This window comes from Ipomoea nil, unplaced genomic scaffold, assembly GCF_001879475.1.
Source record: "Ipomoea nil cultivar Tokyo-kokei standard unplaced genomic scaffold, Asagao_1.1 scaffold1509, whole genome shotgun sequence".
Classification (NCBI taxonomy): domain Eukaryota; kingdom Viridiplantae; phylum Streptophyta; class Magnoliopsida; order Solanales; family Convolvulaceae; genus Ipomoea; species Ipomoea nil.
This window is the reverse complement of record NW_017617937.1, coordinates 1,580,209-1,630,789: the sequence shown is the minus strand read 5'-3', so window position 1 is coordinate 1,630,789 and position 50,581 is coordinate 1,580,209. Positions and strand designations below refer to the sequence as shown.

The 50,581-nt window shown below is 37.0% G+C and overlaps 5 protein-coding genes across 13 annotated transcripts; 4 read left to right on the top strand and 1 right to left on the bottom strand.

The window, feature by feature from the left end:
• Positions 1–2,334: 2,334 nt before the first annotated feature.
• Positions 2,335–8,374, bottom strand: LOC109188791 (phosphatidylinositol 3,4,5-trisphosphate 3-phosphatase and protein-tyrosine-phosphatase PTEN2A-like). Of its 2 annotated transcripts, none has more exons than XM_019339417.1 (13): positions 8,099–8,374; positions 7,066–7,494; positions 6,482–6,583; positions 6,342–6,398; positions 5,713–5,778; positions 4,630–4,806; positions 4,441–4,527; positions 4,292–4,356; positions 4,137–4,213; positions 3,836–3,882; positions 3,547–3,677; positions 3,222–3,291; positions 2,335–3,077 (listed from the first exon to the last, which is right to left on the bottom strand). In XM_019339417.1, exons 2-13 carry the CDS (start codon positions 7,480–7,482, stop codon positions 2,565–2,567), a joined length of 1,809 nt encoding a protein of 602 aa, XP_019194962.1. In that variant the 5' UTR covers positions 7,483–7,494; positions 8,099–8,374; the 3' UTR covers positions 2,335–2,564. The 2 variants fall into 2 exon arrangements, with proteins under 2 accessions (XP_019194962.1, XP_019194961.1); XM_019339416.1 differs by having other exon boundaries at positions 8,084–8,366.
• Positions 8,375–27,512: 19,138 nt separating this feature from the next.
• On the top strand, positions 27,513–29,282 carry LOC109189150 (probable WRKY transcription factor 7). 2 transcript variants are annotated; one of them, XM_019339918.1, is made up of 4 exons: positions 27,513–28,012; positions 28,052–28,327; positions 28,430–28,555; positions 28,905–29,282. In XM_019339918.1, the coding sequence occupies exons 1-4, from the start codon at positions 27,618–27,620 to the stop codon at positions 29,062–29,064; spliced, it is 957 nt and encodes a 318-aa protein (XP_019195463.1). In that variant the 5' UTR covers positions 27,513–27,617; the 3' UTR covers positions 29,065–29,282. The 2 variants fall into 2 exon arrangements, with proteins under 2 accessions (XP_019195463.1, XP_019195462.1); XM_019339917.1 differs by having other exon boundaries at positions 27,513–28,327.
• A 5,902-nt stretch (positions 29,283–35,184) lies between these two features.
• Positions 35,185–38,743, top strand: LOC109189149 (tRNA-dihydrouridine(16/17) synthase [NAD(P)(+)]-like). Of its 4 annotated transcripts, none has more exons than XR_002055547.1 (4): positions 35,185–35,627; positions 36,463–36,569; positions 37,011–37,840; positions 38,128–38,743. XR_002055547.1 is itself a non-coding variant. In XM_019339915.1 (3 exons), exons 1-3 carry the CDS (start codon positions 35,214–35,216, stop codon positions 37,735–37,737), a joined length of 1,248 nt encoding a protein of 415 aa, XP_019195460.1. In that variant the 5' UTR covers positions 35,185–35,213; the 3' UTR covers positions 37,738–38,686. The 4 variants fall into 4 exon arrangements, 1 of the variants encoding a protein (XP_019195460.1); XR_002055546.1 differs by having other exon boundaries at positions 38,102–38,743; XR_002055545.1 differs by having other exon boundaries at positions 37,011–37,973.
• A 117-nt stretch (positions 38,744–38,860) lies between these two features.
• Positions 38,861–40,750, top strand: LOC109189148 (uncharacterized protein At4g06744-like). 4 transcript variants are annotated; one of them, XM_019339914.1, is made up of 2 exons: positions 38,861–39,307; positions 39,401–40,750. In XM_019339914.1, the coding sequence occupies exons 1-2, from the start codon at positions 39,089–39,091 to the stop codon at positions 40,616–40,618; spliced, it is 1,437 nt and encodes a 478-aa protein (XP_019195459.1). In that variant the 5' UTR covers positions 38,861–39,088; the 3' UTR covers positions 40,619–40,750. The 4 variants fall into 4 exon arrangements, with proteins under 4 accessions (XP_019195459.1, XP_019195458.1, XP_019195456.1 ...); XM_019339913.1 differs by having other exon boundaries at positions 38,861–39,312; positions 39,406–40,750; XM_019339911.1 differs by having other exon boundaries at positions 38,861–39,312; positions 39,373–40,750.
• Positions 40,751–43,371: 2,621 nt separating this feature from the next.
• LOC109189122 (SUMO-conjugating enzyme SCE1-like) lies at positions 43,372–46,251 on the top strand. The gene is made up of 5 exons (XM_019339869.1): positions 43,372–43,652; positions 43,815–43,898; positions 45,458–45,610; positions 45,698–45,811; positions 45,946–46,251. The coding sequence occupies exons 1-5, from the start codon at positions 43,584–43,586 to the stop codon at positions 46,006–46,008; spliced, it is 483 nt and encodes a 160-aa protein (XP_019195414.1). The 5' UTR covers positions 43,372–43,583; the 3' UTR covers positions 46,009–46,251.
• The last annotated feature ends 4,330 nt before the right edge of the window (positions 46,252–50,581 follow it).

Here is a 50,581-nt window from a genome sequence, read left to right as displayed (position 1 = left end):
TTGCACAACCGACTCGTCAGTTGGTTCAGTTGGAATATTTTTATTGATAAGATGAATAATCATCTATCTGTATAGTTGATATTAAAAGAACAAGTGTCAATTACTATATAGTTAATTGTTGGACACAATCTGTCATTGCTAGTGCACTTGAAATATATTCCAGTACTAGAAAATAATTATAGTGCACTGGAAATCAAAATTAGAAGGACTGTAAAACACATTAAATTTATAGAAAAACATGAAACTAAGGAAAATACTGAGTATTGTAAATATGACTCAAGTTAGATATAATTGTGAGGTAAAGAACAATTGCGACAAACAACAAAAGTGCAATGTAGAAAACAAGCTATAAAGAAATCAAATAAAAAATTTAAGGTTCGATACCAGTAAGAATGAGATCTGAACGGCGGAGCAGGCATCAAGAAATTTGGATTTACTTCTTTTATTATTATTATTATTATTATTATTATTATTATTATTATTAGGGAAAACGGCACTTCTTCCCCCTAAGTTATATACGTAATCATTTATTGTAAAGATATTTTGTAGTATATATTTTGTAAGTCGTTTCTTGATTATAATATGGTAATTATTTGTGGGACTTTTTTCCTCTTTGTAAATCATTCTTCAATTGTAATATGGTAAGTATTGCGGGACTTTTTTCTTTTTTAAGATGGGATAAGGATAATTGAAATCTATAAATAGTGTTCAGAACATTTTGTTGTACTCATTCTCTATTGCAACAATCATTAAATCTCTTATTCCTCTTAATACCCAACGTATAGTTTTTCAAACTGATTATGGAATCCGACAAAGAGAATTACTGCGACGCGATTCCCGACGAATGCTTAGCCGTAATTTTTCAATTCCTGGGATCCAACGACCGCAAAAACAGCTCCCTTGTCTGTCGGAGATGGTACGACGTGGAATTCCTCAGCCACCACAAGCTCACTGTCAACGTCAGCGTCGGAGTCGGAGCTGACGTCATCCCGCACATTCCCGCCATATTTAACCGCTACGCTTCCGTGACGGATCTCTACGTCCGTTCCAGAAGAGCATCGCTGTGGGTGAGCGACGATACTCTGCTCCGCTTAGCCCCTCACTGCCGCAACATCACCCGCCTGAAAGTCCGCCGCTGCCACGGCGTGACCGGAGTCGGGCTGGCGGCGCTGGCGCGCGGCTGAGGAAATTCTCGTGCGATATTGTCACGTTCGGGTCCAATTGCTTCTGGTTGTGTGAAACTGGAAAGATTGGTTCTTGCTCATAGTGAGAGAATTGGGGATTCTGAAGTTTGTTGCATCGCCAAGAAATGCGTGGTTTTGAAGAAGCTGCGGATCAATGGATGCTGCAGGGTGAGTGATGAGGGGATTGAAGAAGCGTTTGGTTCGGGGTGTCCGAATTTGGTGGAGCTTACTATCAAGAACTGCAGAGATGTGAGTGGGGAAGTTGCAGATTGGTTGAGGAAGAAGAGGCCTTCATTGGCAGTGAAGTTGGATATTGAACCAGATGAAATTGAGAATGAAGACGACTGGATTTTTAGTGATTGAGGGTGGTGGCAATGGAGGTGGGTATATCATATATGATCATTAATGGCGGCAGTGTTTTGCAGAATTGCAGGTAGAAATTCTTTCCAGAGGATCAAATGGTGATAGGCACATCAACAATACAATCTTTATTTACTGTTTTCAGTTATTTATATTGCATTGCTCTAGTTCAAAGCTCTTTCCTTTAAGTCTTGAGATGTTTTCGTTTAGTTTAATTTCCATAGGTTAAACACCATATCTTATACCCGGATTGCAGTTTGCCTTGTTGCATTACTATGAGAATTCTTTAGCATAAATGTCATAAATATATTCAATATCTTATTTGATTTTGGCTTTATATTGGGGTGCATCGTTTTGATAAATTATATTACGTTACTACTTTCATTGAGAGTTAAATTTAGAACTTTATAATTATTGAATCAATAATTTGATTAATTTGGTTGGGTTATCCTCAACTATTTTAGTACCAAAAAAAAAAAAAAAAAAAAAAAAAAAAAAAAAAAAAAAAAAAAACTAGCAAACCAACTAACCAACTACACAAATGAAAAGCTAGCAAACCAACTACACAAATAATAATCATGTTGCACGGGCAATATCAGCAAATTGTCAAATTATTCTATGGGCTCAAGGTGGACCCGAATCTAAAAATACACAATTTGTAATGACCCTCAATGCTTTGGGTGACTTGAAGTTGTAGGATAAACTTCAGCCTTGGCTCCATCTCAACTAAAAACTTAAGTTGATAGTTGGATTATACATTTATGTTTATATATTATATGCTTAATATGACTATCACAAAAATGTGGATGAAATGTTTAATGTATTGAGAAAAGTTCTAAGGTAAAGATGTCTATGAGTATAATATTGAGCTTCTTTACATCAGAGCTTTAGATAAATGAAAAAAATAAATAAATAAAATTGAAAAGTGAAAAACAGAAAGAAAATAAAAGAGATAAGGCAACAAAGACTGTATGATGAATAACCTATCTGAGTTTCATTCTTTCAAGGCAGTTAATTGCTTCATTCACTCTCATAATCTTCATCATCATCTCCGAAACTGAAGACAGAAGCATCTGCTGCTATAGCTTTAATATCAGTTGATCCCAGGTTGGGAATGCTGGCAGTCGTTTTGACAGCATCAATTTTTATTTCACTGGAGGTATCAGTCTTCAAGTCTGTGGGCTCCTGGCCTCCAATGGTGAGTTGCTCGGTTTGGCATGTGACTTGGGTTATTTGCTCCTCGCTAGTGCTGGATTCAATAACTCCACCAGATGGCGCTGCAGATGAGCTGCGAGCACTGGTTTTGGTCGATTCCTCTCCCTCGCTATCAGAAAACACATCATCATTATGATCTCGGCTTCCAGACCCCTTACTTTGGTCAGAATTAGCTTGGGTACCATCAGTTGAGGAATTGGTTCCTGACATCTCATCACTTTTCTTGCTTGCATCCTCGGACTTAAACTTTGCTGGGATGGTTCCATCATAATCTATCATAACGATCTCGACTTGAAATCCTGGAGAAGGAAATTTCCTCTGCAAATGTTTCATTCATAAGCTAGGATCATGATAACAGAGGTCAGATGCAAACTTATAAGGAAGAGCAGTTTACAGAAATAAATGATCTTCAAAATGACTAAGTCATGGCATAGATAATCTGGCAGAAAATAAATTGGTTACCTTATCAAATCCATCGAGTTGTGAACCATCTAAAATAATTCTATTTTCCATCACCGATGTGTTTAACCAACTGAAAAGGGGAAGAGCAGACAAGCTATGAACAAACTAACTTTTTACACTTCAAAAAAGGAAGAAACGGTCTTTTTGTTGGATTGATTTAATTTGGTAGGAAGGGATTGTTCTTGGGGCCATGCAGAGTGGAAATCCATGAAGATAATATCCTTTACTTGTTTACATGACATGGAATGATTCAATCTCATATATAAAGCAATGTTACTGGTGACGTGATGGGTGACAAACAGAATTAGGGATATCGTTCGCAGACCAGTAAAAATCTCCATGACGGTCATGAAAATATATTTTGAAGTCTCCCGCCAGCTCAGTTAGGCCAGGTTCCCCTGGCAGGGCAAAAACCACAATTCCTTTTCTTGGTGCACGAATCCAAAAATCTTCAGGCTGCATCAAATTATGCCAATGTAAGTTCGGTATACAACCAAAAACTATATGCATTTTTGTTTATACAAGCAACTAAAATAATCCATTTATGGGGCAGGCAGAGGAGAGAGGTGGGGATTGGACTTCAATACTGAAATCTACAGAGTATAGAAGATTACCATCAAATCCTTGGTTTTTGGGTGCTTTTTAGTTGTGAACAAGACTCCTGTGAGAATTTGAACATGAATAAGATGTGTTGAAAAGGCCAATTTGTCGAAATTGTATGTATAAATATACATGAGATTATCATGACCATCGACGAGCATATACGTAGCCTAGTTATTGGTACATTTGATGAGCATATATGTAGCCTGGTAGTGGGTCATAGTTTTCCACCTTCGTTCTTCAAAAAACAAGAAACCTTGTATTTCTAGTATAACACCAAATTAAGTAGTTAGCAAGTAAATCTAGATAGCATACCATTGTGATTAGATATGGTAATTGAAGGCCTAATCCAGTACGGACACTTGTGTAATCGAAATCCCCTTAGCATGCAACTGCAGCATGTAATGAATGAAATAAATACCCTACTGAGGCTTAAACAATGTTCTGACAATGCATTATTAAAAGTGTACCTACGTCCAGACGGCGTTTCACCATTGAAGTGTGTCAAGATGCGCTCAAAGTATTTCACATACCTCTAGAAAACACAAATAATTGTCAACCAGAAGCATAGTTGCACATAAACAGCATTATATCAATGTTTATCAAAGCATTGACTAACAATCTGGCTTGGAAGAATTAGACCCTTGCTATCTACACATCTTTTTTGATTATAGTAATCAATGCATTCCTCAGCTGTTGAGAAAAACTACAAAAAAAAAAAAAAAAAAAAAAAAAAAAAGTGAAACAGCTAAGCAACTAATTCAACCATAGCAATGAAAACAAGCATTTCATGGTATTAATCTGTTACCTTCAAGAAAAGAAGTAGGCTACAAATCATTAATCCTGTCCTTGCCTTACCAGCTTTACAGTGAACAACTACCACATTGACTATGTCCTCCTTCAGCCATGTGTAAGCACTTTGGCAGAACAGTTTAATAAGATGAATAGGGGGGCAGTTGTGGTCATCAAATGGGAAAGATGCAACCTGTTCATAATTAAAGTTAAATCAATCAAAACAGAAGCCAATATTAACTGCAGAAAATGCATTGTGAAGGTGATGTATCTCCTTCGATGCAAGCCCCTTTTTAAGAAAAGATGAAAGATGTCTTCAAAGAGAGGAAATATTCCTTTTTGAGCATATATTCAATAATGTGACTGCACCTACAATTTTTTAGCATACTTGTTGGAGTCAGATGTCCAGACTTATCTCCTAAAATTCAAATTTATATCTTTGCTGAGTCGGACAGACTCCTTTATCACGCATATTCGGGAGAAGAAAGATGCACATTACCTCAACTCTATCACAGAATCTAGGGCACAAGCCCATGAATTCTATTCAATGCATTCAACTTCATAAAAAGTAGTATAAATTTTCCTGTTAGAATTTATTAGACTCAAAAACAAACTCAAAATCTCTAATATCACTTTCAGCAACAACAAATTATTAGAGCATCTACATCAAAGGAGAATTTGGGGATCATGCACAACTTTTAAGAAATATAAAGCCTACATGGAGTCTCTCAAAAAAAAAATTAAAAAATAAAGCCTACATGGAGGAGAGATAAATAAGAAAGAGAAAGTTGGGAATCATCTGCAAGAGCCCGGTTCTTGGCAGAAATGTGGGACCCATATCAAAACAAACCAAACGTGACAGCCTTGTGTGGCTGTCACGAGTGCACCCAGCAGGCGCGTGTCATATTATTTTTTTTATTTTTAAATCAGTTTTTGCTTCTTTTTTTTTTTCTCATTTTTTCTCTCCCCTCCCATCTTCTCTTTCCTAATCACTCTTACAAAAACCGCACCGGAGTTAAACTACTATGGATGCTCTTAGACTGGAAGATTGCAAAGACAGTAAAATAACATAAATTCTGATGAAAGAAGTAACTTGCACCTTTCCCTCAAACAGTGAAGCGTTGTACAACCTCTCTGAACACAGATTATAAACTTTGTACTTTCCCTGCATTAATTAATAGATTTAACATTTAACAAGAAAAGCAGCAGACTGGCTGAAACCAGTAATTAATGCAACAAAGATTTGGAAGATAAATGATAAAAAATGATTGAACTCAAAAGGTAAAAGATTTTGATGTTTTCCATCACAAAGGCTATACTTCATGCAAATAAAATAACAATATTTGAATACTCTTCACTCAAATTTTCCCCATGAATTCTACTTTCCATAGTCACATTTCCATCAGGCAACAGTGGAATGCATCCTCCCCATAAATGGTGAGTACCACCTTTAAAAGAAGAGGTCAATTGTTTAGGTTGCAATTTGTGAATTCCTTGTTTAACAATGTTCTGCACTTTACCTGCCTTCCCTCTTGCCAAACATTGCCTATAACCATGCTGTAGATAAAACCAAATTTCTTCTGGATGTAGAGAAAAGAAAAAGAAGGGGGGAGGGCAGAGGGGAAGAAATCCTCAATTTTAAGTAGTTTTTTTTTTTTTTTTTTTTTTTTTTTGGGGGGGGGGGGGGGGGGGGGGGGTGGTAAATCTCAATTTTAAGTTTGAAAGTACCTTATGGTGCGTCTCAAAAAACTTGATCACTTCCTCCATGTGATTTCGATAGAACCCCTGCAGCATATTTCCAAGACCCAAAAGAAATTGACAATTTGGACCATGAGAAATGGCATTGAAATATAAGCTTAATGATTTACCTCAACATATCCGAAAAAGCCAGAGCTCATATCACCCGCGGGAAACCCCATAGCAATGATATTCTCAGTTATATAAGTCATATCCAAATCAAATCCACCCTCCTAAATTTATGTACAAGCACTCACATTAATTACCATCACACCCAATATATCAACAGTTTTTATCTCATGCAGTCACAATGAGCTCCATGTGGAAAAAAGAAAAAAATATCCAATTAATATAACTAGAAAGTAAATGGTTTAGGTAAATTAAACAAGCTCTTTTTTATATGGTCAGCATATATTAACCAGCATTATAGATTACACAACAATTTCTAGTTCATTTAAACCAATAATCAATAACTGTTGTGTAAATCCAAAGTCATTATCCATAACTTTGAGTTTTTACAAACACGCACAGTAGCACACGAGTAAGAGTTGCCAGTTAAATGTTAATGGCTTCCAGCAACTTCTTATCAGTAAAATGCTGGCTATGTGTCAGGGTATGCGTTTCTCCATGACTACTAGTGACTTAAGAAAATTATATCTACTAGTAATCTGACTAAACAAATTTTGCAGTAAACTAAAGTAGTATATTTGCAAACCTGGTATCTCCTCTTATTCTGGGAGACAATATGGCGTGCCTTAACCTGCAAAGCCTTCACTGCACTCATAGATGAGTCAGCCAGTCCTTTAGTAAGTGATTCAATAACACTTGATTGAGCATTAGCTGAGTTGTCTCCAGCGCTCTCATTCATTAAGGAGGGTTTAGATGTGAACTGCAATCCAAATCCACTCGCAAGGCGTGAAAGGGATGGCCAACTGACAGTCCCAGTCTCTGAATTCTGTTGTCCTTGTTGCACAGGTTGTGGAGCTCTTAGACTTATGGCCCAAGAAGCTAGGGGTGGTGTAGTTATGCTGTCTGAAGGGCTATCTTTCTCAGAGACAATGGATTCCGAAGGTTCGACTTCAGAAGCTGTATTAGAGGGTGGCGGAGATGGATTGGTGGTTCCAGAATCCATAATGGAAATAATCTACAATGTTCAAATGATAAGCCCACATAAATAAAGCAAATTAAAAATTTATGAAAAAAAAGAAGAAAAAGAATAACAGTTTGAACTCATGCCAATGTTGAAAGCACAATAGAAATTTTGAGTCCACCAACATTGAGTAAAACATCAAAGAATAAAAAATTATAGATGAATGCACATTATCCTAAATAAAAGTATCTAAATTCTGCTGCCAAAGTTATAAGCAACAAAAAGCAAAAGAAAACCGCATTACAACTTCATCATTTATGCTATTCCAGTCTTTATAAGCAAGAAAGCTCAAGTTTTAGTTTCTGATTCTTTACATTGCCAAAAGAGCACGCAGCAACATATCAGTTCCTACCATTCATCATTTCTACTAATTACAAAATTTTGGTCCACTTAACCTTCTCGGAAGCTTTGGCCTTGAGATTCTTAATTTCGTCCTGAACAATGTGATTATAGAACGGCAATAACAATTCATATGCGTGCAATGACAGTGTGATCCGAATTGAACGCAGAACGAATCCATAACAAATTTAGCAAACTAACGAAACGCAATGACAATGCAAGCTAATGTAGTTGAATCACTCACGGAAATCGTAGCAACCTCTGTGTAATCTCGGATTGGGAGCTTCCTCGGATCCTCGGAAGCTTTTCTATGGATCTAATTCGGAAATGGCAAATAAACAATGCCGGGAACGAAATGAGATTGAGTCCAGTTCGAAGTACAGGGGGCGCTAACGGCGGTGGCAGTGGCCGTGGTTTCTGAATCTACGACTAGGATCCACTTTTTGGTGGATCTATATTCTATGGTGATGTAACATTTTTCCAGATCAGGATCTTACCGGTCAACATCGGAATTTCATTTTCCAGAATTTCAGTGATCATTGCACCTAACCAGTTTATCTCGTTATATACTTCGTCTTACGGATTATTATTATCATTTTATTATTGGAAAAAATCCAAATTAGCTATCAAATTACTTGCAAATATGCAATTAGAGTATAATTTTTGAAAACGCAATTAGTATAACTATTTTCATAGTCTAAAATTATAAAATTCCATTAAATTTGGCATGTTCCTCCGGTTACCCTGACGTGACGGTCATCCTATTAAAAATTTATTATTTTAATTATTATTTTTTAATAGAAAAGTATTTTTTGGTCTCCCGCCAAAGATGAAGGCGGTCATCCATTTTATGTAAGCTGCTACTTTTTCTTCGCGTTCATGAGCTACGGCTAACAGTTGCCTCTGCTTCCAAGAAAGAACAGCTCCAAGAATCGAAGCCCCAAGTTTAGAAACAAGGTATGATTTTCATCCTCAGCTTTTTCTTCATGTCTACTGTGCATTTCTTGATTTATCTTCCCCATATCGCACGGTATAAAGCTCTATAAGAGATTCCCATAATCTTCTCCCTATTCTAGCCACAACAATCCTCCCAATTCCAACCACGACCAAAACATAATTGTAGTATTGGTTGTGGTCCTGTGGTTTCTTTATAGTGTTGAAGTATGTGTAGATGTTCATATAAATATTGATTATGAATTTTAAATTTATCTCCAATCAATTAATGTTAGAAACATAACATAATTATTGCATTGTTAATTCTCAATTATGGATTAACAATTATTACTCAAATTAATTTTGTGAATTACTCTCCTATCCATTAAAATCTTTTTGCTTATTATTCACTTTGATTTTCTTTTCATCTTTATTTAATTATTTATGATGATTATGACTGGGGAAATTTTTTCCCTAATTATTTTTGCTTTAATATATATAAAGATAGGATAGAGATAGAGATAGAGAAGAGGAGAGATAGAAATATAGTATATAATATATAATATATAATATATAATATATAATATATTTTATAAATTAATGATATAGACATGTTATGTTGACTAATTTAATAATTATGTGTGATAGTGTAAATACACGTGGACATATATATATATATATATATATATATATATATATATATATATATATATAGACTAAGTGACCTAACTCGAGTGCCGACTGGAGGCGATCGGCCAGCTCTGAATAAAGCCCCTATCTTTCCAAAAGTCCCCTCATCATTGCCATCACTGGTATTTATAGGCCCCGTGACGTAGTAATCCTCACCCGGATAACCGGCATGCTCCAAAGCTAAGGTTAACCTTCTGTCCACATTAGGAGCCGACACGTAGCACCTTCTTGATCTTGAAGCTATGTTAGAGCGGTCGGGAAATAGGGGCGGTCGGAAGCCGGTCGGGCAATAAAGATCGGTCGGCAAGAATTAACAGAGGAGCAAAGCAATGGGCAGGGTCGGTGGGCAGACAAAGCGCTTCCTAGTCGGTCGGGATTATATCTTACCAATGTGTAACACCCCGAGCATGCAGCTGATTCTCGTGACGTCACGCAGGGTAAGAAACGGTGTCGTTTTACTCCTTAGTTTGTTGCTAGGTTGACCCACCAACGTTTGTGCATTGGCAGTTTGAGATGAAGGAAGCCCATACCACTCATTAACCAGCCAAGCCGCTTCCATACGAATACGATCAACATGCCATGGCTTGTTATTTCAAACGGTCATTCCTCCCCCGCCAAATGCACCAACACGCAGCAATCAATCTCAAAACATCAAGTGCAAAAGAATGTATATTAAGTTCATTATAAAAGAATGTATGCAAAGACAAATCCTGAGAAGGGATATGGCCTAATGGCCCAATACATAAAGTACAAGGACTTGATTGTCATGGGCTATGCCTCAATATGTTCATTCACTTTAGCTAGCCCAAGGCTTGCACTATGCATTATAATTGATGTCATATTTAAACCAAATGAAACCAATCATTATGGTCCACACAAATTGTGTGGACCATATTTTGTATATTGTAAAATAATGTACATTCAGTACAAAAATAATGTACATTCAATACAAAAATAATGTACATTGTATTAAGGGAATGTACATTATTTTTATACTGAGTGTACATTATATTGTATAATGCACATTCAGTACAAAAATAATATACATTTAATATATTAAAAATGTACATTTTGTTATGGTCCACATAACAATGTGTGGACCGTGGTCCATACAATAATTTGCCAAATGCAACCCAAGAGCTTACATCCAAGTTTAAATACCCAACTAAACCTTGGGCCAATTTAAAATGGGAAATGTTCATTTCCACCACACCACATGTTGACTAATTATTATATATTTATATTCAGGACCCGACTCCACATTACAATATGAAGTTGAATATAAGTTTATTGTTTTTTTTTTTTATTTGAAAGCTACTGGCTCTATTACAATGTAGTTGATGGGGTGTGAACCCCGTGGGCTCGGGGCCCAAGAAGAAAAGAGATAAAGCCCAGACAAAGAAGGGAAGCCCAAGAAGAAAATGGAGCAAGCCCAAAAGAGATACGGGTCAAACCAAGGAGTCGGCTCGGTCCAGGAGTCGGCAGCGAGTGTGGAATCGGCACGGGTATAGGGTCGGCCTAAAACTAGCCGTTAGCCCATTTACTACCCTATTATTACCCCACTTATTACCACTAGTCAATTATATTATTATTATTATTATCCATAACCCCCAACATAAACACCTATTCACTACCCTCTTGAAACCACTCATAAATCCCCTACTAAATGGTCCAACGGACACTTTTTGGGAGGGATTAGCTATAAAAGGAGGAGAAGACAAGAAGAAAGGGAGGAGGGATCCATTCATTCACTCATACACACATGGGAGGACTCTCTCAAGCACTCTTGCTACACACTTGAAGACTATAAGCACTCTCCCACAACTATGCTACCAAGAAGGCCTCATTCCACAATATGCCAAGAAGGCTCCACCACTCATCCATACACATGGGAGGACTCTTCCACACCATTCCATCACTCTTCTTTATATTATTATTGCTATATTATTAGAAACACAACCCTTTGTGTAGAGAATAGCCCTACAAGTATGTACCAAGACACCTACAAAATAAAGAGTGGAGTTAGGCTTGGCACCGCCCAAAAAGGCCCGTGGTTTTCCTTTCGGTTTCCACGTCAAAATCCTCGAGCCCATATTATTTTAGCATATTTTATTGAAAGGTGTATCCTCCAGCTTAAGGTTGTGTTGGACCTCCTTGGGCCCGAAAACCCAAAAACCATCACTGGCGCCGTCCGTGGGGATCGTGACAAAAGGTCGCGTTACCTCTTTATCTGAGCAATTTCGGAGAGCGTCCGGGCACTACGGACGGAAGATTGAGAAGGTTCACGAAGAACCGTGGACCAAGAAGAGGACTAGAGGAGAATCAGGCAAATAAAACTGTGTGTTGAGGTCTACAAGAGGTAACCCTTATCATATAAATTATATGTAATATTTAAATTAAAGTAGTTGGCCAAAAAGTGGTTAGTCCCCCACACCGAGGGACTCGGCCAAGGAAGTTAAGAAGTCGGCCGTAGAAATATGGGCGACCAAAATTAAAGTAGGGAAAGGAAATTTTTATACAATTGTCATATTTCTTGGAAAAAAAAAAATGCCCACTGTGCGTGACAATTAAATATGTGAGAAGAGTGCATGTACCGTTTTGGGAGACCTAATTGGTAGTCCGACAGGCCCCACAGGCCAAGTACTAAGCACTAAGCAAACTATGATGTGTTAAAATTAGAGAAAAGAGATGCTGAGCAGTTTTTGTATCTAAGGTGATAGTATTAAAATACTATTCAAAGAGCACATCTTTATGAAAATTATCTTTGGTACGTACAAGAGATATAGGAGAATGTGGTCAGCTTTGAGGGAAAATTTGGAGAAATGCATGGGGATAGCCAGTGGGGCATATTTATTTCTAATATCAAAATTATGAGGGTATGAAATTACTCTCCTCATGTCTTGCACACAATTCCATACATGGCCGAATACACAGCTTTATTCATGAATAATTGCATCAGAATGCATGAAACTTTACACATGGCAAATTGCATAATTTTTTGCAAGCAAATACTCAACTATGGTTTGCAAGTTGCAATGTATTCGTGGCAGCACAGGAAATTTTGTTTTCCATTATTTGAGAAGTACGTAGACACATGCGGTGGAGTATGTGGCAGCGCTACACGGAGATGTCACCACCAAGCAAATGAAGGAGCTCAAGCCAGCATCTGTTAAATCAGGAGATGAAAATTCTACAAAGGCACGAGTCTGAAGAGGCTTTGAATGTTTCGAATGTTTTCACTGACTCTGTGCAGGTGCCGACCTTATACATATATCTTTAGCAAGCATAGAGTATAATGAATCCCGCCGACTCCCAGTCCGAGGCAACGAGGCTGACATTGGTAACGAAGGGATCGGGATGGAAGCACTCTATCTCTCACTCTGCAAAAATGGCGGTCAGTTATAATTCTGTTTCGCTCGAATTATGATCAACGGAGCAGAGCGCAAGTGGCATTATAGATGTGCCGACCCCAAAGCAAGAGGTTAAGAATTACGGTGATGCCATAGTCCGGAAGTTGAGAATCAGTGAAGCTATATCTATGGAACCCTGCGAGTCGGCGGGTGGCAAAGGAGAGAACACAGATGATCAGCCGACATCTGACTCTTGACTTGGAGTCGACGACCAAAGCCACCCATCCTATCACCAAGACCAAATCCACTTCCGGCATAGCAGAAGGGTGAAGGAGTCGGCCAGGCCGCTCCCCTCGCCGACTGCAAGACAATCGCTGTCTACCCCCCTTTTGCTGACCGCTTGCTTCTTAATTAGTCGGCCGAAGTCTCCACCAAATCGCAATTTAACCCCGAAAACAGCAAGCCTATCCAAGCACATTCTCTGAGAGGATTCTCCACGTAACTAGGCGAGTGAGATGGTCAAGCATGCAGGAGGTCAGAAGTAGACTAAAGGACTCAGCCGTCAAGGACTCGGCCATTATGCGGCTTGTCGCGGAGTCAGGGTCAATGGAGTCGAATGAGGGTAGAGTTCGAGTCGGAGTCGGCAGTTAAGGAGTCTGCCACTATCATCTTTCGCCGGAGTCGGCCACCAAGCTCTGCGTGTGCGATCGGCAAGATTTTATGGTGAAGGGGAGGCGACTGGTTCTCTTTGCCATGAACAGAAAATTGTTGTACAGAATTTGATTATCCAGATGCTTCGCTAGAGGAATTGGCATGAGGAGAATTACTAAAGTGAGAGGTGAGGGCGTCGAATCCTCTGATTCGCCAAGTCCGCTGAATCCGACTTTGTTTATAAAAGTTCATTGTTAATCTGCCGAGTCCGCTGAATCAGTGGCCAAGGTCTCCGGCGACCTCTATTTAATAAAGATGATACCCTGCTGCTCGACGTGTGAGTATCGGGAATTGCAACATGTGAAATCATGTTATCGCTTGATAGACTGCTGACCCCAGATGAAGCGAATTAGAGAAGAGTCGATGACGGAGGACCCAGTATGGAAGTCTGATGGAATCAATGCCGATTTATCATAAGCAAAGAGAATAGTTGGCCACGGTAAAAGAAGGAGTCGCGACAGATCAGTTATTCCCAGGTGCCTCTTCAAACACGCACGTCAGCGAGATGAGAATAAAGATGGAGTCACCCGCACGCTGCACTTCCGCCGCACACGACCGGATCGCGAATTAATGTCGCCACTAAGCGGCCATGAACAGCCCGTGGCTCTGAAAGTTATAACCCGCGAAAGATGAGACCCTGATTGCAAGGACTCGGACTCGGGCGATGCCAAGGAAGCAACTCCGACTCCAATAACTCGGACTCGGCGATAGGAATAAAAGGCGACCACCTTCCGTTATTTCTGGTGGGGATGGCAGAAAGCATTGTCGACTCAAATGAGAATATCAGACTCTAAAGATCGTTTTGAGCAGTATCATGTTAAGAATAGGAAGCTCCAATCCGCTTTTGATTTTCTGGGAGAAAGGAGTTATAACAGAGGCCGGCCAAGGGAATAAATGGAAAGCTGATTCAATTTTGGTGATGAGAAACATTAAAATGGCTAAGTAGGGGATGACCCACGCAGCTTAGTGGTCTTTGGTCTCGCAGCTTTGATTCTGAGCAGAATGGTTGCCGACCTCTGTATGGTCCGATTAGGAGTGTTGAAGCAGTCGGCGGTTCACAAGAAGTCGGCAGGTGGCGGAGTCGGGGCAGGCAGCCGGTGATAGGGGATTCGGCGCAACAACCTGACCAGCGATCCGGCGGAAAGCCACCGGCGGTATCACCACCAAGCAATGATGTATTCGAGATCCCATTGCCGAGCCCGTGTCGATCTGGCCTGGTGAGCCCGCCACCGACTACATCCCTATCGACGGTCATGTACACACACCGCAATAAAATAGAAGGAGTCGACGAGAGCGCATGCGGTCGGCCGTGGAATCGGAGTCGGTCACGATAGATGCCTGCGACGAAGTTTCCGTTGGTGTCTATGAAGTCGAACTCGAAATCAGATGTTATTCATAGGAAGGAGCTCAAGCCGGCATCTATTAATCATGGGATGAAGATTCTATAGAAAGTATATTGAGCCCCGCCAATTCCTAATCCCAGGCAACGGGGCTGACATCGGTAAAGAAGAAGTTGGGATGGAAGTACTCTATCTCTCACTCTGCGAGAAGGGCGGCGGATTGTGGCTTTGTTTCGCCCACATTGAGATATAAACGGGAATGCGAGACATGAAAGTATACATGGCGATGTATGGTGAGGGAAAACATGCTGATTTGTATCGTCGACTCCACGAGTCTGACCGAGTAGGTCCGCCCATTCGCGCTGGGCCGACCACTCCGTGTCGGGCGTTGGATTGTCCGCCCAATCAGCTTCAAGGCCGACTCCAAGAGTCTGACCGAGTAGGTCCGCCCATTCGCGCTGGGCCGACCACTCCGTGTCGGGCGTTGGATTGTCCGCCCAATCAGCTTCAAGGCCGACTCCAAGAGTCTGACCGAGTAGGTCCGCCCATTCGCGCTGGGCCGACCACTCCGTGTCGGGCATTGGATTGTCCGCCCAATCAGCTTCAAGGCCGACTCCAAGAGTCTGACCGAGTAGGTCCGCCCATTCGCGCTGGGCCGACCACTCCGTGTCGGGCATTGGATTGTCCGCCCAATCAGCTTCAAGGCCGACTCCAAGAGTCTGACCGAGTAGGTCCGCCCATTCGCGCTGGGCCGACCACTCCGTGTCGGGCGTTGGATTGTCCGCCCAATCAGCTTCAAGGCCGACTCCAAGAGTCTGACCGAGTAGGTCCGCTCATTCGCGCTGGGCCGATCACTCCGTGTCGGACATCAGGATTGTCCGCCCGCCTAGATTCAAGGACAACCGTCGAGCTCCTGGATCTCAGGTGATTGACCCATCCAGTTATACGGATAGAAGATGAAGAAGGGGGAAAATTACAAACACGCAAAAGTACCGATGATCTCTCCAAAGTCAGTGAAAATAATAAAAATAGAAGGGGTACGTATGTGGCATACAATATGGGAGCACGACTCAGCATGGAAATTTAGTGGCAGAAAATGAATATACATTCCAAGATACTGCTCATGAAATCGTCATCTACAAGGGGCTATACAAAGGAAGAAAAAGCAAAGCTACAACCGAGAATCACCCCGACTAAAAGACTCGAGCTGGCAAAGAAAGAACCAAGAGTCCAAGAAGTTTACTAAGAAGAATCATAGACAAGAGTCGCCTTGAGCAAGGACTCGGCGAGAGAAAAAGAAAGAGTTAGGAAACAAGGGCCCAGACCCTTAGACGTTTCCGTGAAAAAGCCAACAGGAGTCACCTTGAGCAGGGACTCGGCAAGTATATATAGAAGCGCCGGGGCACTGACCCTGAACCGTTTCTGAGAACAGAAAAAGCCTAAAGAGTCGCCTCGACTGAGGGACTCGGCGAGAGAAAGATAGGAAACAAGGGCCCAGACCCTTAGACGTTTCCGTGAAAAAGCCAAAAGGAGTCACCTCGAGCAGGGACTCGGCAAGTATATATAGAAGCGCCGGGGCACTGACCCTGAACCGTTTCTGAGAACAGAAAAAAGCCTAAAGAGTCGCCTCGACTGAGGGACTCGGCGAGAGAAAGATAGGAAACAAGGGCCCAGACCCTTAGACGTTTCCGTGAAAAATTCAAAGAGGAGTCGCCTCGAGTAAGCGACTCGGCAAGTATATATAGAAGCGCCGGGGCACTGACCCTGAACCGTTTCTGAGAAAAGGAAAAAGCCTAAGGAGTCGCCTCGACTGGGGGACTCGGCGAGAAGAGAAAAGAAACAAGGGTTCCGGCCCTTAGACGTTTCTAGAGAAAAGAGAAAAGAAACAAGGGTTCCGACCCTTAGACGTTTCTAGAGAAAAGAGAAAAGAAACAAGGGTTCCGACCCTTAGACGTTTCTAGAGAAAAGAGAAACAAGGGTTCCGACCCTTAGACGTTCCTAGAGAAAAGGGAAAAGAAGTCGGGGCACTGTCCCTTAGACATTTCTTAGAAGAAAAAGAAGCTACCACCGAAGAGTCGCCTCGACTGAGGGACTCGGCGAATAAAGAAGGAATCAGGAGTCCGAACCCTTAAAAGTTTATTAGAGAAAGAAAAGTTACAGTCGAGATTCACTTCGACGGCTAAAGAAAGAAGGGGCTCGAAGCCGGAGGGTCACATCCACTGAAGCAGTCGGTCATATGGCAAACGGAGAGAAGTCATGAGGATGGTGTGGATCTTGAATAAAGAGTCGGCAAAAATCGAGGGGGCTAATAAAGGAAATTTTGTGGCAAGACAATATACTTTTCCATGCCCTGCTAAGCGCGAGACATAGAAAAGTGAGGGACTAGTTGATGGGGTGTGAACCCCGTGGGCTCGGGGCCCAAGAAGAAAAGAGATAAAGCCCAGACAAAGAAGGGAAGCCCAAGAAGAAAATGGAGCAAGCCCAAAAGAGATACGGGTCAAACCAAGGAGTCGGCTCGGTCCAGGAGTCGGCAGCGAGTGTGGAATCGGCACGGGTATAGGGTCGGCCTAAAACTAGCCGTTAGCCCATTTACTACCCTATTATTACCCCACTTATTACCACTAGTCAATTATATTATTATTATTATTATCCATAACCCCCAACATAAACACCTATTCACTACCCTCTTGAAACCACTCATAAATCCCCTACTAAATGGTCCAACGGACACTTTTTGGGAGGGATTAGCTATAAAAGGAGGAGAAGACAAGAAGAAAGGGAGGAGGGATCCATTCATTCACTCATACACACATGGGAGGACTCTCTCAAGCACTCTTGCTACACACTTGAAGACTATAAGCACTCTCCCACAACTATGCTACCAAGAAGGCCTCATTCCACAATATGCCAAGAAGGCTCCACCACTCATCCATACACATGGGAGGACTCTTCCACACCATTCCATCACTCTTCTTTATATTATTATTGCTATATTATTAGAAACACAACCCTTTGTGTAGAGAATAGCCCTACAAGTATGTACCAAGACACCTACAAAATAAAGAGTGGAGTTAGGCTTGGCACCGCCCAAAAAGGCCCGTGGTTTTCCTTTCGGTTTCCACGTCAAAATCCTCGAGCCCATATTATTTTAGCATATTTTATTGAAAGGTGTATCCTCCAGCTTAAGGTTGTGTTGGACCTCCTTGGGCCCGAAAACCCAAAAACCATCAGTAGTATCTGTTCATATACTTTCTCAACCTATATAAGTTTATTGTTAATATATCACATATTTATTTTTAGTATATCATATGTTCATTTAACAATTTATAGATGATGGAGATATTTGAACCGACCCGAAAAGGATCAAAGCCTAATGGAATAAGTTCTTGATGAGTCCAAGACAAGCAAGAGACCCCGATGGTATCGCATGGGTGATTATGCCTGTCCGATGGGCAGATAGCCGGGTGGGCGCACTCGACAGCCTCCACCTAGATCCCATGACTCGGGCACTAGTGTCCATGATTCGGCCTCCGTGGCTAGTCGATGGCCGCCCTGGAGCCCGTCTTTTTTGGGGGGGCGGGGGGAGAAAGGGGCAAGGCAGCCGATTTTGCCCGTTTCAATAGCCTAAAAATGGGGATCTGGACTTAGTAATATAGTTACCACATTTTTAGTTAAACTTAGTTGAGTTTGCCTTGTATAAAAAGGCATTGTCTAATTAGTATAACATCATGTCTCATTCCTCCTACAAAGTTCTTGTAACATTCAAGCTTTTATCCATTCAATACTACAACTAACGTTTTTTCTTTATTATCCATTTTTATCTCATTATATTATTTTATACGAGTTTATAGATCCAAGTAAATACATACCCCGGATCATATAGTTCCATCAGTATATGTTCATGTATGTTGCAAGTGTTGGAAAAATAGCATTAAAATGGCATAAAATGACACATTAAGTGCTATTTTGTGGTACAATTATCAGTGGGGTCCACTTCCGATTTGGGTCGGGTCAAAGTGGATTCGGGTTCTTCGTAGTGAGACGAAGAGATTGATATATTGTACGCTCAAAACGGATAATGGGTGAATGAGATATTGATTCTCAAAGTAAACCCATTGAGTTGGAAAAAATGTATGGGAAAAGTGAGCTTTGTCCCACATTGATTTGGAAAGAGGATTTCACTCCCCTTTTATACAAGAGCTTTTTAGAGCTTGTAGAATTGTATAGCATAGACGCTCTCTCGCGCGGGGGGGGGTGGGGGTGCAAATCAAACGCCGGCACCTGGGGGCACGAATGTCGTCCGGAAATTGGCTGGCCTTGCGGGCTAAGTTATAAGTTATGCCAATTTCTATACAGTTTTCCAACACTATATGGCCACACCACGAGAGATCACCCGAGATCAAGACTTGATCTCTCGTGCGCTGTCATGAGGTTACACGAGAGTTCGAACTCTCGTGTGACTTACACGAGAGTTTGACTCTCGTGTTGTGAGCACACACGAGAGTTCAGTCTCGTGTGCAATGAAGCACGAACTTTTGTGCATCCCGAAAGTAACTGAGCTGAAACAGCGCGGACCATTTGTTGGTTCTGGACTGTTACAGGATTAATCTTGTATTAATTTCACCTTTGAATTTTTGAGTTAAATCTCAATAATGGTGGCTGTTTCAGGTGTTACAAATCGTGGATTAAATGCTAAACTAAATGCTATTGATTCCTCAACTCCTATATAAGAAGGGGTGTAGCAGCAGTGTTTCTACACAGACTGAAAACAACACACACAACACTGAAATTCTGTTTTCCCAGCTCCAAAATCTCTGCTCCTACTCCCTTCTTGTAGCTGTGTTCGTCCCATGCTCTAGTTCGCCGGGTTCGTTCGTTTGGGTGCTCAAACGTCGAACCGTTGTACGTTTTATCCTGGGAAGCCTAGGCCACAACGCTCCTAGCACTTTTGGGAGGTGGCAAATAAGGTTTTAAGGAAAGAATGGCACTCGCCTAACTCGTACATTTCTTTCTTCCTTCTCCTTCTTTCTCGTTTGGATTATGCTTTTTAAGCAAAAATCCGTTCTCTCTCTTTTGATATATTAGTTGGATTGGACTTATAATCCGAGGATTATTAGTTTCAATTTTGGTTAATATATATTGGTATATCTTTTTCGTAGATATACATGTATATATAACCTTCGGATCCGTATATATATATATATATATATATATATATATATATATATATATATATATATATATATATATATATATATATATATATATATATATATATATATATATATATATATATATATTTGTGTGTGTATATATATTTCGGGTAAATATCCAATAATATTTTATATACTTGTGTGTGTATATATATAAATATTATTTTTGAGATATTAAATCGATTGTGGTTCATTATCTCCAACAGCAAGTTCACTATATTTTGATACATATTCATTTTTTATGCTATGTATATTTATTTTTTGGATTAGGCTGATATAATTTGCCCATGTTAACATGATTGCGTACTAAATGATTTTTTCTCTATATATATTTTGAAAGCAATCACTTCGTTCATGTAATAATTTACAAAATATACATGAAAAATATAATAATCTGCACTAGAAATATTCTACGTGGTAAACTCAATTGAAATGATATTGATAAAAATTTCCTATGATTTTCTAGTATGAGACTCATGCTCCACTAACTTGTTTTCGGATTATACTGAAACGTGTAATTTGAGCAAGCTAAGTCGAAACAAGAGATGTGGCTAGCGTTAATTTGTGAAATAAATCATAAGCCGCGTGCAGTGTTGATCGACATTTTGGTATGATTAATTCAAGTCTTTGTCGTTGACGAGATTCGTAATCTGACTGCAGCGTAGCAACCGCGAAACAACGCAGTATTCATCCAACAAAAGACAAGAGACAAAGGACTAAGAATAGTACCAGAATTTACCGGTGGCTTGTGGTCCACTGGTATCGAATTGCTCCCCTATGTGGGAGGTCTAGGTTTCGAGCCTCAGTGTAGGCATAGATTGTATGGGTATCCCCCTTCCTTTGTAATAAAAAAAAAAATAGTACCAGAATTTTGACGGAGCGGAGAGGAAATTTCGCGCCCAACTTCTGTCGGGACTCTCAAGTCAAAGCAAAATTGGAAACTAACAGGAGACTAGGAGAGCCACGCTTGAATCTGCTAGGTGCATGTAATTGTCAGATAAAAAGTAATTATTAACTATTAATTATTTAAAAATAAAGTTCATTAAATATTAATGTATTTATTTTTGGTTAAATAACATGCATAATATTACGAATCTTGATTGGTGCATATGTGATTGCAAATTGTAGTCTTTGTTGTATTACAAACATCATAAATTTCACACTATTTATCTATCTTGTGTTATTTACGAATTATTATACATGTATAACAAAAACATAATTTGTCCAATAGTTGCAAGTTTCTATTATCATTTATAAAAAAAATAAAATTAAAAAACAGCAAATTTCGTATAGGAAGCCAATTTCGATTTAGTAAGCTTCGTCCTCAAACGGGTTTAAAGAATCAAGATGCTTGGTTTGATAGAAATAAACATATAAATGTGTTGCATAATCAAGTACACTCTCGGTATGTGCATAATCATATCTATGGTTTGTTCGTGTGGACAGCTCAATTAATCACAGAGATAAATATTTGTCACAAAAGATCAAGAATCAAGTTTTATAAGCGATACTGTAGGAGCAATCTAACCTCTCAAAATGAGGAGGCTTCTTGTGACAATGAGCAAAAGTCTAGTGCCTCTGTTGATAAATTGAGTCACCATGATTTACCCATTCACAAACTGTCGAGCTGGGTATAAGAGCGCCTGAAGTGGACAATTTTACATTTTTGTCACAAGTACACTCTCAATTATAACAGAATCTTAAACAACCATAAACCTAACTTATTGAACTACGGAAGATAAATTGTTTCTCACTCAATTGTAGGTAAGTGGTGTAGAAATAATGACTTATTTAACTTACATGTTACAACTATAACCACTATTGTAACGAAAACGGTTACTTTTGGTTACAAATCACAACATAATTTGCCTATTAAATTTGCTTCAACTAAGATATACTAAGAGCTTAGTGTGGGGATGAATAAGTCCATAAATCAAAATTTATTTATAAAAAAATAAATAAATAACGGGATTTAATTTTTATAAAGTAATCCCAATAGAAAAAAGAATGAAAACAAGGAGAATATAATTCAAATCGTGCATATCACGTATTTTTCTTAAAATTGATTCACTACCTCTTGATAGTGTTAGGAGCGTTGTAGCGTTAGTCTTCAAGGATAAAATGGATTACAGTAAAATAATTGAACATTCAAACTATATTACTCTCGGTGAACTAGAACAACAGTAGAGTACTTCGAAATTTTCAAAAGTGTTGGCAGAAATTCAATAAAATGAAATTGGGGAGAGAGAGAGAGAGGGAATCAAAAGTTTTGAGGTTGTAAATCAACCGCTAACAATTCTGCCCAACACCAAGGTATTTATAGGAGAAGAAAAAATAAATAGTATTAACAATGGCATTTGATAGTGTTTATACATCCGAATTGGGCTAACCGAGCTCATCTCAACCCAATCCAAACATCCCGGTCAGAACCAAACACCCCTGTTGTGATATTGTTCTTCTCGGGCACCCGATTAAGATGATCGGGAAGGCTGCTATAAGACCAGGGTGAGGACCATTTCAATTTACCGGTTGACTGTACATAAAACTCGCTTAATACATTGTCTAATCACGTCCCATCTATTTTTCATTTATATCAAAACACTTGGAATCACCTATTTGATTGACCGGCTAACCCGTGGCTTCTACGTGTAGCTCATGCCGGATTACTGGCATGTGTCTCAACCTCTGCCTATATAAGGTGCATTTATTACTGAAATATGGACTTTTTACTTGATATATACCTACCCGAGGCCTTCTCGATTCGGCCACCCTACTTCTCAGTCAAAGAAGATAATGCCACAACTCATACGTATGAGATTTAAACACATCAGCATTAACATTTGAAATAAATTCATATTTGTAACCTTCAAAATCAATAACTTAACCTGAGATTTAACACAACGGTTACAAACGTTAATTCTTTAAAATAAAAATTGAAATTAATTCATTAGGATTAGAATTAACACACCAGTTAAGAGAGAACATTTATGCTATCAAATTCGCTCTAAAAAGGAATTGTATATATACTAGTGCAAACGCACTTCCCATTCCAATATGAGACAAATGCTACTTCCAACCTTTCCATCTCCATTTTTAAACTCAAATTGGTATACTTCGAAAATCAATTTTTCATTTATCCATTATCCGTTTTGAGTGTACAATATATCAGATTAATTTCTTCATCTCACTTCGAATGACCCGAATTCACCTTAATCCGACCCAAATTAAAAGTATATATATTTATACCACAAAATATCCACTCAAATGTCATTTTTGCTAAAAATTTCTAACACTTAGGTCCGTTTACTAACAGAAAACTATTTTCTGTTTTTGTTTCCTAATTTTTCAGTTTTCATTCTCTGTTTTCCATTTTCTGTTTTCTGTTTAGAAAACTTATTTACTAACATAAAATTGTTCTCTATTTTCTGTTTTCTAATTTTTTTAGTTTTCACCTAAAATTTAGTTTAGATAATATTAATTTTTTTTAGCTAATATTTAAACTATATTTTTGGATATATTCATTTGAATGACGTGTATATGAATATATAACTTTTACTTTGAATTTTAATATATGTGAGATTTCAATATCCGATATCTGGACCGAACTTGTATTACGATGTAACATAATTACAAATATTCGAACTAATAATCTATTGAGTTCAATCAAAATCTAAAACATTATATAGTGTTTAATTCTTAATTTTGATAATGTAAATAATGTCTAACTTTAAAGTGTAAGCAAATAAATTATGTTTAAATAAGTAAAGTAAGTAGAAAAGATAGAAGATAGTGATAAGTAAAATAAGATGATAATGAATGTAATCATAGTGATGTGGTTATAGTGACATATAACTAAATAGATGATAGATGATTCTGTTTTCCATTTCCAAAACAGTTTTTAAGTGTGTTTCAGTTTTTCAGAAATTTTCAGTTTTCAAAATGGAAATTGTGTTAGTAAACATGTTTTCTGTTTTCTATTTTTCAGTTTCTGGAAATTTTCAGAAATTTCCAGTTAGTAAACGGCCCCTATTTTTTTTTTTTTTTTTTTTTTTTTTTTTGGTGAGGAGTAAACGGCCCCTATAGTTTGGTTATACACACTTTGAGAGCATGTGTCATTGACTCATTGTGTGGCGATATGATAGAGAATTGCAATACCGTGATTGCTTTTTGCTCGATATCAATTTTTTTTTTTAAAAAGAAAATATTACTTATACTCTCGAGAGTATATATTCTTATCACATAACATGTATTCTTATCTTGTGCTCGGATTGCATTTCTTTGGCTTCCTTGAGAGAATGTCACAGGATCGAATCCTGATGGTGGAGTCTTGACTCTTTAGGTTACATTAGATAGAGAAAGTATAGAACATATACTACTTTGTAATAGAGTCAATATATATATATATATATATATATATATATATATATATATATATATATAAAGAGTTAGAAAGGATTAAAAAAAAAAAAGTGAACTACTTAATATCATGAATTAATAATCAATAAACTGTATAAAGTAAAATGGAAATATGTATAGTAAAGTTAATTTGCATTGGTTTATTCAATAAAATTTAACTCTGAATTACTGCATAAGCTTTGAGAAAATTATTAGTGTGACTCTTAGAATCTATGCATAAATATGTCTGTCTTTTAAAAAAAAAACTTTGATCACATGTTTTTTTCTTCAATCAGTTAACTATGACCACATATTAAACGAATCTTGTTTATGTTGGTTACAACCTCAAAAATAATAAATTGGAATTTAAAAGATACTCACACTATCTCATTACACCATATTTATATGAATATGTTTGTGATTAAAGTTTGATGCATACATGTATAGCGCGCAAAATATGGATTATGATTTATGGACTGTATAATTGTTGACCTAAGGTTTGCCACAACTACGTATATATCTTGCGTGAAAAAAGGGCATTTTTAAAATATAATTTTCTCATTCACTATCTCTTAAATATGACTTTCTTTGTACTTCCAAAAAAAAAAAAAAAAAAAAAAAAAAAAAAAGAAAGAAGAAGAAGAAGAAGAAGAAGTCAAAATTGACATGATATCTAATTGGAATTAACAATGCATTTTGAATTGAAGAAGTAAAATTTTCTTTAAATTTGTCTAACTTGTACTACAACTTACTCCATACTTCAACCAAAGACCAATGAGGTAAGTATGATTCAAACTCAAAATTATTATTTTAAAAGTATAATTTAAGAATAATACGGAGTACTATTTTACTTTATGATTTTTTCTTCTAATATTCACATCTTGATGGGACAATAATTTTTAAATTTATTACTGTGAATTTAATCGACCCGAAGTTAAAAAAATTATTTAATAAACAAATATAAAAAGAACTCATCAAATACTACCACACAATGATATGAAAATTAAGATGTGAAATCAGGAGGAGATTATAATATTACTAATAATTTAGTATTAAATTATTACATATTAAACTCTAATTTACTTCAAAATGTTTTAAATAGGTACATTTATGGATAAGGTAAATGATGTTCAAATTCAAAATATTTGTTTAAACAAGTGCAATTTATCTAAGGATGACATGCATTTGTTCGTGAACTCAACGGGGAACCCAATTTCCTACCATGATGGGGTTAGTACAAAATTTGGTGAACGGGAATAGGGCTGCAAACACCCTACCAACCCCAATATATATACTTTTAACTCTTTAGTTGTTTTAAACTTATTATTAGTTTGAAAATAATATTTAAATTAGTTTTATTTTTTATTACAAAAGAAGGGGTATACCCATACAAACTACACCTATAACAAGGCTCAAAACTTAGATCTCCCACATAGGGGAGCAATCAGATACCCGTAGACCACAAGTCACTTGGTAATATTTAAATTAGTTAAAAAAATGTATAATCTTATATATTAAAAGTAAAATGATATTTTCACGTCTAAAAATTTTTCTTAATATTTTCTCTATGATGTGTCTTATAATAATAATCGGATGTCATGACTTAAGTGACTTCACATATTTTTAATTAAACACTAAAGCACCCAATTTCATAGTGTTATGTCAAGGGACCAAGAAAGAAGGAAATAAATTTTAAGAAAAGTGTATAACATTACTCATATTAAAATTAATGTTGCAGAATGTTCTAGGCGCTAGGGAATAATCTTTCAAACTAGTCAATTGCATATGTTATGGTTAGTTAAGTACATAGCTAGAGAAATATAGAAGATTAGTAGGCGAGCAAGCAAGCAAAAAAAAAAAAAAAAAAACACTTGACTGAGTTAGACACCGACGCGGTCGAGTTAGGCCCCCGACTTGGCCGAGACGCTTAACTCGGCCAAGTTGGCACCTAATTAGCCCATTAGTGGATCAGCCAACTAAAAGCTGTATAGGGCTGAAATCACCTCAACCAATGATTAATAAAAGTAAGGACTAAAATTTGTGTGGAATTGTATCATAAATCATTTAACCAACACCAAAACAACTCATAACAGTTACAAATACTTAAATAAGAATCCACGTGTTAAAAACGGACATTGTATTGTTTTTTTTTTTAAATAAATGTGAATTATTTCAAAAAATTAGAAACAATCTAGTTTGTTTCAGAATTGGTTGGTGGTGTGGTCAAGAAAGGGGCCAAAATCCCAAAAGGCTGAGTAGTAGACAAACAACCAAAACCAATTCGCCAAACCAACACGACTCTCTCGTGAATCAGACGGCGTTAAGACGCTTCTGTAACCTCATCTCTCAAACACTCATGCTTCTCTCGCATCCCTAGCCCCACCCCTCCGCAGAAAAGGTCAATGTCCCTGACACTTCCGTTCACACCACAACTTTCAAACCATTTTTAATGTTTTCTTAATACACTAAATTTACCGTCAACCTAATCCTAAGTCTCTGAAATCCTTATTCAAAAGCCGTTCGAGAATGAGAATCGCGAATAATCTCATCAATCTTCAACGTACAACAAGTTTTCATCATCTTTGATCAACCCCTAATGACTCATGGTTCCTGGTAGGATTCAAACCAAATGTTTTTTAATAATGTTTGTTAACGAATGACCAAAAATAATTATGCAATAATAATACTAAGACTAAAGTGGATATTCAAATAAAAAAAAAAAACTAAAATGGACTACCACCTAAAAAGGTTCAAACCTCTGCAACACAATGCAGGAATTATGCCTAAAATGGACAAATTCTTTATGCAAATCTTTTATTTGATCATGTCTACTAAGCCATTGAGTCATCATGATTTATATATTATTAAAATACTCTATCAAGTATAAGACCCTTGAAGTTGAGTATTTCTAATATTTTCGGGAGAATAAAAAAAAAAAAAAAAAGTAGAATCCAATCTACCATGCAAATAAGCGGTCAAACAAAATTTTAACGACTCAGATTTAACAAATGAGTGACAGGTCAGTCACCTACTGTGTACTTTATCATCAACCCCTCGCCCCTTTTTCTTTTCTTAGCCTCGCCTATGGCATCATTTTGACTCTTGTTTGGAATCACATTTTCTCTGTTTCTCTTCTTGGGGCGGCCATGGCAGTGGAGCTTATGATGGATTACAGACACGGCGGTAACGGCAGGAGTAGTGATCTCAGCTTCGCGAAGAAGCTGGAGGAGAGCGCGGTGGCGCAGGAGGCGGCGTCGGGGCTTGAGAGCGTTCATACGTTTATCAGATTGTTGTCGCAGCAGCAGCAGAATAAGGCGGCGGAGAGCCGGGAGAAGTCGTCGGTGGAGATTGAAATGGTGGCGGATGTGGCGGTGAATAAGTTCCAGAAGGTGATTAATCTTCTGGGTCGAACCCGGACCGGGCACGCCCGGTTCCGGAGAGCCCCCGTCGTTTCTTCTTTGCCGGTTCCGGCGAAGGATATCCAGGTTGACACCAAGGTTTATAATCCGACGCCGATTCAGCAAGTTCTGCCGCCGGTTGCTTTCGATCACTCCCCACGGCCGAAGAGCGCCGCCGGAGGCGGCGGCGGCGGCGGAAAGACGATTAGTTTCTCGTACTCGCCGGAGGTTTCGCGGGCCAACTCTTTCAATTTATCGTCGTTGACCGGGGAGACAGAGAGCAAACAGGCGTCTTCTTCCTCTGCTTTCCAGATTACCAATCTGTCCCTGGCCTCCTCCGGCGGAAAGCCGCCGCTTTCTTCGTCTTCGTTGAAGAGAAAGTGCAGCTCCTCCGAGAACAACCTCTCCGGCAAGTGCAGCGGCGGCTCCTCCGGCCGATGCCACTGTTCCAAGAGAAAGTAAACACCCTAAACCCTAGCTAACCCCTTCATCTTCCTTATCATTAAAACTAAAAACATATATATAACTCTTCTAACCACTCATCTTCCCCAATTGAACAGGAAGCTAAGACAGAAGAGGGTGACCAGAGTTCCGGCAATAAGCATGAAGATGGCCGACATCCCACCTGACGATTTCTCATGGAGGAAATATGGACAGAAACCTATTAAAGGCTCTCCACACCCTAGGTAAACATTCTTAATCTTGTTTTAACCTTAACAAAATCACCCTGACTTAGAACAACCCTAGTCATGTCGGTCAAGTTCGTAGCGAAATTAATTTGTCAATTTTCTTGATTTAAACCGAACAACTATTAGCAACTTAATTTAATTTATTGGCTAATCAGGCTATGACAACCTAGGCTAGTTTACCAGGTAGATCAATTTAGACTAATTTATGTTTTCATGATTCTTTACTGATTAGGGTACCGTAAACAGATTTATTATTTCTTGTGATTCTTGCCGACTAAAGTTACATTGTAATTACAAATTTACCTAGTTACTATGATTATTAACGTTATTGTTTTTGATGTCCCAGGGGATATTACAAGTGCAGCAGCGTGAGAGGGTGTCCGGCACGTAAACATGTAGAGAGGGCTCTGGATGATCCGACCATGCTGATTGTCACATATGAAGGAGAGCACAATCATTCCCTCTCTGTACCTGAAACAAGCAGTTTAATCTTAGAGTCTTCTTAGATTATTATGATCAGTTCATTCATGGTGATGAGGCTAGCTAGATCCAGATCTCAGTTTGCCCTGTAAAAATTTGTGCAGGCTGCAGGCTCACAGTGTAACCCTAGTATCTTCTGCTCTAGTGTTAGGGTATGTGTAGGGTTTGAGTTCTGAGTGATACTCTAATTTTATTTTGAATATTTAAAAATTTCGTGTAGGTTATTGTAGCTCTAGTTTGTGTTCATCTCCGAAGAGATTGGCAATTGGTTAGACCATGTCTTTAGTCTTGTTTCATTTTGTCCACATCTATTATACTTTCTTTTCTTTCAACATATACCAAAAAAGAAAAAATTTTATAAGTTCAACGATGAGTTACATTTATATTATCATACAACGGAACATAAAAAAATACACTCTATATATTAGTAAGAAGCTGCGATTGAGCTTCCATGAGTCATAGACACAATCACACAAATAGTCTCCAATCTTGATTTAATGGTACTATAATGTCTTAAAGCTTAAACTAGATCTTCAGCAACAATAATTTGAATGCTTTATTAATTTTAGTTGCATCTTGCCTTTACAGTTTTCTATCACTATTGCAGAAATAAATAAATAAATAAATGGAATTGAAGTAGGGCTAAAGTGAAGTTAAAGTGGGGATAATGGATTTGGTATGTGTCTTATTACAGACTGTCAGTGGGAATTGGGATCAGCAAGGGATTACATTCTAATCTTATCCTTAATTTATTCCAACAATAATTAATTTAAGATATTTTTTACTGTATTAATATAATAACATTAATATCAATAATATTTGGTATAATCATGTATATATTATTTTGATTTACTGAAAAGTTCACAGTCATTATCCGAAGTGTGCTTTAGCTAAAATTCATTTTGCAATCTTAGTCGATAAATGATCGCAATGAAGTAAATTAGCTAAGATTTCTTATAGCAAACATGATTAAACTAACTGTAAATTAAAAGTCAATATGCAACTCCTACAATAAATCAAATTTGTAACCGAAAGCATTTTAATTTATTCTTCTTTTTTTTTCTTTAATGGTATAGTGAATATAGTGTATTCATAGTTTAAAGGGGAAAAAAATCTTAACGGAATGATTCAGTCAAAAATAATGATGCAAGTTGAGGAACATGTCGTGTGGGCAACGGTGGAGGGTTGACCATTAAAAGGGAAGACGAAATGGAAGGTGGCAGTTGGGACGGCTGATTTACTCTTAAAGTGAAGTGAAGCCAGTTAATTGTAACCACCCATTTTTGTTGCTCAATCAATGTTTCAATGTACAATTTCAGATTTCACGACCGACTGAATCAAATCCATACGTTAATTCAACTAGAATCTTCTTTTTTTGAGCAGGGTGTTAGTGATAATGGACTCATGATTTTTAGAGATAAAAATCATATTTCATTTGCTCAGTCACTCTTTTTGAGGTAAATATTAATGTTGGTATTGTAAATTCAATGGATATATTATATAAATTATTTGGATAGACATAGATTTAGAATAAGGTTTACATTTGATGGTGCCGTGGGACGGGAACTAAAGACAATTGGACCAACGAGTAAAGGTTTAATTAAGAATGGATAAAGGTAGAGAAGGAGATACAATCGTTGGGGCTTGAGGAACCCCTTAACTTGCAAGCAGACAATACTAGCACAACCGCACCTTACTCCAACTAGTTTACCTAGCTAATATCTTGTGTATGTTAAAGCAGTAAATAATGTACAAGAATACGTGTCGGTAGGGCGTTATTTTGACACTTGGCACGATCTTTGATGGACACTTGGATGAAAAAAAGCCACAATAACCACTCATTTTTGGGAAATGAACACTAAAAGAGGTACTTATTTGCTCTCCCTTCAAAGTTCGAACACAATAGATTATAAAATTACACACTTGAGACGATTTTTCTAATCTTTGAAATATATGCATGTCTTCTAGAGGATGCGAAGTTTGATTTGAATTGTTAAAGATTGATCAAATTTAATTTGGTCAAACATTGGTGCACGCACATTTCTAACACGTAAATTGAATTTGTGTTCTGATACTGAGTGATGGGGAGGGTTTGAATGGTTTTAAAATTCTTCAAAGTTGGTTGGTCCACAGTAGACTCAAGTAGAGCCAGCATCCTCAAATTCTCCATTTGATAATAAAGAAACTGTACAGTAGTACATGACATTACGGGTGCATGGTATGCTTCAACACATCATATTCTATTCCTACATAAATAATAATAATAATACTCTTCGAATATTTGTTTTAATAGTATGGTTAGATAGAGAGGCCTTTTTAAATTTTTTTTATTTAATATAAGAAAAAATAAACAAAAATCACTCCATCAATCAACTCATTAGTTTTTCCCCAAATCACTCCTCTCCTTTAATAATTAGGACCTAATCAATTGAACATGACAAAATTATTCTGTGTAACTAAAAAGAATAGTCATATATTTTACGATATTGATTTTAAAGATTGCGCTTATACTTTTGGTAAGACCTTATTTATTTATAACCTGCCTTGTACATCGCCCATAAATGGTGAGCCACTCCATCGGTTAGAAATATACAAATTACAAAAATGCATTGTACATGCAAAAGCACTATAATATCTAATATTTAGTGGAGCATTATATATATATATATATATATATATATATATATATATATATATATATATATATATAGAATTAAGCAACCTCCAATTTAATGATAGTTGCTTAGCTTTTTGAATCACCATAATCCTTATACTGCAATAGAGAGATTATCATTCACTTTTTTCTGAAAACCAAAGAAATGATTGTATTAAAAGAACTCCAAAATGCAGGGGATGAACTCCACACTCAGGACATAGGAAGAACCGGCTGCCCGCGCTAATGCAATCAGGAGGGGATTATCATTCACTTAATCTCAAACAAAGTAGCTAGATGTTTATATGCAATAACTTGAGTAGTGAGATACTAAAGATGTTTATATATATCTCCTACGTACCACCATTATATATAGGCTATGTAACTGATTAGCTTAAGAGTACGATCCAAAAAATAATTAAAATAAGAGGTGGGCTTGACCAAGGCTATCCAATTAGGAGAATAGGGGTTGGTCGGCGACCCAGACACCCGATCTCAGTTTACCGACGAGTGACGAACTCTTTGGGATCAAGCGGACCGAAGCGGACTGTCGGAGGGTGGCAGCGGACCGCTCCCAGGTCCGCGGCCTTGGCGCTTTTTGGTCCAATGTTGGAGCGTCTTGGTTGTCCGTTAGTGGTTGGAGAGCCTCAACTTGGTTCACCCAGGTGAGTGGCGTGCTATTCGGTGGAGGGGCAAACTGCTCGGACTGACCACTTGGACAGACGGGTCGCTCTGGCAGTTAGCGATGCAATTGGCGATGTCCAGTACGTGGCTTGCGACGTGGCACGCAAGGAGATATTTGGCGGGAGAGCGCAACACCTAGTGAGACACGCGTATTGCATACAACGGAGGAGAGTAGAGTATAGTTTTTAATCTTTTGCCCCGACTGACAAAGATTTTTGAATCTGTTTTTTGGCCACAATAATGTTACGACCAAATGAAGATGTTTTAATAAAAAAAAGATTAAATTTAAAGTAGACCCTCACATATAAATGTAAGATTAAAAATAGACTTCCATTAATACACATCATGTAATGAAAATAATACTCTATAAAAAAGACAACATTTTGTTGAATTAAGGAAGTCAAAATCTGCAGCTGGGGTATTGATTAGTGTTCAAGTTTGGACACACAATGGGGCCCTAGAAGTTCTTCTGTAGTTTGTTTTTTGCCTTGGCTGATTGCTCAAAGTCAACAGAGGATGCATGCATGGGTCATCCATTGTGGTCTGTCTTCTTTTAATGCCTGACGACTGCCATGTGACAACGCATCTTATTATAGTCTCCTCTTTTTATCCTTTTGGTTTAAGTGAGACGACATGACAGCTATGAGCTCTAATTTCTGTACTACTTTATAAAAGGAAAATAATATATTTATTCTCGTGAAGTATAAACTCCCACCAAGTATAGTGTATTAATAAATTTATATGAATAAAGAAAAATAGTGATCCATTTGGTTATTTAAACCAATCAAATAATAACATTTCAGTAAAGAGTATAAAATGGAGTAGAAAGTAGGAATAAATATAGTATTACTCTTTATAAAATGTCTTTCACTTTTATGAAAGGCAATGGAGTGCGTCGAACCAAACACATCAATTGAGATGGAGGGAGTAGTAATTTTTCAGGAATGGGTTGTTGAGTGGGCAGTATATAATTCTCATTTTATCTGTTGTACTTATTATTTATTGATCAATTAATTCTTTAATTTTTTTATTTTTATTAACATTTGTTTATAATTTCTATTTTTTTTTTGTGTTTAATAGTGTTTTTAATGTAGTTTTTAAATATATAAATTTTACATATTATTTCTAAACTAAATATTATGAAAAATTAAATTGTAAATAACTTCATTCAAGTTTCGTTAACCGAACTCGACGCATAAAATGAGACGAAGGAAATATATTAAAAAGTTACGAATTTAATTATTGTTAACATCTTGTAGTTGAATCTATTATATTGATTTTTTTTTTTTGTGCGATTTATCCTATCTCCTTTGTTGTTTGCAAGTTATTATATAAAAGTTGAATTATCCATTGTACACCATATGATAATGATTATGGATTCCTTAGTGAAATTACTCAATGATTGTGGGTTCGTCTCATCACATAAAAAAAAAATAGAATAGTTTCTGAAACTACGTCTTATTTCCCGTCACATTCCTGTAGGAAGATTTGTGTGGGGTACCTGGTTGACCTAGTTAAATTAGCAATCGTTATGCTATGGATCCGTGTCCAGCGTGCATTGTGGACACGGTAACGGTGTCGTTAGTGACACCGTTATCTTCCACCATTTTTTATTTTTTATTTTTTAAAAATTTCAGACCGCTTTGTTATAAGAGCATATGTTCATAATTTTATTACTATATGTTCATAATTGTAAGTTCATAATGTCAGAGCTCTGTGTTCATAATTCCATAACTGTACATTCATAATTCCGTAACTGTACATTCATAATTACGTAACTGTAAATTCATAATTTTTGAAACTCTATGTTCACAATTTTAGAGCTCTATGTTAATAATTTTATCATTATATGTTCATAATTGTAAGTTCATAATGTCAGATCTCTGTGTTCATAATTCCATAACTTACATTCACAATGCCACAAACGAATAACGCCGTTAACGGCGAGACAAAATCAATTTTTTAAAAAAAAAAAAACTGAAATGTCGCGTTTTCTCTGAAAACGACATCGTTTTGGACTCGTATCCACAATGCATTGTGGACACGAGTCCACAGCATAATTTGTTATACTATGGACCCGTGTCCTGCATGCTGGATACGGTAACGGTGTCGTTAGTGGCACTGTTCTCTTCCACTTTTTTTTTTTTTTTTTTTTTTAATTCCAGACCACTTTGTTATATGAGTATATGTTCATAATTTTATCACTATATGTTCATAATGTCAGAGCTCTGTGTTCATAATTGCATAATTGTACATTCATAATTTCATAACTGTATATTCATAATTCCGTAACTGTACATTCATAATTCAATAACTGTAAATTCATAATTTTCGAAACTCTATGTTCACAATTTTAGAGCTCTATGTTCATAATTTTATCATTATATGTTTATAATTGTAAGTTCATAATGTCTGAGCTCTGTGTTCATAATTTCATAACTTACATTAATAATTCCATAACTGTACATTCATAATTACATAACTGTACATTCATAATTCTATAACTGTACATTCATAATGCCACAAACGAATAACACAGTTAACGGCGAGACAAAATTAAATTTTTTTTTTTTTTTTTTAACTGGAAGGCCGCGTTTCCCTTAAAACGGTGTCGTTTGGACTCGTGTCTATAATGCATTGTGGACACGAGTCCACAGCATAATTTGCGTACTCATTTGTATGGGCCCAAAATACTAATTATAAATATAAGGGTGTAGCCAAGATACAAAACAATTGGACTAAAGCCCACCTTGTATCTTTCAAATGGACCAAAGCCCAAATTCTTCGTGTTTAACTCTCGCGACTAGCAGTTCCTAATCTTTCCTTACAGAACTTTTCATGGCTACCCAAATCCCAACTGTCTCTGCACAAAACCTCCACGATGCCGACGGCGTAGATGACCTTCTCTGCTCAGGAATCGCCGCCGCCGAAGCCGACGGAGATGCGAATCACATTCATTCCTTAGAAGAAGAAGAAGAAGAAGAAGAAGAAGAAGAAGAAGTTCAGTCCTCTAGTTTGGTTCGTCCGAATGGGTACTTGCGTGGAGAGGCGTGGATTGAGAGAGCGTGGATTCACTGGAAAAAAATTGGACAGCCGAAACTCATTGTTGCACCTATGGTCGACAACTCGGAGCTTCCTTTTCGTATGCTCTGTCGTAAGTACGGTGCTGAAGCTGCTTATACCCCTATGCTACACTCGCGTATTTTCAACGAAGACGACAAGTATCGCTCTGTAGAATTTACTACCTGCAAGGTAATCTACTTTAAGCTCAAACAGTTTTCAAAAACTTGAAAATTTTCCCTGCTTGGATTATATTCTTAAAATTTGCTTTGTACATTGCCCGTATGCATTTCTGCAACTACATATTTCAGTTTGTATCCTCAAATGTTACTTCTTTGGCGCATTTTGACATATGATTATGGCCCTGTTTGGTGAATGATAGCCCATAGCTGTTAGCGTTAGCGGATTGAGTTAATTAGAGGTTATAATTAGTTGATAACATTTATTTAGTTGATACCGAGTAACATTTATTGTAGAAATGAGTTTGGTAAATTAGCTGTTAGCTTATAGCTGTTTGGTATAATTTTTTTCTCAAAAAGCTAATTGAAAAAGTTGCTTTGAGCAACTTTTTGAATTTGCTAATTAACCAAACACCTATATTAATTTTTTAACAAAGTCAAACAATTAATAGTTGTCAAATAAGTCAAAATTGGTTGATAGGCTAACTATTTTACCAAACAAGGCCTATATAAATTCTAGGCGTACCACTTTTGCCGAGCTGCCTGCATGTTTTATTGTTTAATGCAGCTTTTAAAATTTCTTCTGTAGAATGTTAATGTCCAATTTCAAGATGAGTGTTGTTCTTTTCTGATTTGGACTTTGGAGTGCTTGATATCTACTATCATTTAATGTGTGTTTTAAAATTTCTTGATTAGAATGCTGATATCCAATTTCAGGATGGGTTTCTTTTTTCCTGATTTGGATTGCTTGCTTTCTGCTTCATCTATGTATTTGTTCCAGAATTGTGTTACTGGGCATTCTAATGTTCCAGTTTGGTATTCATCTTACTGTGTTCTCTAAATTGCAGGAGGATCGCCCACTTTTTGTTCAATTCTGTGCGAATGACCCAGACACTTTGCTGGAAGCAGCCCGGAGAGTAGAACCTTATTGTGATTATGTGGACATCAACTTAGGGTAGCATCCTCCTTCCTTCAAGTGTTATCTATTATTCTAACATTGATACTAAAATAATGTCTGAAGATAATTTGCTTACACTTAGGCAATTAGAGGTAGTCCTGTTGTCTTGGATACTGATTATTTGCTACTAGAAAACAATTGGCATTTGATTATAAGTATTTTTGTCTTGGTGTTTAGATGGACACTCCTCATTTTGGACCTTAATCACTACATTTTTTTTTTTGTCTGGCTATTTAATTTTCAAATTCTACAACCATTACTTCTGTTTAAATGAATTTTCTTTTGTGATATTCTTTCAATTTAGTCTACAATCATAATCCGTCATTTTTCAGTCAATTCTGGTTTAAGTTTATTTCTACATTTCCCAGTTGATTGATCTGTTCACATACGATAGAATATGATTTTATTGGCTCTTATATAAATTGTTTTATTTCCCAGGTGTCCCCAGCGTATTGCAAAGCGGGGGAACTATGGAGCTTTCCTCATGGATAATCTTCCAGTTGTTAGGGCTCTGGTAGAAAAATTGGCTCAAAATCTTAGCATTCCTGTTTCATGCAAAATCCGTGTCTTCCCTGATTTGCAAGATACCATCAATTATGCCAAGATGTTGGAGGAAGCTGGTTGTGCTCTTTTAGCAGTCCATGGACGAACAAGAGATGAAAAAGATGGGAAGAAATTTCGAGCCAACTGGCCTTTCATCAAGGCTGTTAGAGATTCAGTGAGAATTCCTGTCCTTGCTAATGGGAATATACGTCATATGGATGATGTACAAAATTGTTTGGAAGAGACTGGTGCGGATGGGGTACTTTCAGCTGAGACTCTTCTTGAGAATCCAGCCCTTTTTGCTGGATATTTGACTACTGAATGGTCATCTGGCAGTAATGGAACCCTGGAAGATGGACAGTTAGACCAGGCTGAGTTATTAGTGGAGTATTTGAAGTTTTGCGAGAGATATCCTGTGCCATGGAGAATTATTCGGTCTCATGTGCACAAGATGTTGGGAGAGTGGTTCAGGATCCAGCCAGATGTAAGAGAGGATCTAAATAAACAATCAAAACTAACATTTGAGTTTCTACATGGCTTGGTAAATCGACTAAGGGAACTCGGTGTGAGGATACCCCTGTTTGTGAAGAAACCCCACAAAGAATGCTTGCAAGTGGAGTAGAGACATGAAAAAACTGGTTTTCTACATGTCTTGTTCCATGACCCATTTTTTCTTGATGTCAACAATATAGAAGCTGGTATCTGCAGCACCAGATTACAGCAAGGTTTGATCTAATTGTTAAATTCACTACTTGGTTACTCGATTTTAACTTGTTCATTCATTCTGAGAATTGTACGGTTGATGTTGTTTAAAACATTGTGAAATTACACATTTGGAGAATATACATACATCCATGGGTAAGAAGCAAGCTTGCACAAGTATACTATGTCGAGAAAGTTTGCATTGCACTACTAGATTTGAAATTAATTATTTCTCTTGTAACCCATATATTTTGTTGTAACATTTGCTTCTTTGTAACCCCAAGAAACACTGCAATCTTGCTAATTTCAGCCCGTAACACACTCTGTTCAAGGAGCTCTGAATTGGGATAATGAATTGAAGTGTGTGGTGGAACTTAGTCTGAGTGAGATAAATGTGTCCAAGAGTGCTTTGTCTTGGGATCTTCTGGTGCCATATTGCCATCATCAGTACGCATAAAAGAGATCATGATGTAATGGGTCCTCCACAGTCTCTTCTGCGTCATACCTCCATGTGAGGATGTGGAGCCTCCCTTCTCTCCCTGTTATACAGCTCTAAAGGTCAGGCCGTCAGGTACTTCCAAATTCTTGTGTGTTGATGTTGGAAAGATTTGGGGTAACTTAGCTCTGCCTCTGGATACTGTAGATAATATCCACAGGATTGCTTTCTGCTAATTTTATGTATCTCATTCTTAGTTCTTAACTAATTATATAGTATTTGCTGCAATGGGACAGGTTAACTACTACTAGTAGTCTACTACTACAATGGGACAATATACATTTATTGATGTAACATGTGTTGTATTTGAAACAAATACTCATTGGTCCTTCTAGAGTTACACGTGAATTAGTGGTACTAATGCTTCCCTTTTTTGTTTTTTGTTTTTGTTTTATTGACGAAAGAAACCTGCAACCATTATCTGAGAGTATGTATTGGGTAAACTCTACTGGTAAACCAGCTTAGGTTGCGCATAACTAACTGGCTCAATCCAAGAAGGTTCAATTGGGAATTGAACTTGTGGTTACCAATTCAATAGTGACTACTCAGCTAAAATTGTTCCCAATGCTTCAGTTTTGACACTGCTTGCTCTGCACATGTATTTTGGCTTTTGCCTACTGCCAGTAAGGATGTTCCCACTTGGCTATTTTAATCTCTTGCTCCAACCCTTGTTGAGAGTGGAAGTTGATAAGGTTATGTATTATTACTATCATACTCCTTACATCAATTATATATATGATTAGCTTATTACTATGGTTTCTAAAAGATTGTAAGGATGGGGAGAGTTATCATCTCAGTTCTCACAGTTTCTCATCTCTTCTTCTTCTTCTTCCTCTTCTCACTTCCATTGTTCCTTGAAGCCACCATTTCCATATCCTCACCTGGAGAAAATAAGAGAGCTGCATTAGAAATCATAATATCATTTACTCCTCCCCCTAGCTCCGCCCCTGAACCCACATGTCCTCCTCCTCTGCCTCCCCCTCCAGAATGCCCTCCGCCACTCCCTCCACCTCCACCTCCTCCGCCACAAAAACCACAAAAACCGCCTCCATCACCCCCTCCTCCGCCACAAAAACAGCCTCCATCACCCCCTCCTCCGCCACCAAAACAGCCTCCATCACCTAGTTTTCCATTCCCATTTGAAACATCAGAACTACGCAGGATAGAGAGAGTGATCAAAAGATTCAGAAGAACAATAATCCATGACCCAACCGGCATTACCAAAACCTGGACGGGCAAGGATCAACTCTGCAAAAACTCATCCGCATACATAGGATACATTTGTTACAACACAACAAAAGACAACAGGCTTGCTGTTGGTGGCATAAACTTCAACGGTCGCCACCTTGGCAATAGTACAAACCCTCTGTCGCTGGAAAAGTATGTCGAACAGTTCAAGGACTTGGTCGTTCTCCATGTCAACTCCAACAACTTCGTAGGCACCATTCCTTCTGGAATCTCAGTGTCCAATCTCCCCACTCTCTTCGAGCTCGACGTCAGCAACAACAAGCTCTCTGGGCCGTTCCCAGAACACGTTCTTGCAGCTACAAACTTAACATATTTGGACCTCCGGTTCAACACCTTCCACGGCCAACTCCCCCCTCAAGTCTTCACACTAGACCTTGACGCTCTGTTCCTCAACAACAATGGATTCTCCGGCTCATTACCCGACAACCTTGGCAGAACCCCTGTCTTCTTCCTAACCTTAGCAAACAACTACTTCACTGGCCAAATCCCTAGAAGCATTGGTGACGCTTCAAAGTACCTGCTTGAAGTTCTATTCCTGAACAATGAATTATCCGGCTGTCTTCCCTGGGAAATCGGGAAGCTGAAAAACGCAACCGTCTTCGATGCCAGCAAAAACCAGTTAACAGGCCCCATTCCACACTCATTCGGCTGCCTCAAGAAACTGCAGATCCTCAACCTAAGCACCAACAAGATGTACGGGGCCGTCCCGGAATCACTGTGCGTGCTGGGAGACCTGGAGGAACTGAGCCTGGGATCAAACTATTTCACCCAGGTCGGAGAAGAATGCAGGAAGCTAATCGCCAAGAAAATTCTGGACGTGAAGAATAACTGCATTCTGGGTCTGCCCAACCAGAGAAGCCCGCAAGAGTGTTCGGATTTCTTCTCCAAACACATGCAGCGTTGCAGTGACGAGAAAACCATGTTGTCGCACCTACCTCCTGGTTGTCGTATTGATTCACTCTCTACCTCTCCGAAACACGCACGCCATAGCTCACAAACACGCAAGAAGAAGACAGCAAAAACTACTTATGCTGCACTCAAGATGCATGGACCATGATGATGTTCAATTCCTTAATTTGTGTTTATTATAATATATTTAATGGACCTCGCCGGGGTTAGTTTTAACTGTGTATTGCATATAGGATTTCAATTGAAGAAGGAATAAAGTAATTGTCTTTGTATTTGTGAATGCTTAGGCGGCAGCTACGTTATCAAGATTGGTAAACTTTGACAAGAATGATCATGGTATGTTGTCGAATTTGCGCAGAGATTAGCTTCTTTGTGTTTACACCTAGAGAACATGTCCTGTCTCACTTCGAAATCTCTTTAATAGCTTCAAACCAAGGATCTCATGATGTTTGGTGCAAACCTCATCTTACTAATGGCTAAAAACGAATCACTCTCAATAAGAATAACATAATAAAAGCCTTTATTAACTGGTCTATGATAGATATAGCTCAAATTTCATCGAAAAGTCTAGTTGAAACTCCAAATCTGAATGTAAAATTACAAATTAAATCAACTTTCTCACACAATTCTCTACAACGTGATCAGAAGCCACGATTCCCCAATTGGCCAATTGCACTATCATTGACTTCGATAACATAGCTTGTCAACGGCAAATTATTTCGTGGACCTGGGTCGACCTTGTGCAGATCCAAAAATACACAATTAATATACTTGGCCTGTTTGATTGAGCGTAATTTGACTGTAGTTGAATTGCAATTCAGTGGAAGCCACAATTACGCTGTCCGGTTGGAGGGAATTGCAATTCCACAGAATTGCAATTCCCTCCTTTTGCTGAATTGCAATTCATGGGCACCCCCCTATGAATTGCAATTCGGTGGTTGTGGGAAAAGGACAAAAGGATGAAAGGACAAAAGTACCCTTAATTATTACTACTATTATTATTACACAAGGGCAGTTTAGTCTTTATATCACTTCTTTCATTCCCTACCCAATAATTCTATTCATCCCTACCAAACAATGTAATTTGAATTCCTACTTTATTTCACCTTATTCTTTTCCCACCGAATTGCAATTCATTTCCTCCCTAATTCCTTACTCCCAACCAAACGCCCTGTAAAATGTTTCAAGAGTTAATACCCAAAATAGTCCCTCGACTATGTCGTAATTACCAATTTGGTCCTCGACTATCATTTTTACCCAATTAAGTCCTCAACTATACAATTTTTACCCAATTTAGTCCTTTGTCAATTTGACTGTTTGTTGACTGTCAAAAGTGGAAATAAAGTTGTAATTTTACAAGTTTTCTCCTTCCTCCGCATTTAGCAGCGCTAAACCATGTAGCAATAAGCTCCGGTTGGGTTCTAAACCAGTCAGTATCGAAGTAGTGGTTGTGCATCGGATAGCCCATGAATTTGATTTTCAACGATTTTTTGACGATCGAAATCTGATCGGAGTGTATTGCTGCATGGTTTGGCGCTGCTAAATGGAGAGGAATGAGAAATCTTGTAAAATTATAATTTTATCCCGACTTTTGACAGTCAACAAACAGTCAAATTAATACAGAAGACTAAATTGGGTAAGAATTGTATAGTTGAGGACTAAATTGGGTAAGAATTGTATAGTTGAGGACTTAATTGAGTAAAAGTTACATAGTTGAGGACTTAATTGGGTAAGAATGGTAGTTGAGGACCAAATTGATAATTATGGCATAGTCGAGGGACCATTTTAGGTATTAACTCATGTTTCAATTTACTTTTTAAAAATTCACAATTTGTGATGACCCTGTATTGTATTCACAAATTCTTAGACACACAATTTATATTCTATATGTACACAATTCCAATACTAAAAGTACAAAATTTAGAACCAAGGTCCATCTTGCAAGGTGGATCCTGGTCAATGGTATAACAACTGCTTTTCAACTTATCCCATCTAATGAGGCAAATTATGCCGCGCAACGGTTGCAAAAACGGCGTTGTTTTGATTAAAAACGATGCGTCCGACTTTTAAAAAAAATCATTTTGATTGCCATTAACGGCGTTATGCTGTGCATAATTTGAACTATATATCCAGAATTAATGAACTATATATCCACATCGGTTACTGGTACTCTGTTTTGACTTATGGCTGTTCGATGCGTCTGTGTATTCAGAATGAATGAACTATATATCCAGAATTAATGAACTATAAATTCAGAATTAGTGAACTATATATCTAGAATTAATGAACTATATATCCAGAATTAATGAACTATATATCCAGAATTAGTGAACTATGTATCCATAATTAATGAACTATATATCCAGAATCAGTGAATTATATATCCAGAATTAGTGAACTATATATCCACACCGAAAATGGTGGAAATCCTGTCGATTGGAGTTTTTTTTTTTAAAAAACAATTGATTGATGGAGTTAAACGGTGCCACTAACAACACCGTTACTCCACATAGTGAAATGATGTCGCTCGCAACTATGTGCACCATGCATGATGCACACGGTTGCATAGCATAACAACTTGTCTAATGAAAACTTCTTATTATAATTTAGTGGTACATTTACAAATGATCCAGCCCAGTGGTTGAAATGGCCCAAATCTCAGCACAACGGCCCAGCCCACATATTGCCTACGGAGACCCCACTTAACCACCTAGCATGTATCAAACACGCACTTTTCACGTGAGTTCATGGTAGCGTGGTTTCCACGCTAGAAAAGAAAAAATGAAAAAGAAAATAAAGACTTTAAAAGGAAGGAAAGAAAAGAATAAAGAATCGTTGACTTTAATAAATTTTATCCCATAAAAAACGCATTATAAGAAAGACCGAAAAGCATAACCGATTATTTCAAATCAATGGTTTTTGTCGACAATGATCTCCGCCGTACATCTTTGATTTAATCTCCGCCGTCAATTCCGACTAGTATTTACTTCCGCGGTTCCACCCCCCAAAAATAAACTCCCTCTCACTCCTCTCTCTCTCTCTCTCTCTCTTCGTCTCTCCGTCTAGCGACGACCACAACTCCGGCGACCGTTCATTTTCCGCTACCGGAAACAATGTCGGGAGGTATTGCTCGTGGTCGTCTCACCGAGGAGCGCAAAGCCTGGCGCAGAAATCACCCTCACGTGCGTCTCGCGCTCTCTCTTCTCGTCTCTCAGTTCTGCTTTATCTTCCTGCATATTTCCATCTGTATCATCTCGTGTGATCTTTACTTTTAAAATGATTTCGGCTTTGTGGATTTCGATGTTCGCGTATTGTTTATGTTTGGATTTGTGTTTTTGCTTTAGGGATTCGTGGCTAAGCCGGAGACACTACCGGACGGTTCAGTGAACTTGATGGTTTGGCACTGCATTATTCCCGGCAAGGCCGGGGTAAGTCCTTGTCTCCTTTATTACCTACCATTTTTTCCACTGTTTTTGATAGTTCAAGTTAGCTGAAGGTAAATTTTGTTTGTAAAATATGCAAAGAGACCTAGTTGAAGAAGTTTTTTGAGTGATTGTCTGGTAAAAATTTTATCTGTTATATCTGAGTGAAGAGTGGCTGCTAACTTTATGAATTTTTTATTAACTCGAGGGATTGATTTGAAGGTTGTTCTACTTTGGTTTGCTTGGTGCATTTAGTTTCTTAGTATAGTCAAATTACAGTAAGAAAAGTGTTTTAGTCCAATTAAATTCTCCAATTTGATCTTTTAACTTACTAGTAATAGAGTAAAGTTTACTAATTTTTCCCAAATCTAATTGCAAATTAGAATCATGCTGCTTTTGTCATGTGTTTAGGAGTCTCCTTTAGCTTTTGTTATGTGTTTGGCTTCATGAGTGATATTCACAAGTTGGATGACTCGATCTCTGTATTAAAATTATGAGATGATTTTTTCTTGTAAAAATTTAAATTTTAAACAACAGGGGTGAAAATTAGTTCACACTTGTTTAATAAGGTTGCTAGCTAAGTAGATAGTTTTTGTTTTTGCTGGTGCTGCTTTATGATTTTACTTGCACACAGTTCAGTCAGATAGATAGATATTGCTTGATTTTCAGCAGTCAGGACAGTCACGAAAATGAATCTTATGTTGCAATATAAAAATAAAGCTTAAAGCTGTTTAATTAAATTAAACAGTGCTTACATAGTACACACATTATTATTTGAATCATAATTCTGCATTTCTGCTACAGTATTTCTTAGATTAGACGCTAAAGTGTACTATAAGTTTTTTTCAAAATGCGACAATTCATTACAAAGCACTAAAATTTTTATTTTTTCATCCACAATCAGTGATCATCTTTTTCTTGAACATGGTCTTCCTCCCTTTATCTTAAAAAGTGGTGGTGATCACCAATTCTTGATTTTTATGATTGATTACATGCATAACAGTTATGTTGTCCCAAAAAGCATGTATCATAAATTACATCAATGGAATGGTCTGAATATTCTGGTCCCATGTGTAACAACAGTTAACTTAGTGCAGTAACTTTGATTTAGTACCATATTAAAATTATACACTCTGTAACAGACTTTCCAACTTTCTATTGGACCGTTTAATAAAGCTTATAATCATGGATTTTGATTATTGTTAATATTTGTAGATTGTGAATGAGGTAACTTTTTGTGCATAGGTTATTGACTTAAATAAGGTTAAAGTGTTGTAAAATCATGATCCATAATCTACAATCTGTTCCAATAATGGAAAAAAGAAGACTACTTAATCTATAGTCCCAGTAATCTGATTACATAATCTTTACTGAACAGCACGGTATAAATATTTACAGTTTTTTTGTGTCTATTTACTCATTAACTCTAGAAGAAATATGCTTGCTGGTAGAATATCATCTCACCTATTGTTCAGAAAGATTGCACAAACTTTGCGTAGGCACATATATTTGTAATTCTCTCTGTGTTTTTATAATTTGGTTGCTGAGCAATATAACTGCTGCAGACTGACTGGGAAGATGGTTATTATCCACTTACAATGCACTTCAGCGAGGACTACCCAAGCAAACCACCAAAATGCAAATTCCCACAGGGTTTCTTCCACCCTAATGTCTATCCTTCTGGGACAGTTTGCCTCTCAATCCTTAATGAAGATTATGTATGCAGCATTCTCTTTCTGTACGCTGACTTAAGTCTCAATTAATCTGGTATATGATGGGCTTTCACTGTTTTTGGTTGTTTCTAGGGGTGGAGACCGGCCATTACCGTCAGGCAAATTCTAGTTGGTATCCAGGACTTGTTGGACCAACCAAATCCTTCTGATCCAGCTCAAACTGAAGGTTATCATCTCTTTATCCAGGTAATTCTTTATATTCAACCGTAACTTTATCATCTTCGCTTTATCCAGTTGAATGTGTTAACAAGAATTATAGAATTCATCATTCCAAGAATATAGTAGTAGGTTCTGTTCAATAATTAAGTCCCTATATGCAGGATGCTGTGGAGTATAAGAAGAGGGTTCGACAGCAGGCCAAGATATACCCGCCTCTTATCTAAATACATTACTCCATATTTAACTCCCTTTAGTTGTGCATAATCGTAATGGGCATACCAAGTTTCCTTAGTTGTTGAATTCTCCCTGTCATTTTATATAGTTGATGATGCTTTGTTGTTTGGAGTGGTGATACACTGATACCTCTTGAATTATAGCCTGCTTCATTTGAATTGTATTTGCCTTATCCATTCCATAATGAACCAGTAAATGTACATTTGTTGGAAACAATCTGGTTTCTTGCTGGATTTTGGACAGTTGTCTTATTTCATCTATCTATGCTACTTTGTCTTGTTTCCTACTTGACATCAATGCCAAGTTGGCAGTGTGTCATTTGTTACTCCCCTCAATTCTTATGCTATCTAGCCATCCATTACTGAGCTGGCTGCCAGCCTGGCTAACTTTTTCAGTCTCTCAATTCTACCATACTACTAAACATGCAAAATACTTTTATCAAAATACATTATAATTACTGAGTATTTGATTCTCATTCCGATTCTCGTGTACAAATTAAAGACATCATTAGTCTCTTTGTTTAACTTTTTTCATCACATGTTTGTGTTTTATTTGTATCGTGTTATATTATACTTGTCATATAAATTATGACCGTAGTCAATAGCAAAAGTTAGTAGAGAGACTAAAATATATTGATGACTAATTTTGTAAAATTAAAATGACTAAACGGGCATATAATTGAACAAGTAACATTACAATTTTGGTCTATGTTTAACATTTGTCATCACCTATTGTTTGTGTTTTATATGTACATTATTATATTATGTTGTCCTATCAATTAAGACCATAGTTGATAGCAAAAATTAGCACCGGGACTAAAATTGCATATTGATGACTAATTTGTCAAACTAATGTATGTGTTATATTATATTGTCATATAAACTACGATCATAGTTGGTAGTGAAAGTTAGTAAATGGATTATTTTCATAAGAAATGTAAACTGATTATAGTTTTTTTCTAATTGAAATTAAAAATGATCCTATTCTTATTTTTGAAAGAGTAATTTTACATGTACTTCCATTATGTACTCTCTATGATTTGGCGTGCTTTGATTGCTCAATTTTATAGGGGGCCATATTGTTTATCCATTTCTTTTTTTTTTTTTTCCTCGAATCAAATTTGAATACAAGTGAAAGTAAAAGTAGGGAGTTTGTTTTTGGGGGGTACATGTAGTATTTTTGTTTCTGAAATATCCTTACTTTTAAAAGTAGTTCATACCTCCTCATCACTAAATTTTTAATTCTTTCGGTATTTTCTATGCATTTTTGTAATACTATTTCACTTTGTAAGGATAATGTTGGCCTTAGATTGACCCCCTCAAATCAAGAAGATAAACATGTAACTTTCACAAATTCACATTGGGGGTGCTTGATAAATGGTAGTTAGCTGATTAGGATATAGCATTAGCCGATTGTAGAAAAATGTTTGATAAATTAGTGGTTAGTTGATTACATACAAAATGATTTTATCAACAAACTGATAAAAAATTACTTTGAATAGCTTTTTGAATTTTAATATTTTGAAATAATAAATTATTACAAAAAGCTATTAATCAAACATTCATATTGATTGTTTAATCAAGTCAAAGAGTTAATATTAGTTAAATAAGTCAAAATATACTGATAAACTAATTATTTTATCAAATAAAGCCATAGCGTCAAATTTAGAATCATGTGATTACCAAATTAATTATTTGATTTGTCTCTACCTATGGTTGTTTTGTTGAAATTGTATATTGAGACGGCAGGCACATACACATTGGAGTTGCGAGAAAAACAAGGAACAAGACAATAGAAGAATAGAAAGTGAGGGGGAAGTTTCTTGTTTGCGGACATCTTCGATGAGATCAGAGTACACACATGAAAACAAACAATAAAATACGGAGTGAGAATTAATGGATGTTGGCCTGTTGAGTATAGGGAACAGTTGTAAACCGTGAGAGTTGTTTCCACAATAAATACGAGGAGATTGCGAGTTAGATCTTCCGGCCCGGCAGGCTTCTGAATTAATTAATTAATGTAGTACGTCTTTTTAGGCATAGCCGTAGAATGACCCGTTCTCCGGGAGCAATCTCAACTGTTTCCACGCAGACTGTATTGTACGGACTTTAGTACATTTGAAAATTTCCGATTTAACATGTAATAATGTTTTTTTTTAAAAAAAGATAACATGAGTAAAAAAAAATAAAAAGTAGGTTTGACGTAATAAAAAAAAAAACAAAAAATAAAATAAAATCAAAGCAGTTAACGCGCTAGTCGGCGCGTGCATTGCACGTGCCCGACTGGATGCTGTATATGCACGAAACACGCTCGGCTGTACCTCTCTTCTCCACTTTCTCTCTCTTGCGAGACCCACAAAAAACTAACTTCTTGCAAGAAGCTCCAAATCGTCTCTCTTCTCTACATAAGCTATATTCTCCTCAAAAACTGAGCACAAATCACTCTTAAAATTTTACTCCTATTTTTTAATATGACAAACTAGGATATGTTATTTTCATTATGTGTGTTCACAACAAAAATGTTTACATAAAAAATACTGAGAAAAAATAAAAATTAAGAGTATAAAATGAGAGTGCAGTAAAATTTTTTGAGAAATAAACATTTTTCAAAACAAATTGACATATTTTTGAGAAATTAATTTTATTTTTTAAATGGATGTCATGCATCGTGTAAAGCGGTCAAGTGCTTTTGATGCGCCCATCCATTGCGTGCTTTTTTCATGTTTTTCTTCTCTCCTTGTTTAGCTTGGCAAATTCTTGGCTTGTTTTGATTATTTATGTGCAACCTAAACTGCTTTATTTTATTATAATTTTTTGTCAGTTATGATCAAAAGTTAAAATTTATATAGTGTATACTCTCGAGTAGTAGTTGTAGATTTCTCTTATTACTCAAAAAAATCTAACTTAAACACTAACGCATGGTGTTGCTCTATCAATGTGTATTTGATATCTAACATGTAATCTCTTGTTTTAAAGTTATAAGTTTATATTATTCGATTATACGATATTATATTAAAAATACATAACATTATTCTGTCTCATCTTTTGACTTTATTATGGATGACATTAGACAAATAGCTTCTAGTTTTGCTAACTTAAGCTTTCTTTTTGCTAAGTCGTCTGCGAACATAGTTGTTCATTATTTAGCTAGGGACGCCTTGTCAATTTCTGACTGTACGGACTGTTTTCTTGTTCCTTTTCCTTCCATTATTCATATTTTGAACTTTGATCTTAGTTAAGGATATATCTCGCCTTTGACTTAAAAAAATATTAAAAAATGTATATTTTATCTTACATATATATTTTTTGCACAACTTTCGAGAATATGGTGATAAATTTTATTTTAAATCTACTATCCCAAAAGGATTATAACTTACCATGGTTCAACATAAATTTTGAGTTTTTTTTTTTTGAAAACTAAATTTTGAGTTTCTAAAGGTCCATTAAAAACGATGGTTAGGGTGGTGGGAGTGGCTCATCACTCCAAATTGCTATCAAAATGGTTGTTTGGCAAAAGTGTGGTTGGAGGGGTATACTTTATTTTATATATTGTTGGTAAATGTATTAATTTTTTATTTAATATTTCAATCACACCATCATTTGGAAGACTATGTGGTCTAATGGTATCCGGGTTGAACTTTCATTTGGAAGGTTATGAGTTCGAGCTTTAGTGGAGGCGTTAAAGTATATGAACAGATATTACAATGTAATAGGGCGAGTAACATTCAAAAAAATTTCAATCACACTATCATTGTTATTTTTCTAAGCAAACACATTTTTCACAATCGAGATCGAATAGTTACTATTCCAACCTCATTGCTACCGACACATTTTACAACTCTAATAATTACTCTGTATTATTCCACTCTAACTCATGATATAATCTTACATTAACTAATCTCTACTTTTAACCTAATTTCTATGATAAATTAAGATCATTGTTTGAGTAACGTATCGTCTCATTACACTCTCAAGCACAACCTAATCAAATACTTCAGACAACATTGCACCTGTTCCAGGCCACTATGAAGAAAGAATATATACAATACCAAATTACTCGTATATACAAAATAAGTCTAGTGTGAAATCATATTATTTTTAAAATTTTAATACATTGTAGTAAACATTATGTACCCCTTCTGTCTCATTTTATCTGCCATACTTATTATTTATTGGTCAAACTAACTATTTCTTCTTTGTTTATTTTTTTAGTATTTTTTTACTTGTTTTTAAATTTGATTTTTGTGTTTAATAGTACTTTTAGTATAGTTTCTAAATATATAAATTTTGTATACTAATACTAAACTTAATATTGTAAAAAATTAGATTAAAAATAACTTCAGTCATGCATCGTTAACCGAATCAGACACATACATAAAATGAATAGCGGATATATTATATTTTATGAGTACATAAAAATATTATATTCTAATTTAAATGTCTTACACATTCTTATAATGAAACGATCTCACACAAGATTTGCAGGTTGATTATTGGGATAGATAAAATCCCAAATAAAAAACGTGGTGGAATGATTGAACCCGACAGGAGGTAAAATCCATCC

Excerpts from the sequence above, each read along its gene's own strand:
- LOC109188791 (XM_019339417.1), bottom strand. The coding sequence starts at position 7,482 with ATGGATTCTGGAACCACCAATCCATCTCCGCCACCCTCTAATACAGCT. Across the intron at positions 3,292-3,546 it reads CGTCATGGAGATTTTTACTG|TTGGTTAAACACATCGGTGA; the intron begins GTCTGCGAACGA and ends TCCCCTTTTCAG. Across the intron at positions 3,078-3,221 it reads AACTCGATGGATTTGATAAG|AGGAAATTTCCTTCTCCAGG; the intron begins GTAACCAATTTA and ends AAACATTTGCAG.
- LOC109189150 (XM_019339917.1), top strand. The coding sequence starts at position 27,618 with ATGGCAGTGGAGCTTATGATGGATTACAGACACGGCGGTAACGGCAGG. Across the intron at positions 28,328-28,429 it reads TGCCACTGTTCCAAGAGAAA|GAAGCTAAGACAGAAGAGGG; the intron begins GTAAACACCCTA and ends CCAATTGAACAG. Across the intron at positions 28,556-28,904 it reads AAAGGCTCTCCACACCCTAG|GGGATATTACAAGTGCAGCA; the intron begins GTAAACATTCTT and ends TTGATGTCCCAG.
- LOC109189149 (XM_019339915.1), top strand. The coding sequence starts at position 35,214 with ATGGCTACCCAAATCCCAACTGTCTCTGCACAAAACCTCCACGATGCC. Across the intron at positions 35,628-36,462 it reads TAGAATTTACTACCTGCAAG|GAGGATCGCCCACTTTTTGT; the intron begins GTAATCTACTTT and ends TCTAAATTGCAG. Across the intron at positions 36,570-37,010 it reads TATGTGGACATCAACTTAGG|GTGTCCCCAGCGTATTGCAA; the intron begins GTAGCATCCTCC and ends TTTATTTCCCAG.
- LOC109189148 (XM_019339911.1), top strand. The coding sequence starts at position 39,089 with ATGGGGAGAGTTATCATCTCAGTTCTCACAGTTTCTCATCTCTTCTTC. Across the intron at positions 39,313-39,372 it reads CCTCCAGAATGCCCTCCGCC|TCCTCCGCCACAAAAACAGC; the intron begins ACTCCCTCCACC and ends TCCATCACCCCC.
- LOC109189122 (XM_019339869.1), top strand. The coding sequence starts at position 43,584 with ATGTCGGGAGGTATTGCTCGTGGTCGTCTCACCGAGGAGCGCAAAGCC. Across the intron at positions 43,653-43,814 it reads GGCGCAGAAATCACCCTCAC|GGATTCGTGGCTAAGCCGGA; the intron begins GTGCGTCTCGCG and ends TTTTTGCTTTAG. Across the intron at positions 43,899-45,457 it reads TTATTCCCGGCAAGGCCGGG|ACTGACTGGGAAGATGGTTA; the intron begins GTAAGTCCTTGT and ends TAACTGCTGCAG.